Below are 72,089 nucleotides of genomic sequence, written 5' to 3'. Positions count from 1 at the left end.
TCACTACTACCATCTCAAAATTCTTGCATTCTGTTGAGTAATTTTAAATGAAATCCTCTGTATCTACTCTTCTGTTCCTACTCTCCTGTTTCTAATGTTCTGCTTCTACTCTTCAAAGACACAAGTCGAGGGGCTTTTGTTAGTTTATGATACAGTACTATATTATTCTTAACTGAGAATGCATATACATAGTCATTGAAGAAAATTAATTTATTGTGAAGTTCATCAAACAATGTTCTTGGGTAAAATTGGGCTTAGTGGTTTCTTTGTACAACATTTAGGATAAAATTACTTTGTTATTTAGAATGCATTAGAAAATCCAAGAGTGGTAGACTTCTAGGATTTTGCCCCCCTCTGTCATACACAGTGTACGTATTCAGTATGTCTTGCGGGATCACTTCCAGTGGCTCAAAGATCCATATTTGTATCAGGAATTTAAGAGTCAGCGGCATGTACGACAAGCAAATTATAGACAATACTACCTCTCTAGCCCAAGAGTAATAGATTTTTGTAACATAAAGAAAACACTATGTTGGGGATAAAGAGGTAGTAAAGCAGGTAGAGCATTTGTCTTGTACATGGCCAAGCCTGGTTTGGAACCTGGCATCCCATATGGTTCCCTCAGCAATGCAGGACTAATTATTACATTCAGAGACAGGAGTAACCCCTGACCATTGTCAGGTGACCCAAAACTTTTAAAAAATGCAAAAGTACAAAAATATAATGTTAAATTAAACTGTTGTTGTTGATAAGTGTTTTTGGAACATAAAGGGTTTATTTTAATTTTAGTTTTTTTAAAAAATTTTATTAGTCGGGGCTGGAGCAATAGCACAGTGGGTAGGGTCTTTGCCTTGCACATGGCCGACCCAGGTTCAATTCCCAGCATCCCATGTGGTCCCCCGAGCACCGCCAGGAGTAATTTCTGAGTGCATGAGCCAGGAGTAATCCCTGTGCATTGCGGGATGTGACCCAAAAAAGCAAAAAAAAATTTTTTTTAGTGAAACACCATGAGGTACAGTTGTAGACTTACAAGTTTTTGTGCTTGGGTTTCAGTTATACAATGAATGAATACCCATCCCTCCATCACTGCCCATTCTCCACCACCACCAATTTCAGTATTCTTCCCACCCCCCATTCTCCCATCCCACCCTACCTCTGTGGCAGGGCATTCCCTTTTGTTGTCTCTCTTCTTTTGAATGCTGTGGTTTGCAAAGGAGACATTGAGTGGCAATATTGTTTGGTCTATAGTCTACTCTCATCACACATTTCCCTTCGGTGTTTATTTTAATTTTAATTGGGCCCAAAAGAATAATACAAGGGTAATTAGTTTTCAAAATCAATGAAAATGTTCAAAACATACCTAAGGGACAAGACTAGAAATTTATTTTGCAATGTATAAAACTTAGTTGAAACATTAGACTCAATGCAAAGTAGTGTTGTCATAGGGGACACAGATTTTTTTGGAGGTGAAATTTTCCTTTATTGTTAGATGTAGACATGATGGTGACGTATGTGTCATGGAGAAAGTCTTATGGTATCAAGAGCCAGGATCTTGTTTCAGGAAATGTAAAGAACAGAATTGATCATCTAAGTTGTAAAGAACTTTTTGGTCTTTTGTGCCCATAGATAAACTAGTCAAAATTTCACTTTTTTAATGATTGAAATATTAGGTAAGCATCAATGTGAAACTGTATTTCTGTATGTTTTGGAGTTACTCTTAACTATGTTGAGAGGTTCCTTCTGACTCTGTTCTCAAGATTTATTCTTGATGATACTTGGAGACTATAGGAGTTGTCAGGGCTTGAGGTAGGATTGACTGTATTTAAGGCAGCTTCTTAAATTCTATACTACCTCTTGGTTCCTCATTTTGCAACTTTATAAAGATAATTTCAATACTTTCCGCTATTTTGCATACTTATATTTCTCAGAGGTCACACTGTTCAACAGTGCCTAAAGAAATAACAGAAAAAAAATAATTGAAGCAAAGAGATCCTGTTAAACACTTTGCAGAATATTTTATGTCATAAAATCAACTAAAATATATAACTATTTAAGAAATAGTTCAAAGCATCACTCATGTTTCCTGAAACATATGACCTCCATATTCAAGAGACTCATTTCTATGATTAACCACTAAAATGACCTGTATTGATATTTTGCTTAAACAAGTCTTGATCATTTTTTAGTTTAGGAAATAAGGAAAAAATATGTCATTGCCCCGTTTAGTTGAATGCAGGCGAGGGTACTGAATTAGCTCATTAATTTATTTTACATTCTTCCTGACATCACAGTCTGCAATTATGATCAGGGAATTCTCAGCATCCCACACAAAGGGAGAGATTTTGCTTCCCTGACACATTTCTACCTATGGCACTGCCTGAATATGTTGCTACTTTACTCTATTTCATTTTTTTCTGTTTGTGTTTCCTATTTATAATCATTTAACTGCAAGTTTGACAATAAAAAAGGCACTTTTCTATACTGCATTATATGGACTTAAGAACTTTTCTTATGTTCCTGGTTAATTTGCAATTTGAGTTTCAGAAATACCAAGTCTAATTTTAATGGTGGAAGTAAGGTCTTTGTGAAATGTAGGCAAGTTCTTCTTTACTTTTCATGTTTTGAGATAAGTGTGGAAACAGAAGGAATCTGGCTTATGAGACATGGCTCAAAATGGTTTTAATTCCTGGTAAAACACGGGCAGTTTAATATAATAATTTTTATCCTGTCATCTTTACAACAACCCTAAGAGACATACCTTTATCTATTCTTACTTGAAAGATGATACAGTTAAAAACATCTTGAAGTGTTGGGCCAGAGTGGGCAGGGTATTTGCCTTGCACGAGTTTGTCCAGGTTCAATCTTCAGAATCCCATATGGTCCCCTGAGCATTTTCGGAGTAATTCCTGAGTGTAAAGCTGAGAGTGATCCAAAAAAAAAAAAAGGAATGTTGAGTGTTGAATGTTGGCTTGTTTTCATTAAATTCAGACACTTAATCACTGAAGTAATTGGGATGAGAGACACAGAGCCCATAACCTGTCAGATATACTGATTTGGACTTTGGGCCACACCCTTTCATGCAAAGGGTTTATGCTTGGCTCTTTGCACATAGATTGCACAGGCAGTGCTTGGGATCATGTACAGTACAGGACATCAGATATGTATCAGCTGGGAACAAGGCAAGCCCCATACCTGCTGTAACTTTTTCTCACTCCGATTCAGGCATCATAAATCAATCATTAGATCAACCAAAATTAAAATATATTGAACCTCAATCATGTAATTTTTCAGTGGATTTAAAAGGCACTTAAATTTCTTAAAATTGCTCTCGAAAACCTTTAAAATAATTTTATTGGTAAGAGTAAAAGGAAAAAGTATTTTCTCCCTTGCTGAATTCATTTGTTTTTGCTCTTTTTGTTGTTCTTTTTTAAATAAATTGATTTATTAATTTTGTTTCGGGTGTCATACCCAATGATGCTCAAAAATTACTCCTGGCTCAAAACTCGGGAATTATACCAAGAAGTGTTCAGGGAACCATATAGGATACTGGAGATTGAACCCAGATCAGGTGCCTGCAAGGCAAATTCCTTCCCTGCTTTACTATTTATTGCTCGGGCCCTCTTTTTGTTGTTCTTGTTTAGAAAATGCTTCACACAGTGAATCTACTCTTGTATATGTTACCTTGTTCTTTGGTACTCTTAACTTTTTATTTACAGGCTTCATGCAACAATCTGACCAATTATTTGAACAGTGTCCTAAATCCTTACTTACTGAACGTCACCCGAGCAGCCGAAAGGTGTAGCCAAGTGCTCTGTAGTGGGCAAGGAATATGTAAAAGGAAAAATTGGAACTCAACTGACTATCTTCACCTGAAAGGAGAAACATTTACGAATGGATATGTGGACATTATAGAGTCCAAAGTGAATGGGAATTTTACAAACCCAGATGATCAAGAATTTGCTACAAAATTTGAGTGCAGCTGTTATTCGAATCAATATGGATTGTAATCAGACAAGTTCTAACCAAAGCATAATTATGTTAATATATGTAATGCTAATGTTTGCAAGCCATCCTCTCTGACCCTGTTGACTAAGATCCTATTCTTATTGGAAAAAAAGTCAAGCTCTGACTTTTTAGCAATATCTCATTTTGCATACTGTCTGCAATGTTGACTTATATTTTTCTGAAAAAGATGTCTATGGGTTCCTTAGACTGAATATTCAGTGGACGTAATCTCCAACAGCCTCTAAGAAGGGCTTCAGAGTGTTAACCAGTAAAACACTACCAACCAATTACTCACTGAATACAATATAAATGAAATCATGTGTGAATGAATCATAACTGAAATGATTTATGATAAATGAGTTTCAAGAATTTGTGATTAATTTATAATATATTAATAAATTTATGATAAAATGATTAATCAAACAATTATGTTGTCTATGCTAATTATTTTTGAGGAGGCACAACTAGAGATGGTGAGGGTTTACTACGACTTTATAATCAAAGATCATTCCTGTGTGTACTTGGCAAGTCATTAGTGATACTGGGGATTTGGACCTAAGTTGGCTGCATGCAAGGCAAGTGCTTAACCTATGTAATAACTCACTGGACCCATGCAGCTAATTCATTTTAATATTTGTATTAGGTACTGATTTTATTTACATTTTTACATATTACTTTAGCAAAGAAATCTTTAAGAAAACTAAGAATATTTAATTATGTATTCCTAGTTCAGATAAAAATACCTATTTTTTATGCCTAAATCCAGTTTATTAGTTTATTATGAACAACTTTGTAAATAACGGGGCTTTTTAAAAAATTTTTCTTTAATTATTAGTGAAACACCATGAGGTACAGTAGTAGATTTACAATTTTTTGTGCTTGGGTTTCGATTATACAATGATCAAATACCCATTTCTCCACCAGTGCCCATTTTCCACCACCATGGATAATACCCCTCCCATCCCCATCCCTCCCATCCTACCCTGCCTCTGTGGCTGGGCAATCCCTTGTGTTCTCTCTCTCCTTTTGGGTGTTGTGGTCTGCTAAAGAGGCATTGAGTGGCAAATATGTTCAGTACATAGTCTACTTTCAACATGCATCTCCCCTCCTGGGAGGATCCTCCAAACACCCTTTATTTGGTGCTCCCTTCTCTATTTGAGCTGCCCTTTAGCCTAGAATGCCTGGCTGGCCTCTAAGCTATGGAGTAATCCTCCTGGTGCTGATCTCAGCTATTCTTGGGTATTAATCTCATATTTTGTTACTTTATATCCCCCAGATGAATGCAATCTTTCTATGTCTATCCCTGTCTTTCTGACTCATTTCGCTTAGCATGATACTTTCCATGTTGTACCACTTGTATGTAAATTTCATGACTTCATCTTTTCTAACAGCTACATAGTACTCCATTGTGTAGATGTACCAAAGTTTCTGTAACCAGTCCTCTGTTCTTGGGCATTCAGGTTTCTTCCAGTTTCTGGCTATTTTAAAGAGTGCTGCAATGAACAAACAAGTGCAGATGTCAACTCGACTATACATTTTTGCCTCTCTGGGAGATATTCCCAGGAGTGGTATTGCTGGGTCAAATGGGATCTCAATTTCTAATTTTTTTAGTATCGTTTGTACTGTTTTCCAGAAGGGCTGAACCACTAGGCATTCCCACCAACAGTGAAGGAGTGTCCCTTTCTCTCCACATCAGCGCCAGCATCGGTTGCTTTTTTTTTTTTTTGAATGTGGGCCCATCTCTGAGGTGTGAAATGGTTTCTCATTGTGGTTTTGATCTGCATCTCCCTGATTATTAATGATGTCGAGCATTTCCTCAAGTGCTCTTTTGCCATTCGGATTTCTTCTTTGAGAAAGTTTCTGTTCATTTCACTGCCCCATTTTTTGATGGGGTTGGATGTTTTCTTCTTGTGGAGTTCAACCAGTATTTTGTATATCCTTGATATCAACCCCTTGTCAGATGTGTATTCGGCGAATATCCTTTCCCATTCTGTAGACTGTCTTTGTATTTTGGTCTCTGTTTCTTTGGAGGTGCAGAAGCTTCTTAGTTTAAGATAGTCTCATATATCTATCTCTGTTTTGACTTGCTCGGCCAGTGGCGTGGCATCTTTGAAGATAGCATTAGCTTCAAAGTCATGGAGGGTTTTGCCAACTTTGTCTTCAATGTACCTTATAGTTTCTAGTCTGATGTTGAGGTCTTTAATCCATTTGATCTTACTTTGTACATGGTGTTAGGCAGAGTTCTGAGCCCATTTTTTTGCATGTAGCCGTCCAGTTTTGCCAGCACAATTTGTTAAAGAGGCTTTCCTTACTCTACTTCACATTTCTTGCATCTTTATCAAAGATTAGATGATCATATGACTGAGGGGAGATTTCAGTGTATTCAACCCTGTTCCATTGGTCTGCAGTTCTGCCTTTGTTCCAGTACCATGCTGTTTTAATTATTACTGCTTTGTAGTAGAGTTTGAAGTTAGGGAGGTTGATTCCTCCCATTTTCTTTTTCCCAAGAATTGCTTTAGCTATTCGTGGGGGCTTATTGTTTCATATAAATTTCAGGAGTGTTTGCTCCATTTCTTTGAAAAATGTCATGGGTATCTTTATAGGGATAGCATTGAATTTATACAATGCTTTCAGTAGTATTGCCATTTTGACAATGTTAAGTCTCCCGAGCCATGAGCAGGGGATATCTTTCATTTCCTCATGTCCTCTTTTATTTCCTGAAGTAGCGTTTTGTATTTTTCTTTGTACAGGTCCTTTACTTCCTTAGTTTAGCTGATTCCTAGGTACTTGATTTTCTTGGGCACAATTGTGAATGGGATTGTTTTTTTCATGTTGCTTTCTTCTCTCTCACTGTTTGCGTATAGGAAAGCCATGGACTTTTGGGTATTGATTTTATAGCCTGCAACTTTACTATACAAGCCTATTGTTTCTAGGAGTTTTTTGGTGTAGGTTGTTGGGTTCTCTAAGTATAGTATCATATCATCTGCGAATAGTGAGAGCTTGATTTCTTCCTTTCCTACCTGAATGCCCTAATGTCTTTTTCTTGCCTAATCCTATTGCAAGTACTTCCAGTACTATGAAGAACAGCAGTGGAGAGAGTGGGCATCCTTGTCTCGTCCCTGATCTTAGAGGGAAGGCTCTCAGTTTTTCCCGATGAGGATGATGCTTGCTGTAGGCTTGTGGTAGATGGCTTTAACTATGTTGAGGAAAGTCCCCTCTATACCCATTTTGGCTAGGGTTTTCATCATAAATCGGTGCTGGATCTTGTCAAATGCTTTCTCTGCATCTATTTATATGATCATATGTTTTTTATTTTTTATTTTGTTGATATGATGGATTATGTTGATTGATTTCTGAACGTTAAACCAACCTTTCATCATTGGGGTGAATCCTACTTGGTCATGGTGTATGAACTTTTTGATTAGTAGTTGGATTCTAATTGCTAGTAGTTTGTTGAGGATCTTTGCATCTGTGTTTATCAGGGATATAGGCCTATAATTCTCTTTCTTTGTGGTATCTCTGTCTACTTTTGGTATCAGTGTGATATTTGCTTCATAGAAAGTGTTAGGAAGTGTTTTTGATATTTCAATTCTGTGGAAAAGCTTAAAGAGGATTGGGAGTAAGTCCTCTTTAAAGATTTGGAAGAATTCACTAGTGAATCCATCCGGGCCAGAACTTTTGTGGTTGGGGAGACTTTTTATTACCACTTCAATTTCCTTGATGGTGATAGGTCTGTTCAGGTATTTCAGGTCTTCTTGGTTCAGCCTTGGGAGTCTGTAGGAGTCTAGGAATTTATTAATTTCCTCGAGGTCTTGATGTTCTGTGGCATAAAGCTTCTTAAAGTATTCCCTCAGGATCCTTTGAATTTCTGTAGTTTCTGTTTTAATGACTGCCTTTTCATTTCTGATTCAGTTTATTATGGTTTTCTCTCTCCTTTTCATTGTGAGTTTTGCTAGAGTCTTATCTATCTTGTTAATTTTCTCAAAGAACCAGCTCTTGGTTTCATTGATCTTTTGGATTTTTGTTTGGGTTTCCATCTCGTTAATCTCTGCTCTGAGTTTTATTATTTCCTTTCTTCTGTTCAGCTTGTGCTCTTTTTGTTGGTCCTTCTACAAGATCTTAATCTGTGAGGTTTGGTTATTTATGTGTGGTCACTACTCCTTCCTGAGGAATGCTTGTAGAGCTATAAACTTTCCTCTTAATACAGCTTTTGCTGTGTCCCATAAGTTTTGGTCACTCGTGTTCTCATTTTCATTCGTTTCTAGGAATCTTTTGATTTTCTTTCTAAGCCACTCGTTGTTCAATAGCGCACTATTTAATTTCCTGATGTTTGATTTAGTTTTCTGTTTTTGTGTGTAATTTACTTCTAATTTCAGCGCATTATGGTCTGAAAAGATTGTTGATACAATCTCTATCTTCTTAATTTTATGGAGGCATGTTTTGTGGCTCAGAATGTGGTCTATCTTGGATATGTTCCATGTACGCTTGAGAAGAAAGTGTGTTCAGATTTTTGAGGATGAAGTGTCTTGTATATATCTACTAAGTCCCTTTCTACCATTATTTCCCTCAGATGAAGTATGTCCTTGCTAAGCTTGAGTCTGGTTGATCTATCCAGAGGTGACAACGTGATGTTGAAGTCTCCCACTAGTATTGTGTTGCTATTGATGTCTTTTTACAAATCTATAAGTAGCTGTTTTAAGTACTTTGCTGGTCTCTCATTAGGTGAATATACATTTATTATTATAAGTTCTTCCTGTTGTAAAGATCCTTTGATCAATAAGAAATGGACTTCACTGTCTCTTATGACATTCTTCACTCTGAAATTGATGTGGTCTGATATTAGCATGGCTACCCCAGATTTTTTATGGGAGCTGTTTGCCTCTAGGATTGTTTTCCAGTCTTTGACTCTGAGTCTGTGTTTGCTTTGACTATTAAGATGTGTTTCTTGCAGGCAGCAGAATGTTGGGTTCATTTTTCTAATCCATCCTGCCACTCTATGTCTTTTACTTGGTGTGTTTAGCCCATTGACATTGAGAGAGATTATTGTTATGGGATTTTACCCCATTGTTCTGTTGAAATTTGGTGTATTTGAGGGGCCTTTTTGCCTTTAAGTAGCCCATTTAGTTGTTCTTGTAACCATGGTTTTGAGTCTATGAAGTTCCTGAGCTGTTCTTTGTCTGTGAAACTGTGTGTTGTTCCTTTTATTATGAATGAGAGTCTCGCTGGGTAAAGTATTTTTGGAGAGGCATTTATTTCACTGAGTTTTTTCACTATGTCCCACCACTGTTTTCGGGCCATGAGGGTTTCATCAGAAAAATCAGCTGTGAATTTTAAGGATTCTCCTTTGTAAGAGATTTCTTTCTTTGATCTTGCTGCTTTCAGAATTTTTTCTCTGTCTAAGGTTTTGATCATTTTGATCAGGATGTGTCTTGGGGTATTTTTATTCGGATTTCTTCTAGCTGGTACCCTTCGGGCCTCCTCAATGAAGTCACAAGTTTTCTTCAGGTCTGGAAACGTTGTAGCAATGATCTATTTAACAGTTTCTTCTTCATCAAGGTTTTCTTCCTGTCCCTCTGGTACTCCAATAATTCTTAAGTTACCCCTCTTGGCTTCATCACAAACTTCTCTTGCCATCTCTTCGTGAATTATGAGTCTCTTTTCCATTTTCTGCTCTTTTCTGGAGAGTCTCTGAACTTCATCTTTGAGCTCACTGATTCTGTTCTCAGCAGCTGTTACTCTGCTGCTGAGGACTTCCACTGAGTTTTTCAATTCGCCTACCAGATTTTTCAGGTCTGACATTTCCAATCGCGTTTTCCTCATTTCTGCCTTCAAATCCTCTTGTCTTTTATTGGCATTGCTTTCCATTGTTTCTTTTAGTTCCCTAAGCATTCTAAGTAGCTCCCTTCTGAATTCCATGTCAGAGAGGTTGTCTAACACTACAGTACTGTTGGTGTCTTCTGGGCTAGACTATTCAATAAGAAAGTTTGGTGGGCTTTTTCATTACTTTACCATTGTGACCAGTGTGGTTTAGTCCTTCACATTCACTGTTACTATTGTGCTTGATATGCAGAGTGAGTTGAGATAGGCTTATGAGTTATTGGCTACTGTGTTTCTAGTTGCTTAGCTAAACTAGAGAAGATTCCATCTAAGAGGGTAGCTTATGGTACCTATGGCATAAGTAGTGGGAGAATATTTCGCGACTGCTAATTCTACTGCAGCTCTGGAAAGGGTCCCTGGGGCTGGGTGCTGGGCTGTACCTGATTGGAATGAGGAGAGAGTACCCGGAGACGTTCAGCTTTGTTGCCGAGAGGTAGGCCTCAGTTCCCGTCCTGCGCAGATCAGGAAAAATACTCATTATTGAACTTTACTTTTCTTCGTGAATAAAAACTAACCTATTTCAAACTATAATTTGATTTAAAAAACAAACCAAACCAAACCAAGCCAAAAAAAATGGCTCTTTGTGACATTAGTGGAGGGAAAGGGATACTAGTGAAGGGATTGGTGTTGGAACACTGTATATCTGAAACCCAATCATGAATAACATTGCAATTCACGGTGATTAAATTAAAAATAGGGCTGGAGAGATAGCACAGCGGCAGGGCGTTTGCCTTGCATGCAGCCAACATGGCCGACCCGAGTTCGATGCCTCCGCCCCTCTCGGAGAGCCCAGCAAGCTACCGAAAGTATCTCTCCTGCACGTCAGAGCCTGGCAAGCTACCCGTGATGTATTTGATATGCCAAACACAGTAGCAACAAAGTCTCCAATGGAGATGTTACTGGGCACACTCGAGCAAAATTGATGAACAACGGGAGGACAGTGACAGTGACAGAAATAAAAAATGATAAAGATTGCTTTTAAATAATAAAATTAGCAGCTGCCGCGCACCCCGCCTCCCGCCAGGCCCCACTCTAGAATTTAGGCCAAAAAGTGATAAATTTAATTGCATCATTTCGTGTCTTTATTTCAGTTTCAGGAAGAAGCTGAGAGGTTCAAGGGTGTGCCCAGGGCCATATAGTTGGTACAGCCCGCCTCCAAGGTCCTGGGACCCTTTCTGGGCATGCGCACGTAGATCCAGCCCCTAGACAGCCGGTTTTCAACCCCTGAGCTGCGTGGGACGGGCATGGAGGCCCAGCTCTGGGCAACAAAGCTGAATGGCTCCAATTTCAAACAGGAGACTTTCCCAACTCCTCGCCAGTGCCAGGGACTCTTTCTGGAGCCGAGGCCGCTAACGCGGCCGCGAAATATTTTCCCACTACATATGCCTTAGGAACCATAAGCTACCTTCTTAGATGGAAACTTCTCTATTTTAGCTCAGCCACTAGAAACACAGTAGCCAATAACTCATAAGCCTATCTTAACTCACACTGCATATCAAGCAGAATAGTAACAGTGAATGTGAAGGACTAAACCACACTGGTAACAATGGTAAAGCAACGCAAAAGCCCACCAAACTTTCATATTGAAGAGTCTAGCCCAGATGACACCAACAGTACTGTAGTGCTAGACAACCTCTCTGACAAGGAATTCAGGAGGGAGCTACTTAGGATGCCTAGGGAATTAAAAGAAACAATGGAAAGCAATGCCAATAGAAGACAAGAGGATCTGAAGGCAGAAATGAGGAAAACGCAATCAGAAATATCAGACCTGAAAAATCTCGTAGGCGAATTGAAAAGCTCAGTGGAAGGCCTCAGCAGCAGAGTAAGAGCTGCTGAGAACAGAATCAGTGAACTCGAAGATGAAGTTCAGAGACTCTCCAGAAAAGAGCAGAAAATGGAAAAGAGACTCACAATTCGGGAACAGATGGCAAGAGAAGATCGTGATGAAGCCAAGAGGGGTAACATAAGAATTATTGGAGTACCAGAGGTACAGGAAGAAAACCTCGATGAAGAAGAAACTGTCAAAGAAATCATTGCTACAACATTTCCAGAGCTGAAGAAAACTTGTGACCACATTCAGGAGGCCCGAAGGGTATCAGCTAGAAGAAATCCGAATAAAAATACCCCAAGACACATTCTGATCAAAATGACCAAAACCTTAGACAGAGACAAAATTCTGAAAGCAGCAAGATCGAAGAAAGAAATCTCTTACAAAGGAGCATCCTTAAAATTCACAGCTGATTTTTCTGATGAAACCCTCATGGCCCGAAAACAGTGGTGGGACATAGTGAAAAAACTCAATGAAATAAATGCCTCTCCAAAAATACTTTACCCAGCGAGACTCTCATTCATAATAGAAGGAACAACACACAGTTTCACAGACAAACAACAGCTCAGGAACTTCATAGACTCAAAACCATGGTTACAAGAACAACTAAATGGGCTACTTTAAGGCAAGAAAGGCCCCTCAAATACACCAAATTTTAACATAACAATGGGACAAAATCCCATAACAATAATCTCTCTCAATGTCAATGGGCTAAACGCACCAATTAAAAGACATAGAGTGGCAGGATGGATTAGAAAATTGAACCCAACATTCTGCTGCCTGCAAGAAACGCATCTCAATAGTCAAAGCAAACACAGACTCAGAGTCAAAGGCTAGAAAACAATCCTACAGGCAAACAGCTCCCATAAAAAAGCTGGGGTAGCCATCCTTATATCAGACCACATCGATTTCAGAGTGAGGAAGGTCATAAGAGACAGTGAAGGCCATTTCTTATTGATCAAAGGATCTGTACAACAGGAAGAACTTACAATAATAAATGTATATGCACCTAATGAGAGACCAGCAAAGTACTTAAAACAACTACTCATAGATTTGGAAAAAGACATCAATAGCAACACAATACTAGTGGGAGACTTCAACACTGCTTTGTCACCTCTTGATAGATCAACCAGACTCAAGCTTAGCAAGGACATACTTCATTTGAGGGAAACAATGGAAGAAAGGGACTTAGTAGATATATATAGGACACTTCATCCACAAAAAGCTGAATACACATTCTTCTCAAGCGTACATGGAACATTCTCCAAGATAGACCAAATGCTGAGCCACAAAACATGCCTCCATAAAATTAAGAAGATAGAGATTGTATCAACAATCTTCTCAGACCATAATGCGCTGAAATTAGAAGTAAATCACACACAAAAACAGAAAACTAAATCAAACACCTGGAAATTAAACAGTGCACTATTGAACAACGAGTGGATTAGACAGGAAATCAAAGACGAAATCAAAAGATTCCTAGAAACGAATGAAAATGAGAACACGAGTTACCAAAACTTATGGGACACAGCAAAGGCTGTGTTAAGAGGAAAGTTTATAGCTCTACAAGCATTCCTCAGGAAGGAGCAGCGAACACACATAAGTAACCTAACCTCACAGCTTAAGAGCTTGGAGAAGGACCAAAAAAAGGAGCACAACCCGAACAGGAGAAAGGAAATAATAAAACTCAGAGCAGAGATTAATGAGATGGAAACCCAAAAAACAATCCGAAAGATCAATGAAACCAAAAGCTGGTTCTTTGAGAAAATTAACAAGATCGATAAGCCGCTAGCAAAACTCACAAAGAAAGGGAGAGATAAAACCCTAATAAACCGAATCAGAAATGAAAAGGGGGTCATTACAACAGAAACCACAGAAATTCAGAGGATCCTCAGGGAGTACTTTGAGAAGCTTTATGCCACGGAACATCAAAACCTCGAGGAAATGGATCAATTCCTAGACTCCTACAGACTCCCAAGGCTGAACCAAGAAGACCTGGAATACCTGAACAGACCTATCACCATCAAGGAAATTGAACTGGTAATAAAAAGTCTCCCCAACCACAAAAGTCCTGGCACGGATGGATTCACTAGTGAATTCTTCCAAATCTTTAAAGAGGACTTACTCCCAATGCTCTTTAAGCTTTTCCACGAAATTGAAATATCAAAAACACTTCCGAACAGTTTCTACGAAGCGAATATCACACTGATACCAAAAGCAGACAGAGATACCACAAAGAAAGAGAATTACAGGCCGATATCCCTGATGAACACAGATGCAAAGATCCTCAACAAACTACTAGCAAATAGAATCCAACTACTCATCAAAAAGATCATACACCATGACCAAGTAGGATTCATCCCAGGGATGCAAGGATGGTTTAACATTCGAAAATCAATCAACATAATCCATCATATCAACAAAAGAAAAGATAAAAAGCATATGATTATATCAATAGATGCAGAGAAAGCATTTGACAAGATCCAGCACCCCTTTATGATGAAAACCCTAGCCAAAATGGGTATAGAGGGGACCTTCCTCAACATAATTAAAGCCATCTACCACAAGCCTACAGCAAGCATCATCCTCAATGGGGAAAAACTGAGAGCCTTCCCTCTAAGATCAGGGACGAGACAGGGATGCCCACTCTCTCCACTTCTGTTCAATATAGTACTGGAAGTACTTGCAATAGCGATTAGGCAAGAAAAAGATATTAAGGGCATTCAGGTAGGAAAGGAAGAAATCAAGCTCTCACTATTCGCAGATGATATGATACTCTACTTAGAGAACCCAATAACCTCCACCAAAAAACTCCTAGAAACAATAGACTTGTATAGTAAAGTTGCAGGTTATAAAATCAATACCCAAAAGTCCATGGCTTTCCTATACGAAAACAGTGAGAGAGAAGAAAGCAACATGAAAAAAACAATCCTGTTCACAATTGTGCCCCAGAAAATCAAGTACCTAGGAATCAGCTAAACTAAGGAAGTAAAGGACCTGTACAAAGAAAACTACAAAACGCTACTTCAGGAAATAAAAGAGGACATGAGGAAATGGAAAGATATCCTCTGCTCCTGGGTCGGGAGACTGAACATTGTCAAAATGGCAATACTACCGAAAGCATTGTATAAATTCAATGCAATCCCTATAAGGATACCTATGACATTCTTCAAAGAAATGGAGCAAACACTCCTGAAATTTATATGGAACAATAAGCCCCCACGAATAGCTAAAGCAATTCTTGGGAAAAAGAAAATGGGGGAAATCAACCTCCCGAACTTCAAACTGTACTACAAAGCAGTAATAATTAAAACAGCATGGTACTGGAACAAAGGCAGAACTGCAGACCAATGGAACAGGGTTGAATACACTGACATCTCCCCTCAATCATATGATCATCTAATCTTTGATAAAGGTGCAAGTAATGTGAAGTGGAGTAAGGAAAGCCTCTTTAACAAATTATGTTGGCATCATTGGACGGCTACATGCAAAAAAATAGGCTCAGAACTCTGCCTAACACCATGTACAAAAGTAAGATCAAAATGGATTAAAGACCTCAACATCAGACCAGAAACCATAAGGTACATTGAAAATAAAGTTGGCAAAACCCTCCATGATATTGAAGCTAATGGTATCTTCAAAGATGCCACGCCACTGGCCAAGCAAGTGAAAACAGAGATAGATAAATGGGACTATCTTAAACTAAGAAGCTTCTGCACCTCAAGAGAAACAGTGACCAAAATACAAAGACAGTCTACAGAATGGGAAAGGATATTCGCCGAATACACATCGGACAAGGGGTTGATATCCAGGATATACAAAATACTGGTTAAACTCCAAAAGAAGAAAACATCCAATCCCATCCAAAAATGGGGCAATGAAATGAACAGAAACTTTCTCAAAGAAGAAATCCGAATGGCAAAAAAGCACATGAGAAAATGCTCTACATCATTAATCATCAGAGAGATGCAGATCAAAACCACAATGAGATACCATCTCACACCTCAGAGACTGGCCCACATTCAAAAGAACAAAAGCAACCAATGCTGGCGTGGATGTGGCGAGAAAGGGACACTCCTTCACTGTTGGTGGGAATGTCGACTGGTTCAGCCCTTCTGGACAACAGTATGGACGATTCTCAAAAAATTAGAAATTGAGCTCCCATTTGACCCAGCAATACCACTCCTGGGAGTATATCCCAGAGAAGCAAAAATGTATAGTCGAAGTGACATCTGCACTTGTTTGTTCATTGCAGCGCTCTTTACAATAGCCAGAAACTGGAAGCAACCTGAATGCCCAAGAACAGATGACTGGTTAAAGAAACTTTGGTACATCTACACAATGGAGTACTATGTAGCTCTTAGAAAAGATGAAGTCATGAAATTTACATACAAGTGGTACAATATGGAAAGTATCATGCTAAGCGAAATGAGTCAGAAAGAGAGGGATAGACATAGAAAGATTGCATTCATCTGGGGGATATAAAGTAACAAAGTATGAGATTAATACCCAAGAATAGCTGAGATCAGCACCAGGAGGATTACTAAATAACTTAGAGGCCAGCCGGGTATCCTAGAGGAAAGGGCAGTTCAGATAGAGAAGGGAGCACCAAATAAAGGATGTTTGGAGGATCCTCCCAGGAGGGGAGATGCATGTCGAAAGTAGACTATGGACTGTACATGTTTGCCACTCAATGCCTCTTTTGCAGACCACAACACCCAAACGGAGAGAGAGAACACAGGGGATTGTCCTGCCACAGAGGCAGGGGGGGATGGGGGGATGGGGGTGGGAGGGATATTATCCATGGTGGTGAAAAACAGGCACTGGTGGAGGGATGGGTATCTGATCATTGTATAATTGAAACCCAAGCACAAAAAAAATTGTAAATCTACAACTGTAAAAAAATAAATAAATAAATAAAAATAATAAAATTAGCTTTGAATTGTTCCTTATTGATGAGGGACAATGACTTGTGATTTTTTCAAAATCATATTAAGGGCAATTTTATAGTATATAATCTACATTTCTTACAGTAGTGGCAGGCTGAAAAACCAGCATTTGGAGTTCTTTCAGGGTTAAGGGAATTATATCTGTTGTCATTACTGGTTTTGTCATATTAAATATTAAATACTCCACGGGGAGCTTGACAGGCTCTGCCCCTGTGGGCAGATACTCTCGGTAGCTTGCCAGGCTCTCCAAGAGCTATATATTTATATATTTCTCTCTATGATTTGTTGACTACTGTCTGATCAAAATCAAATACAGTGTGGCAATAGTGGAAAAAGTGTGAAAACTGTCCTATAATGTGTCTTGTGACCAAAAAACCGCCTTGCGGTCTGGAAAGCATCCTGGAGCATGGAGGTGGTTGGGTTGTGGAGGTCGGCTGCCTGGGCTGTGTCCCATGGGTCAGGGAGAGCCTGATCGACCCCACTCTGAGATGCCCTGAGTTAAAACAGCCTGTCGTGGAGTCTGGTGGCATGGCCATGAGGGCCTTATTTTATATCCTGTCTGGGAGAAGCAGCCATGAGTTTTTGAGGGTGGCCAATTGTAGGATAACATTGTTTTGTCCTTTCTGCATAGCCTCAGGTAGTTTAGGTTTATTGATTGCTCCCATCACAGTGCTCCCATTTCTCTGTGTTTATTTGTGACTTCTTTCTTTGTGCTCTGTTGACTTGTAAATACTGTTTTTCTCTTGTCCTTATGTTCTTTGCATAGTTTATTGGGAGCAATGTCCTTTTCCTATGGACATAAGAAGACATGCATTTGTAATGTGACACTCAGTGAAATTTCATTCCTGGGCATCTGCTTTCTCAACGTAACCCTCAGCTGCCTTTACTTTCTAGTGCCCCCCAAAGCAGGGTCCCGATGAGAGACTGTGGATGCAACCAGAGCAAATGGTAAGATATTTGCTACCCTGGCATCAAGATGGGCCTGGCTAAAGTGCCATAACGCTTAACTCTAAGTTAAGAGGTTGGTCCTAGACAAATGCTGTCATGGTCCAAATAGCCTGTGTGATCATTTTGAATGCAGTCTAAACTTTTATTTTTTGTACTATCCCTCATAAATACTTCTCTCCTGACAACTTTTACTCCAAGGTTCCCAGAGCTGCAGAAATGGATGCTGAGATAACAATGACCAATATTTGCTTATTAGATGCTCTGTTCTACCCTTATCCGGGTTTCTGAGTGGGAATGAGACCCTAACTCAAGGAATCACCTTTTGGGCCAGTTCCTTACTCTTTCAATTCCAATAAATGACTTCTATCTAACTCATTCTGACCTAGTTTAATGTCATATTCTTTAGTGTACTAAAGTTCAAAATAGTTTAGTTTTGTTTTTAAAGGGTAATGAGTTTGTTTATTAAGGGCAGAGAAATTGCAAAATAGAAGATTTCACAAGTTTTGAGTGCAACACATAAACACAGACAATCTTACTATGGTGCTTTCATAGTACACAAAATTCAATAACATTAAATTAGAGTGAATATTTTCCAATTGGGTTAGTATACTCTTATTTATACCCCCTCTCAATGTGGTGGTCTTATTCGTAACAGGACATGTCTTTTAAAAATGTTAAAACTTAATAAGAACTATGATTTACAATGTTACTGATGATTAGGTTTTTAGGAATACATCATTTGGTAAACAATCATACTACCACTATTATTTTAATTCACCAGTGACCACACACCTCTCCCATACCCACCACCTTGAGAAGCACATATCAGCTGTCTGTGTTTGTAGTTTTGCTCTCTTGTTTTCAGGGTTGTTGAGCCTGTGATTTGGATCCATTGCTATACTGCTCCTTCACATGACTGGTATAGCTGAAGCCCTAACACTGATCCCCTTATTCCCCTCTCTCTTTTTCTTCTTTCCATCCTTGGTTTTTCCTTCTTTGTCCTTCATAACAATGTATATTTTACATGAAAGAATTCCTCCCACTTACAGACTGCTGTTGTATTTTACTAATTTACAAATATCAGTTAAAAACATGAGGGAGTTCTGGATTATTATTCTTGTCTTCTTGAGTATGTCTGGTTTGATATATTAAAATTTAAAATAAATTCATCAGAACTAAAGAATAAGTGTCTGTTTTCTAATAATGTTAATGAATTTTCTTTTAGAAATACATGGGTTATAGGTTGCTACTTATGCTAAGATGAATTTTCAAATTCTATGATCTCAACTCTCACCTCACCCTCAATATGCCATTCCCTTTCTTGGAGTAATTATATCAGGTCACATATCATAAGGTTAGTTAATTTTTATTCAAGCAAATGTATGGGTAAAGCGCAGGGCTTTCATTCCACAACCAGTCAAGTTTATCATTTCTTCATTTCTCTGTGTCAAAGCAACTTCCATTATATTCCTTTTGCCTATACTGATGATTGTAACAATCAGGATAAAGGCAATAACCACAATAGCTGTTTGGCCTAAAAGATTTTCCCAGTTTTAAAATCTCTAGCATGAAATTCTTTGCTGCCTTTTCAAATTCTGTTTTTGCTGTCTCGTTAACCTCAGGTGGATTAAGACTTTCAATGTTTTGCATAACCAATTCTATAGATTTTTTTCTTGAAAATAGTTTTTGAAACCCAATTTCTAGCCCAGAGTGTTCTCCAATCTTCCCAGTCAATTAAAGCCAAGACTACTGAACCGTTTTTTATATAATATTCAATGTTCTTCCTGGCTTCTTACAAGTGTTTTTTAGATTTCCACACGGGGAAATACCTCCATTCACATCTTCATTAGTACTCATATTTTTGTGAGGAGATAAGCCAAGTCTATCCATATAAAACAATGTAACATTTTGTCTATTGTAACTTAGTAGGATACCCTACAAAACAGTAGATTCTCAGATGTATTTTCACTCTCATGACAAAAAAGAATGATGGAAAAATGTCACCTGTTCTGTGATCAATGATTTGATGTATTCAATAGTTGATGTGAGACAGAAACAGAAAGGGATAATGATAGCAGTGCTAGAACTATAGCACAGTGCTAGGGTGTTTGCCTTGTGCGCAGCCAGCCCAGCTGAGCCAGGTTCGATTCCTCCGCCCTTCTCGGAGAGCCCAGCAAGCTACCGAGAGTATATTCAATATGGCAAACACAGTAACAACAAATCTCAAAATGGAGACAAGTCTCAAAATGGAGATGTTACTGGGCCTGCTCGAGCAAATCAATGAAAAATGGGAGGATAGTGTTTTCTTTTCTCATATTTCAGTGATGTTTTTTTCAAATTGCTTAGATATATCTGGAAAAAATACATATTAAGCCTACTTCTGTGTATTATAGATTTTAAATTTTATCATACTTTGAAGATCAGGAATCATGACTTTGATAAAATATTTGAGATGTAAAAGTCTTTCCTTCACTTCATATATACAGAGAATGTATATGTAAATCTAAAGTTCATATATACACAGAATGTACCTGTAAATCTACGATAGGTCAAGTCATTTTATATTTATGAGCAATTGTTTTATTCAGTTGTATTTATATGCAAAGAGAATATATGGCTAATTAAGGGCCTAGAGTGATTATTAAATGTCTTTTTAACATGTGTTCAATAAGCATAATAATATTTGTATCTATCTGATAGCTCCTGAATTTAGTATTCACAAAGTAATAACCTACTAAAGTCACTCATTTTTCTTGATTATCACCCGCAGATTGTACTCTGCTTCCTTAATGTAAGGTAAAAATTGAGTTGCTCTCGGGGGTATTTGTGCCACCAGCAGGTCAGTCTGTACCTGTGAGGTGAGTGCATCAGCAACCTGATGGCACCTTCAGACTTCCAGATATCCCAAAATTGCTGCTTTTCCTTTGACCAGACCCCAAAAACTTGGGGCAAAGTTTACCAAGAAAGTAAACAGCCAAAAGTTAGGTATGTGGGAAACATACCCACAAAGCACCTCCAGCTCAGCTATATAATTGGAGCCATGGCCTCTCTGGTTCCTGATTGAACTGCTTAATGGCCATGATCCCAGAGATTCAGAAACAAATCTCGAAACACAACGGCTTTTGGCAGAAATACGTCTGGTCCCTCTGGTAGGTCACCGGTGCTGGGCCACCCCAAGTGGGAATATGTTTTATGCCTTGGCCTCTTCGCCCTGGTGGCCCGTTAGCCACCATCCTCCAGAGGCTACAGGACAGTCAGGTTTGGGCCTGCAGTGAAGAGACATGCAGGGCCTCACGGGATGGGGGTGGAGCCGGTCCTGTCCTCCCCACTGCAATGAGACCCCAAGTCATCTCCCACGAACGGCCTCTCTGGCTCCTGATCAAGCTGCTTAATGGCCATGATCCCAGAGACTCAGAAACAAATCTTGAAACCCAGTGGCTTTTGGCAGAAATGCGTCCGGACCTCACATAGGTTACTGTTGTCTGGTCACCCCAGGGGGAAAAGGGTGTTGTCACTCTGCCTGCTCCCCTGTGGCGGCTCAGTGGCCATCATCCTACAGAGGCCATTGGACAGCCAGTTTTGGGCCCGCAATGACGAGATATTTTGGGCCTCACGAGATGGGGGTGGAGATGGTCCTGTCCTCCCCACCCCAACGAGACCCCAAGTCATAACCCACGAATGGCCTTTCTGGCTCCTGATCAAGCTGCTTAACGGCCATGATCCCAGAGACTCAGGAGCATATTTCAGAACCCAGCAGGTTTTGGCAGAAATCCCTCTAGATTTAAGTATTAAAATTTCTGAATTTCAAAATCGCACAGCCACTACTGTAGTCACGCAACATCATATGTTATTCATAACCAGCAATAGAAAACAAATTGTCTACTGTTGCCTTTTCAGCAGATCTGAGTGTTGGGGTAAAATCTCAAATAATAATGGTGGGTCTGGTGTCAAAATATTGAATGTGATCAAAGTAGAGAGAGAGTAATGTGTAAATCATCTGCCCCAGAGGTAGGGGAATGGTGGAGGCGGGGATATACTGGGGTTGTTGGGGGTGGAGAATGGGCACGGCTGAAGGTATGGGTGTTTCATTGTATGACTGAAACTTGTCCCGAAAGCCTTGTAGCTGCTCTCTTGGTGATTCAATAACTAAAATTATAAAAAATGAAAAATAAAGTAACGTGGAGTTCATGCACAATTCAATCAGCTAATCAGTGGCTGAATAAATAGCAGTACTCCTACATAAAAAAAATGGAGTTGCTCAAATTATTGAATTATTTCTACAGTATATGTTTTGGGGATGTCATGGCACTTTAGAATTTGGATAATAAATTACCATTATCATATATCTGTTGTGATGTTTCAATAAAACAATATTTATTTGAAAAATTTTATGAAAAATGCACATGAAGGTGTTCTGAACTACCAATCCTTGTATTGATTTTTTTACATTGAGGATGATTAACACTCCTATCTTGGTCTATGTTGCAATAGAAGGGTTTCCATATAAAAGATGGAGTACACCTTAAAATCTGACTGAAATTTGAAACCAAAATGCTTAGCACAAACACAACATTTCTTCCATTATTTTTCCTCATAAGATTTCTGGTGAATTTTGTTCATTTTATTGTTCGTAGAAGCTTCAGCAATAGTGCCAAAGAGTTCCCAGTTGGTGTTTTTTTCTGGGAGTTCCCTTTTTGAACTTTGCAGCCATTTCTCTCCGCTCTGTGAAGTAGAATTTTGCACGAAGGAGACGGTGGTCTGATCCCGTTCGAAATTTTGAGACAACAGCGACATCGGTCAGGCAAAACCATCGATTGAATATGATGTGGTCTATTTCATTGTGGAATCATCCACCGGGAGACTCCCATGTCCAACGTTTAGATTCTGCCTTCTGGAACTGTGAGTTACCATGGATGGTCCTGGTCGACATGATGAACTCAGACATTGGCAACTATCGCCCAATCTGCCTATTGTCTGTCATCTACAAGTTTTTCACTCGAGACATCCTAAATAGGATTGGCAGAACACGAGAAGAAGAACAAACATGAGAGCAAGCCGGGTTCCACAAAGAATTCAGCACCATCGACCATATACACACAATAACCAAGCTCATTGAGGTTTCTCGAGAGGTCAAGATGCCGCTCTGTTTAACGTTCATTGATTTAAAGAAGGCCTTTGATTCTGTTGAGATGGAAGCGGTCATTGAAGCCCTAGCCAATCAGGGCATTCAAGCCCAATACATCAGGATCCTCCGTGAGCTGTATTGCGGATTCACTACCAGGATCTCACCATTCTACAAAGAAGTGATCGTTGATGTCAAGAGAGGGGTGCAGCAGGGTGATACCATTTCACCGAAACTCTTCAGTGCCACCCTCGAGAACATCACGCCATGACTGGAATGGGAAGGAATGGGAGTGAAGCTAGATGGTTGGCAACTACACCACCTCCGCTTTGTTGATGACATTGTTTTAATAACACCAATCATCAGCCAAGCGGCACAAATGCTGGCCAACTTTGACCGTGAGTGTGGAAAGGTAGGATTACAGTTGAATCTTACGAAGACAATGTTTATGAGAAACAGCCTTGTTCCTGATGCCCCATTTGCTCTCAACGGAATGACCATCTCCGAATGCAACAGCTATGTGTACCTAGGTCGAGAGGTCAACATGACAAATGACCTGGCACCCGAGCTGCACAGGAGGAAGAGAGCGGCTTGGAAGACCTTCAAGAACGTTGAAGAAATAGCTAAAAGGACGAAGAACCTCCGGCTCTGGGCACATCTCTTTGATTCCACTGTTCTTCCTGCATTAACATATGCCTCAGAGACCTGGGCCCTATGCAAACAAGGTGAGAACGCTATTCAGGTCTCCCAAAGAAGAATAGAAAGAGCTATGCTTGGAATATCATGTTTCACTCAAATGAGAGAAAGAATCTGGAGTACCGACATCCGTTGACGATCAAGAATCAGGGACACTGTCTCATTTGCCAAGGTGTCAAAAATCAGATGGGCTGGTCATGTAATGAGATTTAAAGACGACCGCTGGACTAGAGCTGTTACTGACTGGATTCCACGGGATGTCAAAAGACCGCATGGCTGCCCACCTACCAGATGGTCAGACTTCTTCGTCAAGATCATGAACGATCGGTTTGAGGCTCTTCATGTTCCCAGAGCTTACAGATGCCATTGGGCTACACTAGCACGCGACAGGGACAAATGGAGGCGTCACTGGAGCCTGCTCGAGCAAATCGACGACTAGTGGGAAGTTAAGTGATTAAGTAAGTGATTAAGAAGCTTCAACGTTTTATTGTGCTTTGTTTTATATATCTAAAATTTGTCATATGTATCTATATACATATAGACATATATGTTTATATATGCTACTACTACACAGTTTTAGGTTAAATTTTGTAAAAAGTCTACTTTATGAAGCCCGAGAAAGACCACTTATGATAAGATTCCTTTGTACTGCATGTGGAAAACTGAGGGTCTGTTCTCAGAGGACTAATAGCAACCCTGAGTCCAACAGAAGTAATCCCAGAGGGCAAAGGAGTGTAAAGTCAGGAGTGTGAATTGAACAACACTGGATATGACCCACGAACAAAACAAACAGGCTCCTTTTTACATAGCAACTTAATAAATATGATGAGTTTGTCTAGACATAACTCTATTCTTCTTTGGGTCATAAACTTTTATCAGAGTACGTAATAGGGTGAACTAAAATTCACTTTTCTTCCATACCTGGAACATAGTAAATATCAAGAATTAAAAAATTAAGAGATGGATAACCACGGTCATGCTCGGTTAAAAGTATTTTCTAGAATTTTTTTAAAAAAACATTGACAACGGGGCTGTGGTGTCAGCACAGCGGGTAGGACATTTACCTTGCAACCCTGGTTCAATTCCCAGCATCCCATATGGTCCCCTGATGACCGCCAAGAGTAATCCCTGAGTGCAGAGTCAAGAGTAACCCCTGTGCATTGCCATTTTGACCCAAAAAAGAAAGAAATATTAACAACTCTGTGAGCCATCACATAAACATTTAGAGAGAAATGAAACAATATGAAATCTAAGTGCACTGGAGTCAGATCAGTGATGGAATGGTAAATCAGAAATACCATAGATAATGCCATATAGCTCCATACTGGATATATTGAGAGAAAATCTACATGAATAAATCTTCAAGCATTATGACTTTATAAGCAGATCAGTCTGATGGAAGCCTTAAAGTACTCAGCCTACATTGGGTTTCCCCTTCCCATTTAGTGTAATGATTCCATGAAGAAGAAAACCATTAAAACTTACACTTTAAATTGTTTTCCTTTATCTTGACAAAATCTTTCTGATTTATCAAAGATACTTAAATACAATTTTCTGTCTTTGATTGGTGATTGGTAAATGACATCATAGGTGAGAGAAACAAATGCATTTCAGAACTAATAGTGGAAAAAATAATTTAGAATCTTGGTACTTTTACATTACATGGTAGTATACATGTTACTTTAACCATACAGATTTCTATTCATAAGAGAAGAGAAAAATGCTGACTAAAAATCATAAAAAATAAATATTGCAGTCAGTGTCACTGTCGCTGTCCTCCTGTTGTTCATCGATTTGCTTGAGCGGGCCCAATAACGTCTCCATTGTGAAAATCGTTACTGTGTTTGGCATATTGAATATGTCATGGGCAGTTTGCCAGGCTTTGCTGTGTGGGTGAGATACACTCGGTAGCTTGCCGGGATTTCTGAGAGGGGTGGAGGAATTGAACCCAGGTCAGACTGGTTGGCCATGTGCAAGGCAAACACCCTATCCACTGTGCTATTGCTCCAGGCCAAATATTGCAGTATGAAGCTCAAATTGAGTTGCTTTGAGCAGTAGCAAATTGACCATATATCTACAAGATATCAGACAACCATTAATATTTTTTTACTTTTATAAAATAAAAAATACAGTTAGTATGTAAGTGTTAAAATATATGATAGATTCTAACCTAGAATAGAATATAATGTACCATATGAAGTTTTTTTCACTCTTTGAGTTCTGCCAAATATTTGTAGTTTTTCTTACCCCTGAATGAGTTAATAAAGACCGAGCACATTTATCCTTGGTGATGAAAAGAGAGGGCAGTTCATCTGTCACCTCACCAAGAACAGAGGTAACCAAGAGTGACATTTTATGATAACCTGAGACAAGAGAAACAGGAACTCAGTTGCAGAGTGATGGTCAGCTAAAAACAAGGCCAGGTGATGACAAAATGGGAGTGTCACGGAGACTCACCAACTTGCTACTCACAGAAGGCAAAAGCACTGAAAGAAATCTCACAGAATTGGGAAAATCAACTGTTGATATATGCAATCATGTATATTATGGTATGAAGAAGTTTTGTCATACATCAATTTCAGAATTTATAAACAAACAATTGTTTCATTTAGATAATATTACTTACAAAGTTACTTATAATGATGTCCAACCTTCAATCCAACACTCCATGATCCCATTGCTCAACCAAAGTCCATTCCCAGCCTCCAAATTTGAAAGACATATTTTCAAATTTAATTAAGCTATTTTAATCTCATCTTTTCAGTGTTATGGATCCACTAGGTTTTATCTTCACAATGACAAGTTTTGATAAAATATAATATTTTATCTAACCATGCTTGCATTACTTGCTTTTAATTATCTATTAGTTATTTAAAACTGACACCTGTAAAATGCCTTAATCAGTAAAATATTTTATACGTTGAAGTAATTAATAGATTGTCATTACTTAAGAGAGATGATAGATTTTTATCCTAATTTTCTTTTTGGTCTTGTAATTTACAAAGATATTCATAGATGACCATTAGACATACAATATTCTCCCATCAATCCCACCACTGGTTTCAAGTTCCATCCCCCATTTGTAAGTTTCCTCCCCCACCCATCAGCCCCAGGCTGCTGCAACTTTGTAATTTCTTTTTTTTTTTTTTTTTATTTATTGAATCACTGTGGGAAAGGTTACAAAGCTTTCAGGTTTATGTCTCAGTCATGCAAATATCAAACACATTTCCCTTTACCAATACTTATTTTTTACCATGAAGAACCCCAATAAAACCCCACCCCCCACCCCTCCCCGTCCCTGTGAGGCAGATGAGTTCTAGTTAACACTCTATCTGCTTTGATTAGATTCATTGTTTCAATAAAAGATTCACCACTATTATTTAGCGTTTACCCCCCCCCCCCCAAATCAGACATGTTGAAAAAGCATTGTGAAGTGATTTGCTTTCTATGGCTGGGTTCAAGAATTAAATGTTGGTTTTGGATTTCTGCTCTTTTACCTATTGACCCTGGAAGTATTTCTACTGAAAGTCAGATAGTTAAGAAATTGGTTTCTGTGTTCTGGAGTCCTGGCCGTGCTGGAGAGCCGCTCGCGGGGGGCAACCGGTGGCCTTGGTAGGGCGTGAAGGGCGGACCAGAACGCCCTCCTTCCCATGAGGTTTTAGTCGCCCCCACACCCCCGGCTCATACCTGCTGTCCACAAGGCTCCCATGTGGCCGCCATCTTTCTTTCCAGAGAGGAGAGGGCGAATGGGGCAACACCCTTTCCCCTCCGGCAGACTTGATGGCCTGGATCAATGCATAGTCCGTTCACTTTTCTACTCCAAGCTGCTGGGTTCTGCATTAAGTCCTTGTGCTTCTGGGGCCGTGGCCGTGCTGGAGAGCCGCTCGTGGGGGGCAACTGGTGACCTCGGTAGGGCGTGAAGGACGGACCAGAACGCCCCCCTTCCCATGAGGTTTTAGTCGCCCCCACACCCCCGGCTCATACCTGCTGTCCACAAGGCTCCCATGTGGCCGCCATCTTTCTTTCCAGAGGGAGGAGGGCGGAAGGGAAGGGAGCAACACCCTTTCCCCTCTGGGCAGAAATGATTGCCTGATTAACGCATAGTCCTTTCACTTTTCTGCTCCAAGCTGCTGGGTTCTGCATTAAGCCCTTGTGCTTCTGGGGATGTGGCCGTGCTGGAGAGCCGCTCGTGGGGGCAACTGGTGGCCTCGGTAGGGCATGAAGGGCGGACCGAAACGCCCCCCTTCCCATGAGGTTTTAGTCGCCCCCACACTCCCGGCTCATACCTGCTGTCCACAAGGCTCCCATGTGGCTGCCATCTTTCTTTCCAGAGAGGAGAGGGCGAATGGGGCAACACCCTTTCCCCTCCGGCAGACTTGATGGGCTGGATCAACGCATAGTCCGTTCACTTTTCTGCTCCAAGCTACTGGGTTCTGCATTAAGTCCTTGTGCTTCTGGGGCCGTGGCCGTGCTGGAGAGCCAGTCGTGAGGGGCGACTGGTGACCTCGGTAGGGCGTGAAGGACGGACTGGAACGCCCCCTTCCCATGAGATTTTAGTCGCCCCCACACCCCCGGCTCATACCTGCTGTCCACAAGGCTCCCATGTGGCCGCCATCTTTCTTTCCAGAGGGAGGAGGGCGGAAGGGAGCAACACCCTTTCCCCTCTGGGCAGAAATGATTGCCTGGATTAACGCATAGTCCTTTCACTTTTCTGCTCCAAGCTGCTGGGTTCTGCATTAAGCCCTTGTGCTTCTGGGGATGTGGCCGTGCTGGAGAGCCGCTCGTGGGGGGCAACTGTTGACCTCGGTAGGGCGTGAAGGACGGACCGGAACGCCCCCCTTCCCATGAGGTTTTAGTCGCCCCCACACCCCCGGCTCATACCTGCTGTCCACAGGGCTCCCATGTGGCCGCCATCTTTCTTTCCAGAGGGAGGAGGGCGGAAGGGAGCAACACCCTTTCCCCTCTGGGCAGAAATGATTGCCTGGATTAACGCATAGTCCTTTCACTTTTCTGCTCCAAGCTGCTGGGTTCTGCATTAAGCCCTTGTGCTTCTGGGGATGTGGCCGTGCTGGAGAGCCGCTCGTGGGGGGCAACTGTTGACCTCGGTAGGGCGTGAAGGATGGACCGGAACGCCCCCCTTCCCATGAGGTTTTAGTCGCCCCCACACCCCCGGCTCATACCTGCTGTCCACAAGGCTCCCATGCGGCCGCCATCCTTCTTTCCAGAGAAGAGAGGGCGAATGGGGCAACACCCTTTACCCTCTGGGCAGAAATGATGGCCTGGGTTAACTCATCGTCCGTTCACTTTTCTGCTCTAAGCTGCTGGTTTCTGCATTAAGTCCTTGTGTTTCTGGGGCTGTGGCCATGCTCCAAACTTAACTCTGATTTTCAGGGAGAAAGATTGGGTGGTTTACTTCTCATTGATCACTTTGTATATAGAGAGATCCGCGGCCGCTTACGCGGCCGCGCGGTTTTGAGAAAAAGTCCTCGTTCCCGGAAGCGTTCAGAATAAGAGAAGGAACACATGGAGGGTGCGGGATCCCGGAGGAAAAGAAAAAAGAAAAAACAGGTTCCAAAAAGAGCTGAGAGCACCGGCAAGTTCCAGATGGAGTAGGCGCCGCATCCCGCCTCCCCCAGATGGAACCCTGGTGACCAGAAGCCTCTACAAACACAGCTCGAGTATGCGGGAACGAGGAATTTTTCTCAAATCTGCCGGACTACACCTCCCAGGTAACCTTTGATTCCGGAAGTCACGCCCACAGCCCGCCCCCCAGCGCCATCTTTGAAGCATTCAGAATAAGAGAAGGAACACATGGAGGTTGCGGGATCCCGGAGGAAAAGAAAAAAGAAAAAACAGGTTCCAAAAAGAGCCGAGAGCACCAGCAAGTTCCAGATGGAGTAGGCGCCGCATCCCGCCTCCCCCAGATGGAACCCTGGTGACCAGAAGCCTCTGCAACTTTGTAATTTATATTGTTAAAGTTCTGGTCTGTAATTACAAATTTGTTGATTCTGTGATTGAATCAATCATCAACATTCAATGTGATTGATTCCAACTATTTAGCTAGCTCATTCTTTTAGTACACTGATATGCCTGAATCCCCTTGAGCCCTGCCCCCTAAGCCTCTCATTGCACCTTCTCACAGTTCTCCCACCTCATGCTCAAATGCACACAGTTCTTTTATTTCTACTATCTATGCTCTCAACGGAACGACCATCTCCAAATGCAACAGCTATGTGTACCTAGGTCGAGAAGTCAACATGACAAATGACCTGGCACCTGAGCTGCGCAGGAGGAAGAGAGAGGCTTGGAATGCTTTCAAGAGCGTCAAAGAAATAACTAAGAGGACAAAGAACCTCAGGCTCCGAGCACATCTCTTTGATTCCACTGTTCTTCCTGCATTAACATATGCCTCAGAGACCTGGGCCCTATGCAAACAGGATGAGAATGCTATTCGGGTCTCCCAAAGAAGAATTGAAAGAACTATGCTTGGAATATCAGGATTTCACTCAAATGAGAGAAAGAATCTGGAGTTCCAACATCCGTCTATGATCAAGAATCAGTGACGCTGTCTCGTCTGGCAAGGTATCAAAAATCAGATGGGCTGGTCACGTAATGAAATTTAAAGATGAGTGCTGGACTAGAGCCGTTACCGACTGGATTCCACGGGATGTCAAAAGACCGCGTGGTCGCCCACCTACCAGATGGTCAAGCTTCTTCATCAAGATCATGAACGATCGGTTTGAGGCTCTTCATGTTCCTAGAGCGAACAGATGCCATTAGGCTACACTAGCACACGACAGGGACAAATGGAAATGTTACTGGTGCCCGCTCGAGAAAATCAACGATTAACAGGAATTCAAGTGATTAAGTGATCTATGCATTATTGTTTTTGTCATTATTTATGCATCAGGATTTGCAGTCATATTCTTTGTTGGGTTTTAGATCTACTATGTCCCAGTACTATTCACATCAACAGTGTCCTCTTCCCATTCTTTGTTCTCAGATCCCCAACCAGACATCACATATTTACAGCCTGCCATCTTGAGAAGCACCTTTTTAAATTGGGTTACACAAATTTGAATCTTCTTTTTGTTTTTGTTGATGCTGTGTTTTGTATATTTATCTATACCACTCCTTAAACACACAATGTACTTGAATCCACTTGACATTCCACTACTCATGGATTCCAGTTTTTCTTTTCTCTCTTCCCATGATATCTTCCCATCTTTGCCCTCCTGTGTATGTTCTGGTTCTAAAGTGATATACCCACTCACCCCCATATTTTCAAACATTACACCATTTCATCCAGTATTCCATATATCACATATAGCTGAGACCATTCTGAGTTTATTGCATGCATTCAACTTTTCTTACAGTTGTGAAGTATTCCAGTGTTTATGTATATATGGATGTTTTAGATCCACTAACCCGTGGTTGAAAACCTCCCCGTAGGCATTTTTCACCTAGCCAAAATAAAAAGTTACCACGAAATGGGCTAGAAACATATATTTACATAAACAAAGAAATAGTTTTTATATATTAGTTTTAAAGTAAGGTAGAAGAGTGTTTGGATTCTTCAGATAAAGCATAGGTAAGTACCCAAGTACATCAAGGCGATATTCAGGATTTCTAGGGGAAGGAGTCACAGTCACAGTCACGGTCCTCCTATTGTTCATCGATTTGCTCGAGCAGGCCCAGTAACATCTCCATCATGAGACTTGTTACTGTGTTTGGCATATCGAATACGTCATGGGTAGCTTGCCAAGAACGATACTCTCAGTCGCTTGCCAGGCTCTTTGAGAGGGGCGGAAGAATCGAACTCGGGTCACCCATGTTGGCCGCATGCAAAGCAAACGCCCTGCCCGCTGGGCTATTGCTCTAGCCCCAGGAGAAGTAGTATGATACATAAAAGATGTTATTGACAACGAGTTGTTAATTTTCAATAAAGATAGGTTTCTTTAAATTAAGTATATATTTTTGCATATAACCCTAAATATTATGACAGCCCATTTCAACGTTCTTTAAGTACATTAAGGACACTATAAATTATTTTCCAGATTCTAGGGACCCAACTGGATATTAGCTCACCATACCTAAATAAAATAGATAGTCAAATCCCTGTTCTGAACACCTATTGAAATCTTATCTGTAAGAAAGAAGACTACCCTAATGAAAAAGTCACTTCAAAAGAACTTCTAAAATTAGAAAAATCAGCAACTAATAATAAAAATAAATATTTGTCACTGAATTACGTAGAATGTGTGGCATTTCCATGTCATAGCAGCCCTTTGTGTTAAAGAAAATTACTCAGATTTTTCAAATGAACAAAAACACATCACAAAGGAATGTAATGTTTATCACCTGACCAAAGCTAGCATAAAACAAGCTCTAAATTTTTTAAAGAAAACTTCTCTTCATATTGCACCTTTATTGTACAGATATCGATAATATACAGATGAAATGAAAGTCTTGGTTCATTTACTAAGAAGGAAGTTTTAATATTTTAACTTTAAAATACTATATAGGTAAGTAGATTTTTCTTTAGTTTTAATCTTCATAGTTCAATTAAGAAAAATTTTTCTTCGAAAATGAAACTCAAATTCTTAAATTTTTCTAATTACATATTAATTTAGACTCCAGAGAAATTGTGTTGTACTAACAATTTGGCCAATTGGGTCTTCAAATCTTTATCACAATGGTTGTAAAGTTTGAAAATTTTCAGTCATTCATACTTTTTTATGGGAACACCTGCAAGGACGATTAGAGGCCACCCTAAAAGCCTCTATCCCTTCAGAGAGCCTGGCAAACTACCGAGAGTGTTCTGTCCACAAGGCAGAGGCTGGCAACCTATCTGTGGTGTGTTTGATATGCCAAAACAAGTAAATACAATGATTCTCATTCCTCTGATCCTGAAAGAGCCACCAATATGGAAGCATTCTGAAGGATGAGGAAGAAGAGGCTGATAAAATTTCAGGTCCGACCTAGGCAGCCACAATGAAGAAAGACAAAAATGACTGTCTGTACTCTCAATGCACATATGCTAGAATTCGATGCACCATTGAGGACTTGATGGTGCAGGCAGGAAAGATCAAGTATGCATCATTAGTCTGACAAAAAGGCATCAATAACATCATACCGTTTTAGATACTGGGGACGAAATCTTTCTCAGAACATTAAAAAAGAGGCAAACTTGGCTATAAGCATTGATTCATTCGAATGCCTAACAACTCAAATAGGTTGATTACACTTGAATAAATGTAGCCCACTGCCAGCAGTTTCTATCTTTGTTGTCTATGCACCAACATCCAATTATGAAGAAGGAGAAATCGAGAAGCTCTACATGGAGCTGGAGAATTTCTATAAGTTCTATAGATCACACCTTCTACAAGATCATTGTCGGTGATTATAGTACCAAGATAGAATGGAGAGGATCAGCCAAAGAACTCCACATCAGGTCCCAGAGCCTAGAATGGAACGGACAGGGTGAGAGACTATCTGAGTTCATCATGTTGACCAAGACCATCCATGGTTACTCACAATCCAGAAGGCCAAATCTAAACATTGGACATGGGAGTCTCCTGGTGGATGGTTCTACAACGAAATTGAACACATCATATTCAACCATCGGTTTCGCCTAACCGATGTTGCTGTTGTCCCAAAATTCCAAACAGGATCAGACCACCGTCTCCTTCGTGCAAAATGCTACCTCATAGAACGAGAAGAAAAGAATGGAAAGTTTAAGAAGAGAACTCCCAGAACGACCACCAACTGGGAGCTCTTTGGCACTATTGCTGCAACATGGAAAGATGCCATCATTGTCAACATTGAAGAGGAGTATTATTGACTAGTTCAGCAACTCCACGATTGTGCAAAGAACACCGAGAAAGAGATAGGAACAAAAAAGTCACAGTCTTCAAAAACTCTCAAGCTCATTCGCCAACGTGGCTTAGTGCACGCCTCAGGCAACCGCAATTGAAGGTCCGAGCTCGCAAAGCAGTGCAGAGAAGCGATCAAGGTAGACCTCAAAGAGAGAAGAGTAGCAGTGCTGGCAGATGCAGCAGAAGCTGGCAAAAGCATTGACCACGCCCGCCCCTGTCATTCGCCAACTCTAAGACCAGTATTACTACCCTCCGATGTCCTGATGAATCTATCACATCTTCCAGAAGGGCAATGGAGAAGATTATCCATGACTTCTACACATATCTCTTTGATAGACACCTCCACCTGCCCACATACCAAATTCCGCAGTATGGATATATCGTTCCCAAAGTACTCCTTTCTGAAATCCGACATGCCATTTCATTAGTAAAGAATTGAACAGCACCCAGCCCAGACAAGTTCAGAACTGAACAGCTGAAGAACCTGCCATCAGTAGTCAGCTATACACTAGCTCGTCTCTTCACACACTACCTGTCTGAATGCAAGTTTCCATCCCAAAGGAAAACTAGCAGGACTGTACAACTGTACAAGAATGGAGACATCCACGACATTGGCCACTATCACTAGATCTGCCTGTTACCTCGTCAACAATCAGTTCAATCGAGTCATCCTGAATAGGATTGGCAAAACACTAGGTGAAGGACAACCATGCGAGCAAGCCGGTTTCCAAAAAGGATTTAGCATAATAAACCATATCCACATGATAATCAAGCTCATTGAGGTTTCTCGGGAGTTCAAGATACTGCTCTGTGTAATGGTCATTGATTTAAAGAAGGCTTTGATTCTGTTGAGACTGAAGCAGTCATCAAGGTGCAGACATACATGGAGTTCAATGTCAATACATCAGGATCCTCAGTGAGCTGTATTGCAGATTCACTAACAGGATCTCACCATTCTACAGGGAGGTGATCATTGACATCAAGAGAGGGGTTCAACAGGGTGATACTATTTCACTGAAACTATTCAGTGCCACCATTTAGAACATCATGTAATGTCTGCAATGGGAAGATATCGAAGTGAAGACAGATGGTTGGCAACTACACTACTTCTGCTTCGCTGATGACATCGTTTTTATAACACCAAACATTAGCAAAGCAGCACAAATGCTGGCCGACTTCAACCGTGAGTGTGGAAAGGTCGGACTCCAGCTGAATCTCACAAAGTCAATGTTTAGAGAAACAGTCTCATTCCTGATGTTCCATTCACTCTCAACGGAATGAACATCTCTGAATGCAACGTTATGTGTACCTAGTCAAGAAGTCAACATGACAATTTTTTTTTAACCTGGCACCTGAGTTGTGCAGGAGGAAGAGGGAAACTTGGAACACCTTCAAGAATGTCAAAGAAATAGGCAAAAGGACAAAGAAACTCTGGCTCCGAGCACATCTCTTCAATTCCACTGTTCTTTCTGCATTAACATATGCCTTACAGACCTGGGCCCTACGAAAACAGGATGACAATGCTATTTGGGTCTCCCAAAGAGGAATCAAAAGAGCTATGCTTGGAGTATCATGCTTCACTTAATTGAGAGAAAGAATCTGGAGTTCCAACCTCTGTTGATGGTCAAATATCAGGGAAGCTGTCTTGTTTGCCAAGCTGTCAAAAATCGGATGGGCTGGACACGTAACGAGATTTGAAGACGACCACTGGACTAGAGCCATCACTGACTGGATTCCACAGGAGGTCAAAAGATCGCAAGGCCGCCCACCTATGAGATGGTCAGAGTTCTTCATCAAGACCCAGAAAGATCAGTTTGAGGCTCTTCATGTTCCTAGAACGAGCAGACGCTACATTACCAAGCCACAGGGACGAATGAAGACATTGCTGGTGCCTGGCTTGAGCAAATCGATAAGTAATGGGATGTCATGTGATCAAGTGATCATACTTTTTTATGCTTTTTGTTGAAATAGTTAAAGACGTCATTACAACAATTAATTTACATATTGTATTTTGATCAGGAGCAATCAAATGCATCAAATGATATTTAATCACAATATAAGTCTCAAAAACTAATACATTAGAAAAAAACAAACTTTAACTGAAGAGAAAAACTGTAACAAAATTTAAGATCAAATATATAAGAGGAATTATTACTAGGATTATTTTATCGCTTACTGATTCAATATTCTATGATAGTCATATTAAGACAAATGAAATGAAATGCAGATATGTAGCATGATTTTCTCCAAACACTATAGGAAAAAGTGGGATTTGCTAGGAGTTTTCAACTAAAATACATAAGACGACATAAGGAAATGGAAACACATTCTGTATTCTAGAAATGAGAGATTTATATTGTCCTCATAGCCATGTTACCCATACCATTACAGAGATTCATGTAGACATATGATAATTTTGAGACAAGCCAAATGTTGATAAATTTTACATAGGGCAATAAGATTTTAGTATAGCAAAAATCATTTTGTGTAAAAGTGATATGAGACTTTTCCTTCCCCTACGTTAAATTAGTGATCTTAGTGGTTAATTTATTTGTGGATACTACATTCAGTAGCCATCAGACAGATACAAATACTATTTTGATTACTTAACATATGTTAAAAAGACATCTAATAATCATTCTAGGCCTTAATTAGTAATATCTTCTCTTTGGATATAAATCTAACTGTATTAAGACAAATGCACATATAGGAAATGACTTGAATTATTTTAGAGTTATAGTACATGCTGTGTATAAATGAACAGAAGGAAAGCCTTTAATCTTCAAATGTTATATCAAAGTCATGATTCTTGATCTTCAAAGTATGATAAGATTTACAATGTATAATACAGATAAGAAGGCTTAATACATATTTTTTCTAGATATATTTGAAAATTTGGAAAACATCACTGAAATATGAGAAAAGAAGAAATATAATAAATTGAACCACAGTTATCATCTTTTTCTGTTACTATCTCACATCAAATATCAAATATATCAAATAATTGATCACAAAATAGGTCACATTTTTTATTATTATGTTTCGTCATGAAACTACTAGAGGTCAAATGCATCATCCATTGCAGCTTTGTTGGGTTCAACGGATTATTTCTGGCAATGTTCACCTCCTTATGTTTCCAATTTACTTGACAATGAATTATTCTGCATCCCCGATTATTCCAAACACTACTTACATTCTTGCATGGAATGTTCCAACTGAAAAATGTCCCAAGGAATTTAATGTGACAATAAATCTGAGCATCTACTCATTTGTAGGAGCTCATACTAAAAGTAACACTGGACAGAATGTTACATTGTTTTATGTGGATAGACTTGGTCTATATCCTCACATAAATATGAATACTAATAAAGATGTGAACGAAGGTATTCCCCAGTGTGGAAATCTAACTGCTCACTTAGAAGAAGCCAGTAAAAACATTGGAAAATATTTAAAAAATGATTCTGTAGGCTTGGCTGTTATTGACTGGGAGGACTGGAGACCCCTCTGGGCTAGAAATTGGGGTTCAAAAACTATTTACAAGAACAAATCTATTGAGTTGGTTATGCAAAACAATAATAGTCTTAATCTACATGATGCTACTCAGATAGCGATGAAAGAATTTGAAAGGGCAGCAAAGGATTTCATGTTAAAGACATTAAAACTGGGAAAATTATTAAGACCAAAGAACTATTGGGGTTTTTACCTTTTCCCTGATTGGTACAATCATCAGTACACAAAAAGCGAATATAATGAAAGTTGCTTTGACATAGAGAAAACAAGAAACAAGAAACGATCAACTCTACTGGTTGTGGAATGAAAGCACTGCTCTTTACCCATCCATTTACTTGAATAAAAATTTAAGTTCAAATCCACTGGCGGCACTCTTTGCCAGAAATCGGGTCCAGGAAGCCTTTAGGGTGCATGGGGATGAAAATTTACTTCCGGTTTTTGTGTATGTCCATCCGGATTTTACAGATGCTCCTGGAGAATTTCTACCTGAGGTAAGAAAGTCAGTGCAAACCACAGGCCATGACATTGTATTCAGGTTTGTATTCAGTAGAACTGTACATCATTTGTTAAGGGAATTTAACTTATATTTTAGTATACATGATTAGAACCTGTTCACCATAAAATGATAGGAGTGTAAAATAAGAATGTATTTTACTTTTGATTCAATCATATAAAGCTTCCATAGAGAATGAGGTATTGTTGGTAATGGAGAAATTTATTCTAGTCTTGAATTCTTCTTTTTATAGGTGGTCAACCCTCTTTCCCTCCCTCCCTCCCTCCTTCTCTCCCTCCCTCCTTTTCTTCCTTTTTTCCTTCCTTTTCTCCTTCCTTCCCTCTCTCCTTTATTCTTTCATAATTTTTCTCCTTCTTCAAATTATATTGCCAGAGACAACCTATAAATTATCATGGTACCATATGAGGTACAGGGATCTAAGGTATGTCCAATCTTGCCAAACAAGTGCCTTACCTATTCACTGTGCAATCCATCTCTGTATCTTCTTTTTTTTGACCATAGATCAATGAACATTGTGAAAAGATTTTTGCTTTATGAAGACAGTATCTTTTAAAAGATAAAATGTTAGCAGAAAAGATTTAAATTATAATTGTAGATTATGTTGTTTAACTTTATTTTACTGTTCTATGTATAATTTTAATTTTGTTCCAATTGGTTTAACTTTTTTCTATCATATTTGACAGTTTGATCTTATGAATACTATTGGTGAGAGTATTGCACTAGGAGCCTCTGGAATTATAGCATGGGGAAGCCTCCATTTCAGCAAAAGTAAGGTAAGTCTAATTGTAGGCAATAGGCTAAACTATTCTCAGTTTTAATGTTTTTGTTGATTCTGAGGAATAAAAATAATGTGATGATCCTCACACATCAGAGTTGCACAATGTGTTTTATGGAATACAATAGTCTAACATTTGTTTCTTTATATTGGAGGCAGGATGTACTTTCTTTCTTTCGAGTCTGGAAGTAAATAATATGATTCTGCACTTTTTTTCTGGAACTTATATTTCGTGAACTTGATTCCTACTGAGCAGCAAAATCACTTCTGCCATCTCAAAATTCTTGCATTTTGTTGAGTAATTTTTAATGAATTCCTCTGCTTCTATTCTTCTTTTTCTAATCTTTTGTTTCTACTCTTCAAAGGCACTAGTCGACAAGCACTTGTGAGTTTGTGATACAGTACTATATTATTCTTAACTGAGCATGCATATATATAGTCACTGAACAAAATAATTTTATTGTAAAGGTCATCAAACAATGTTCTTGGGTAAAATTGGGCTTATTGGTTTCTTTGTACAACTTTTAGGATAAAATTACTTTGTTTTTTAAAATGCATTAGAAAATACAAGAGTGATAGACTTCTGTTTCTTTTGACCCCCTTTTGTCATACACAGTGTACTCAGTATGTGTGAGGGATCAGTCCCAATGGCTCAAAGGTCTAAAAGTGTCTCAGGAATTGAAGAGTCAGCAGCATGCAAGACAAGCATATTATAAGCAGTACTACATCTCTAGCCCAGAGTAATAGAATTCTGTAACATAAAGAAAACATAATGTTGGGGACAAAGAGATAGTAATGCAGGTAGAGCATTTGTCTTGTACATGGCCAACCCTGGTTTGAAATGTGGCATCCCATATGGGTTCCCCCGCAATGCAGGACTAATTCCTACACTCAGAGACAGAAGTAACCCCTGAGTATTGCCAGGTGACCCCAAAATTTTAAAAAATGCAAAAGTACGAAAATATAATGTAAAATGAAACTATTGTTGTTTATAAGTGTTTTTGGAACATAAAGTGTTTATTTTAATTTTAATTGGGCCTGGAAGAATAATTCAAGGGTAATTAATTAGTTTTCAAAATCAATGGAAATGTTCAAAACATACCTGAGGGATGAGACTAGGAATACATTTTTCCAATGTATTGAATTAGGTCGAACCTTTAGACTTAATGCGAAAATAGTGTTGTCATAGGGAACACAGATTATTTGGAGGTGAACTTTTCCTTTATTGATTGAAGTAGACATGATGGTAATGTATGTGTCATGGAGAAAGTCTTATGGTATCAAGAGTCAGGATCTTGTTTCAGGAAATGTAAAGAAAAGAGTTGATCATGTAAGATGTGAAGAACTTTTTGGTCTTTTGTGCCCAGAGATAAACTAGTCAAGATTTCACTTTTTTAATGATAGAAATAATAGGTAAGCTTCAATGTGAAACTTTGTTTCTGTTTGTTTGGGGGTTACTCTTAACTGTGCAGAGAGTTTCCTTCTGACTCTTTTCTCAAGATTCATTCCTGATGATACTTGGAGACTATATGTGTTACCAGGATTGAGGTAGGATTGGCTGTATTTAAGGAAGCTTCTTAAACTCTATACTACCTCTTGTTTCTTCATTTGATAGCTTTAAAAAGATAATTTCAATGCTTTCAACTATTTTGCATTTTTGTATGTCTCAGGAGTGAATAGTGCCTAAAGAAATAACAGAAAAAAATAATTGAAAGACATCCTGTTAAACACTTTGCAGAATCTTTTATTTGTCATAAAATGAATTAAAATATATAACTACTTTAGAAATAGTTCAAAGCATCACTCATGTTTCCTGAAACATATGACCTCCATTTTCAACAGACTGTATTTCTATGATTAACCACTATGAATTCCCTGTATTGATATTTTGCTTTAACAAGTTTTGATCATTTTGTAGTTTATGCAATAAGGACCAATATGTCATCTCCCCCATTTAGTTCAATGCAGGCGAGGGTATTAAATTAACTCATTAATTTATTTTACATTCTTCCTGACATCACAGTCTGCAATTATGATCAGGAAATTCTCAGCATCTCACACAAAGGGAGAGATTTTGCTACCCTGGCTAATTTCTACCTATGGTACTGCCTGAAATTGTTGCTACTTTACTCTATTTCAAATTCTTATGCTTGTGTTTCCAATTTGTAATCATTTAACTGCAAGTTTGATAATAAAAATTACTATCACTTTTCTATACTGCATTAAATAGACTTAAGAAATTTTCTTATGTTCCTGGTTAATTTGCAGCTTGAGTTTCAGTAATACCAAGTCTAATTGCAATGGTGGAAGTAAGGTCTTTGTGAAATGTAGAGAAGTTCTTTCCTTTTCATGTTATGAGATTCGTGTGGAACCAGAGGAATCTGGCTTATGAGACATGGCGCAAAATGTTTTTAATTCCTGGTAAAACACAGGCAGTTTAATAATTTATATCCTGCCATCTTTATAACAAACCTTACAGACATAACCTGAATCTATTCTTAGTTGACAGATGATACAGTTAAAATAAACGTTAAAGTGTTGGGCCAGAGTGGGTAGGGTATTTGCCTTGCATGAGTTTGTCCAGGTTCAATCTTCAGAATCCCATTTGGTCCCCTGAGCATTTTCAGAGTAATTCCTGAGTGCGAGCCAAAAAAAAAAAAAAAGGAATGTTGAATGTTGGCTTGTTTTCGTTAAATTCAGACACTTAATCACTGAAATAATTGGGATGAGAGACACAAAGCCCATAACCTGTCAGATACACTGATTTGGACTTTGGGCCACACCCTTTCACGTAAAGGGTTTAAGCTTGACTCTGTGCACATAGATTGCACAGGCAGTGCTTGGGCTCATGTACAGTACAGGACATCAGATATGTATCAGCTGGTAACAAGGCAAACACCATACCTGCTTTACTATATCTCCTCTAGATATAGCCAACAATTCTTCACCCTGATTAAAGCATGATAATCAATAGATAAACCAAGTTTAAAATATATTGAATCTCAATCATGTAATTATTCCGTGGTTTTAAATGGCACTTAAATTTCTTAAAATAGCTCTTGAAAACCTTTAAAATATTTTTATTTTTAAGAGTAAAAGGAAAAAGCATTTTTTCCCTTGCTGAATTTCATTTGTTGTTGCTCTTTTTTTAATTTTATTTTGCTTTTTGGGTCACATCCAGTGATGCAAAGGGGTTACTCCTGGCTCTGCACTCAGGAGTTACTCCTGGCGGTTCTCAGGGGACCATATGGGATGCTGGGAGTCGAACCCAGGTCAGAGCATGCAAAGTAAACATCCTACCCACTGTGCTATCTCTCCAGCCCCTGTTGTTGCTCTTTTTGTTGGTCGTTTTTTTTTTTAATTGATTCATTACTTTTGTTTTGGGTGTCATACCCAGTGATGCTCAAGAATTACTCCTGGCTCAAAACTCAGGAATTATACCAAGCAGTGTTCAAGGGACCATATGGGATACTGGATATTGAATCCAGTCAGCTGCCTGCAAGGCAAATGTCCTCCTCTGCTGTACTATTGCTCAGGCCCTCTTTTTGTTGTTATTGGTTAGAAAATGCTTCACAAGGTGAATCTATTCTTATATATGTTACCTTGTTCTTTGATACCCTTAACTTTTTATTTACAGGATTCATGCAACAATCTAACCAATTACCTGAATGATGTCCTAAATCCTTACTTACTGAATGTCACCCGAGCAGCTGAAAGGTGTAGCCAAGTGCTCTGTAATGGGCAAGGAATATGTAAAAGGAAAAATTGGAACTCAACTGACTATCTTCACCTGAAAGAAGAAACATTTACGATTGGAAATGTGGACATTAAAGAGTCCAAAGTGAATGAGAATTTTACAAAACTAGATGTGAAAGAATTTGCTACAAACTTTGAGTGCCGCTGTTATTCCAATATGGATTGTAATCAGACAAGTCCTTAGCTAAGCATTAATTACATTAATGTATGTAATGCTAATGTTTGCATGTCATCCTCTCTAGACCCAGTTGACTAAGATCCTATTCTTATTGGAAAAAAGTCAAGTTCTCAATTTTTAGCAATATCTCATTTTCCATACTATCTGCAATTTTGATTTATTTTTTTTTTTTCTGAAAAAGGTGTCTTTGGATTCCTTAGAGTGAATATTCAGTGGAAGTCATCTCCAACAACCTCCAAGAAAGGCTTCAGAGTGTTAACCAGTAAAAAACTACCAAGCACTTATTACTGAATACAATATAAATGAAATCATATGTGTATGAATGAATCATAGATGAAATGATTGATGATAAATCAATTTTGATAATTCATGATTAATTTATAATAAATAAATTTATGATGAATTTATGATAAATGAAATCATTAATACGAACAATTATGTCTTCAACACTAATTTTTTTTGAGGAAGCACAACTAGAGATGTTCAGAATTTACTCCTCACTCTGTGATCAGATATCATTCCTGTATGTACGTGGGGAGCCATTGGTGAAACTGGGGATTTAGACCCAAGTTGTCTGCATGCAAGGCTAGTGTTTAACCTATGCAATAACTTACTGGACCCATTCTGCTAATTCATTTTACTGTTTGTATCAAGTATTGATTTTATTTACATTTTTACATATAACGTTAGCAAAGCAATCTTTACGAAAACTAATAATATTTAACTATGCTTTGCTAGTTCAGATAAAACTATTTATTATTGAACTTTGCATTTCTTCATAAATATAAACTAACCTCTTCCAAAGTATAGTTTGTTTTGAAAAACAAACCAAACCAAACCAAGCCAAAAAAATGTGTCTTTGTGACATTAGTGGAAGGAAGGTGATACCAGTGAAGGGAGTGGTGTTGGAACATTCTATGTCTAAAACCCAATCATGAATAACATTGCAAGTCAGATTAAATAAAAAATGATAAAAGATTGCTTTTAAATCATAAAATTAGTTTTGAATTGTTCTGATTGATGAGGGACAATGACTTGAGATTTTTTTAAAATCATATTAAGGGCAGTTTTATAGTATATAATCTACATTTTCATAGTAATGGCTGGCTGAAAGACAAAAAAATAAAAATTCATGGCATTTTTCTATGTGTATAATGAATAAAAGAGTGCCAAAAATAAAGAAAATAATTCCATTCAGAGTCCATCTCAAGAAAATTAAGTACCATGAAAATAGCTAAATAAAAGAAACAGAAGACTAATACAATAAAAACCATGTCAGAGCTAAAAAATTGAAGATGGCACAAGAAATGGAAACATATAAGCTGTTCTGTATCAGAAGGATTTAAACTGTCCAAAGAGCCATCCTATACACAGCATTATAAAGTTTCAATGTAGTTCTATCAAAATTTCCATGACCTTTTCAAAGAGACATACACAAATTCCGGTTAAAATTTACATAGGGCAATAAGACTCCAGAGTAGATGAAGCCATTTTAGGTAAAAGAAGATATGAATCTGTTTATTTCCCCAAACTTTAAATCATATTACAAAATGATTGTAATGAAAACTCATGATTCAGTAATAAGTATAGACTTAGAACAATACAGTAGAATTAAGAGTTCAAAGACATTTACTCAGGAACATATCTGTTCATGGAATCTTTTGAAAGAATATAGGTATGTTATGTGGATAAAGGAAAACCTCTTTGACAAATGAGGTGTTGGTAAAACAGGTCAACCATACTGAAAAAAATTAACTCAGACCCTTCAATCTCACCCTTTAAGAGTCAGGACTGATAACCTTGCCACCAGACCCCATGTTAGGCTGTTTCACTCAGGCCACCTTAGAGGAGCCTAGGTGAGATCACACCACCCCAAGGGACATAGTCCCAGGAGCCGACAACCCCTAAAACTCAACCACTGCCCTGCTCACAGCTGCTCTCCACATGTTCTGGCCAAACCTCACCCTAAAGTGAACCACCCCAGAAAACACAGGTATGCAGGCCTTTGTGACAGAGAATTCTGGGTTCAACAGGACTGGAAACTGGAAACATATAACATCTGCCCCATCCCCCATCTCTGGTGATTCAGGAGTCACACCCATAAGTCAACCCTGACTTGTGCCAGATAATCTCATCATTGGCCTCCATGCAGACCACACACCCTTCTCTTTTAGAAGAGACCAATATGACGCCTGTTAAAGCCATGCCACAGAACTCCACACCAGGCTGTTTCACTTGGGGCACCCCAGAGGAGAGTGAGTAACACCCCTCCTGATACCAAGGGTTGCAGCCCCAGTAGCTAAAAGTCCCCAGATTCGAACCACTGCCAGGATCAGTGCACGCTTCACACACTCAGGACGAGCTTCAGCCAAGAGTGAAAATTCTATGGACATTCATAGGACACACTCTCTCCATAGTCCAAGAATACTGCAACACATTGGATGGTATTCGAAGTAGGAGGCAACCAACCTTACAGGGAAATATTATATTAATTTGGTTCTTCTTTGGGGCAGGTATTCGGGTTCAGGATGAAACACCTGAAATATGGTGGTGGCAAATTGTAATCGTGGTGGAATTGGTGTTTGAATATTAACGTCATCAAATATTATGAACTATCTAATAAAATAAAAAATTAGAAAAAGTGTCCAACTTTGTATAAGGAAGCAAACAAAAAATCACTGTATCACTGTCATCCTGCTGTTCTTCTATTTACTCGAGCGGATGCCAGTAATGTCTCTATTCCCCCCAGCACTGAGATTTTTGCTGCCTCTTCTAACTCGTCTTTACCTACAATTGGAGGCTCTTTCCAGTTCAGGGAAATGACACCAGTTGTCATTACTGGTTTTGGCATATTGAATATGCCACGGGGAGCTTGCCAGGCTCTACCAATTGGATGGGATACTCTTGGTAGTTTGACAGGCTCTCCGAGAGGTATATATTTTCTCTATGATTTGTTTCCCAGTGTCTGAACAACATCAAATATGGTTTGTCAATTATGGAAAAAGGGCAGAAAGTGTCCTATAATGTGTCATGGCCACAAAGCTGCCATGAGGTCTGGAAAGCATCCTGGAGTATGACGGTGGTTGGGTAGTGGAGGTCGGCTACCTGGGTTGGGTCTCTTGTGGCAGGGAAGAACTCCACTACCCCACTCTAAGATGTCCCGAGTTAAAACAGCCTGATGTGGAGTCTGGTGGCATTGCCATGAGGGCCTCATTTTATATTCCTGTCTGAGAGAAGCAGACATGAGTTCTTGAGGGTGGCCAATGGTAGGATAGCACTGTTTTCTCCTTCCTGCATAGCCTCAGGTATTTAGGTTTACTGGATTGTTCCCATCACAGTGCTCCCATTTCTCTGTGGTTATTTGTAACTTCTTTCTTTGTGCTCTGTTGACTTGTCAATATTGTTTTTCTCTTCTCCCTAAGTCCTTTGCATTGTTTATTCAAAGCAATGTCCTTTATGTATGGACTGAAGAAGACAGTATATGCTTTGCTTTTGTAATATGACTCCCAGTGATATTTCCCTCCTGGGCATCTGTTCTCTCACCTAAGCCTCAGCTGCCTTTACTTACTAGAGCTCCCCAAAGCAGGGTCCCCATGAGGGACTGGATGGAGCCACAGCAAGCCATAAGAGATGTGCTACCCTGGCATTGAGATGGGCTTGGCTAAAGGGCCTTAAAACTTAACTATAAGTTAAGAGATTGGTCATGGACAAATGCTGTCATGATCCAAAAAGCAATAACTAGTTTTGGACCCTGATAGGTGTAGGAATAATTAATCTGGCCTGGAAGCTGTAGTTTGAACTGTGGTATGATTTTTCTAGGAGAGCTGCCTTTCAAGCCTCAAATGTTATCTTTTACTGTGTCCATTCAAAAATAAATAGGATTAAGATGTTGATAGAGTTTTTGGACTAAGGAAAAGAGAAAAACACCTTAGGGGGTATTTTTCCCTTGGGCATTCAGGAAGGGCTTTGGAATACCTCTTAAGTGGTGTTCCCTTTGAACCTGGTGGGTCTCAGGAGGGGTTTCTTATGTTGATTTTGCTACCTGACTGGGTGTAGTGTCAGTCCAGAGTGCTGGGGAGTTGGAGAGGCAAGAGTGTTGGAGAATGAGAGAGAGAGCAGGGCAGCAAGATGAACTCAGGGGAGTCAGAGACAGAAGAATGTAGGATAATACAGGATCAGGCATATGGAGAGAGAGAGAGAGAGAGAGAGAGAGAGAGAGAGAGAGAGCGAGCTCAGAGAGATGAGCAGGAGACAGGAATGAGAGGAGGTGAAGACTAAAATAGGAGGCTCAGAGAGACTGGGGCAGGCACTTGAGGAGAATAGAATAAAGGGCATCTGGTCAATCAACCAGCTTGGCCATCATTTCCTCCACTGTCTGCTCCATGTCCCCTGCCCTGGCTGGCGAGCAGCCCGGGGCCCACTCCAAACCCAGGTAGCTAGGGGAAGAGCCATTGGAACCTCTCCCTGGCCTCCCCATAAAGTATTTAAAAGCCAATGAAAAATCAAACAAAGAAAACCAACTAAAATTTCAGTATATATCAGTGTGGTGTATATTGATGAATTATACTTTTTTAAAGCATGACATTACTTACAAAATAACTTTGGGGTTATTGTGATTTTTGTGCAGCATTATTTTGTGACGATTATATCAATAACAAAGTATGGGCTCTTCAATTGTGTCAATTCTCTACATCTTGATATCCTACTCATTCTGGAAACCTATGTGATCCTTATGAATGCAGTCTAATCTTTTATTTTTTTGTACTATCCCTCCTACATACTTCTTTCACCTGACAACCTTTCTCCAAGTTTCCCAAAGCTGCAGCAATAGATGCTGAGGTAACAATGATCAATATTCTTTGCTTATTAGATGCTCTGTTCTGCCCTTATCTATGTTTCTGATTGGGAATGAGACCCTAAGTGGAAATGAGACCCTAACTCAAGGAAACACCTTTTGGACCAGTTCCTTACTCTTTCAATTCCAATAAATGACATCTATGTAACTCATTCTGACCTAGTTTAATGTCATATTATTTAGTGAACTAAACTTTGAAATTGTTTAGTTTTGCTTTTAAACGTAATGAGTTTGTTCATTAAGGTTAGAGAAATTGCAAAATAGAAGATTTCAAGAGTTTTGTCTGTAACACATAAACATAGACAATCTTACTATGGTGCTTTTATAGCACACAAATTTCAATAACATTAAATTACAGTGCATATTTTCCAATTGGGTCAGTATACACTTATTTACACCCCCTCTTAATGTGCTGGTCTTATTGGTAACAGGACTTGTATTTTAAAAAATAACTTTGGTCCAAATTCCCAGTACCACCTATGGCTCCTGAAGCACTCCCAGGAATGACCTATGATCACAGAGCAAGGGATAAACCCTGACCACTTCTATGTGTGCCTCCCCAAAACTATTAGCATTGAATATGTACTAGAATTTATAATTTATTTTTATTGTTTTCAGGAGTAAGTGGTTGGATATGTTATATGTTGTTCTGTTTAGCACTCTGAACCCTTTATTGGAAGCTGTTGGAGATGACTTCCACTGCACTCTAAGGAACCCAAAGACATCTTTTTAGAGACTAAAATAAGTTAACATTGCAGATAGAATGGAAATTGAGATATCGCTAAAAAGTCAGGACTTAATCTTTTCCATAAGAATACAATCTAAGTCAACTGGATCTAGAGAGGATGATATGCAAACATTAGCATTACATACATTAATATAATTAATGCTTAGCTAAGAACGTGTCTGATTACAGTCCATCTTGGAATAACAGCTGTGATCAAATTTTGTATCAAATTTTTCCACATCTAGGTTTGTAAAATTCTTGTTCACTTTGGACTCTATAATGTCCCCATTTCCAATCCTAAATGTTTCTTCTTTTAGGTGAAGATAGTGAGTTGAGTTCCAATTATTCCTTTTACATACTCCTTTCCCTATACAAAGCACTTGGATACACCTTTCGGCTGTTTTGGTGACATTCAGTAAGTAAGGATTTAGGACATTGTTGAGGTAATTCGTTAGATTGTTGCATGAATTCTGTAAGTAAAACGTTAATAGTATGAAAGGAAAGGTAACATATATAAGAATGGATTCATTGTATGAAGCATTTTCTAAACAAGAACAACAAAAAGAGGGCCAGAGCAATTCCTCTGCCCCTCTCGGAGAGCCCCGCAAGCTACCGAGAGTATCTCGCCCGCACAGCAGGGCCTGGAAAGCTACCCGTGACGTACTCGAAATGCCAAACACAGTAACAACAAGTCTCATGATAGAGACGTTACTGGGCCCGCTCGAGCAAATCGATGAACAGCGGGAGAACCGTGACCGAGACCGTGAGTGATAGATCATCTGGGAGTGTGTTTGCCTTGCTGACAGCTGACCAGAGTTTGATCTCCTGTACACTATATGGTCCCATGAACACTGCCGGAAGTAATTCCTGAGTCCAGAACCAGGAAAACCTCTTGAGTATCTCCGGGTCTGAGCCAAAATATAAAATAAATAAATCATTTTAAAAACAAAAAAGCAACAACAAATGAAACTCAGTCAAGGAGAAAATATTTTTCTTTAACCTTACCAGTAAAATTGTATCAAATGTTTTCTAGAGCAATTTTATTCAATTTAACTACCATTTAAAATCACTGAATAATTATATGTTTGAGGTTCCAGATATTCTAGACTTGATTGATTGATTGAATGATTGATTATGCCTTAATCAAAGTGACTTCATACAGAGGAGAGATAGTACAGCAGGTATGGTGTTTACCTTGTACCCACCTGTCACATGTTTGATACCCTTTAATTTACATGAACCCAGGTGCTGCCTGAGTGATCTACATATGCAGAACAAGGAGTAAAACCTTTGCATGAAAGGGTATGGCCTGGGGGTATGGTGCCTCCAGAAGGTCATTCTGTACCTGTGAGGCGAGTGCATCAGCAGCCTCATGGCACCTTCAGACTTCTAGATACCCCAAAATTGCTGCTGTGCCTTTGGCCAGACCCCAAAAACTTGGGGCAAAGTTTACCAAGAAAGTAAACGGCCAAAACTTAGGTATGTGGGAAACACACCCACAAACCACCTCCGGCTCAGCTATATAATTGGAGGCAAGTTTTCTTTGGTTCCTGATTGAACTGCTTAATGGCCATGATCCCAGAGACTCAGAAACGAATCTCGGAACCCAGCGGCTTTAGGTAGAAATGCGTCCAGTTCCTGCAGTAGGCTACCGGTGCTGGGCCAACCCAGGTGGGAATAGGTTTTGTGCCTTGTCCTGTTCCCCCTGGCGGCCTGGTGGCCGTCATCCTTCAGAGGCCACTGGATAGTCACATTTGGGCCCCCAGTAACATGACACAAAAGGCCTCATGGGATGGGGGTGGAGCCGGGCTTGTCCTCCCCACCCCAATGAGACCCCAAGTCATCGCCCACAAACAGCCTCTCTGACTCCTGATCAAGTTGGTTAATGGCCATGATCCCAGAGACTCAGAAACAAAACTCAAAACCCAGTGGCTTTTGGCAGAAATGCGTCTGGACCCCACAGTACGTTACTGTCACCTGGCCACCCCTGGGAGGAAAGGGTGTTGTCCCTCCGACTGCTCCCTCTCGGCGGCTTGGTGGCCATCATCCTCCAGAGGACATTGGACAGTCAGGATTGGGCCCACAGTGTCGAAACTCCTGGGCTTCACGGGATGGGGGGGAAGCCGGGCCTGTCCTCCCCACCCCAATGAGACCCTAAGTCATCGCCCACGAATGGCCTCTCTTGCTCCTGATTAAGCTGCTTAACGGCCTTGATCCCAGAGACTCAGAAACAAATCTCGAAACCTAGCGGCTTTTGGCAGAAATGTATCCGGACCCCGCAGTAGGTTACTGTTGCCGGGCCACCCCAGGGGGGAAAGGGTGCTGTCCCTCCACCTGTTTCCTTCTGGTGGCTCTGTGGCCGTCATCCTCCAGAGGCCACTGGATAGTCAGGCTTGGGCCCGCAGTGATGAAAGTTGTTGGGCCTCACGGGATGGGGTGGAGCCAGGCCTGTCCTCCACACCCCAATGATACCCCAAGTCATCACCCACAAACGGCTTCTCTGGCTCCTCATCAAGCTGCTCAATGGCCATGATCCCAGAGACTCTGGAGCAGATCTCAAAACCCAGTGGCTTTTGGCAGAAATCCCTCCAGATTTAAGTGTTAAAATTTTGGAATTTCAAAATCCTGCGGCCACTACTGCAGCCACACCACATCTTATGTTATTCATAACCAGCAATAGAAAACAAATTGTCTACTGTTGCCTTTTCATCAGATCTGAGTGTTGGGGTAAAATCACAAATAATAATGGTGGGTCTGGTGTCAAAATATTGAATGTAATCAAAGTAGAGAGAGATTAATGTGGAAATCATCTGCCCCACAGGTAGGGGGAGGGTATGAGATGGGGTATACTGGGGTTTTTGGTGGTGGAGAACGGGCACTGGTGAAGGTATGGGTGTTTCATTGGATGACCGAGACTTAGACCCAAAAACTTTGTAACTGCTCTCACGGTGATTATAAAAAATGAAAAAAAAAGTAAGGTGGAGTTTCAGGCACAATTCAATCAGCTAATCAGTGGCTGAATAAATAGAAGTACTCCTACAGAAAAAAAGAAAAAAATAGAAAGGGTATGGTCCAAAGCCCAGTTCTGTGTATCTGAGATAATCTTTTTAAAGTTTCAAAAGGAAGGAACAAGAGGTAGTATAGAGTTTAAGAAGCTGCATTAAATACAGCCAATCCTATCTCAATCCCTGGCAAAACCTACAGTCTCGAAGTACCGCCAGGATTGAATCTTGAGCACACAATAGGAAAGAACCTCTTAGAATAGTTAAGAGTAACTCAAAACAAGCAGAGATAGAGTTTCAAATTGAACTATAGCTAATATTTCTATATTTAATATAGTCAAATATTTGACAAGTTTATCTATGGGCAACAAAAGGCCAAAAATATTCTGTCTTTACATCTTAGATGATCATTTCTGTTCCTTATACTTCCTGAAATAAGAATGTGGCTCTTGTTACTCTAAGATTTTCTCCATGACTCATACATCACAATCATGTCAACATCTATAAGTAAAGGAAAAGTTCATCTCCCAAAAAACCTGTGTACTCTATGACAACACTTTTTTTGCATTGAGTTGAGAGGTTCAACTAACTTTAATACATGGGAGAAAATGGTTTCCTAGTCTTCTCCTTTAGGTATGTTTTGAACATTTTTATTAGAAAACTAATGCTTTATTCACCATATATTATTCTTTCAGGCCAAATCAAAATTAAAACGAGCTCTTTATTTTCTAAAAACACTTCTAAAAGACTGTCAATGTCACCGTCCTCCCGTTGTTCATTGATTTGCTCAAGCGGGCCCAGTAATTTCTCCATTGTGACACTTGTTACTGTGTTTGCCATATCAAATACATCACGGGTAGCTTGCTAGGCTTTGCTGTGTGGGATAGATACTCTCGGTAGCTTGCCAGCCTCTCTGAGAGGGTTGGAGGAGTCGAACCTGGGTTGCCCAGGTGGGCCGAGTGCAAGGCAAACACTCTACCGATTGTGCTATCACTTCAACCCACTTATAAAAGACAGGATTTTAATTTTACATTATGTTTTTAGTTCTTCTTTTCTAATTTTTGGATCTCCTGGAAATGCTCAGGGGTTATTCCTGGCTCTGAAGTTAAGAGTTAGTCCTAGTATTGCTAGGGGGACCCTATGAGTTGTGGGTTTCAAACCAGGTTGATGACGTACAAGACAAATGCTCTTCCTCTGCTGTACTATCTCTTTGGCCCCAACATTATGTTTTTCTTTATGTTACAGAATTCTATTACTCTTGGCCTAGAGAGATAGTACTGCCTTTAATTTGCTTGTCTTACAGGCTGCTGACTCTTCAATTACTGATGCACATATACACCTTTGAGCCACAGGGAATGATCCCTCAACACAAACTGAGTACACCGTGTCTGATAAAAAAAAAAGTTAAAAAAACTTAAAAAAAAATTTTTACAAACATATTTTTATTAGTTTTATAAACTTATAGAAGAAGCATTGTCCCATAGCTGGAAGCCTGCCTCATGAGTTGAGAGGAGAAGGAAGATGTAATAGAGAAGGGATCACTAAGAAAATAATGACTGAAGGAATCAGCCAGGATGGGAGATGTGAGCCAGAAGTAGTTAATGGACCAAATATGATGACCTCTCAGTGTCTTTATTGCAAACCATAATGCCCAAAAGTAGAGAGAGAGTATGGTGAATATTGCCTGCCATGGAGACTGGGAGAGGTGGGGAAGGGGTTGTACTGGTGATATTGGTGGTAGGGAATGTGTACTGGTGGAGGGATAGGGTTTTGATCATTAAGTGATTATAACCCAGAAATGAAAGCTTGTAACTTTCTCACGGTGATTCAATAAAATTTAAACATAAATAAATAAATAAATAAATAAATCTCTTCGATTCCACTGTTCTTCCTGCATTAACATATGCCTCAGAAATCTGGGCCCTAGGAAAACAGGATGAGAATGCTATTCAGGTCTCCCAAAAGTAATTGAAAGAGCTATGTTTGGAGTATCATGTTTCACTCAAATGAAAGAAAGAATCTGGTGTTCCAACCTCCAAGGACGATCAAGAATTAGGGATGCTCTCTCCTTTGCCAAGGCGTCGAAAATCAGATGAGCTGGATATGTAATGAGATTTGGAGATGACCACTGGACTAGAGCCATTACTGACTGGATTCCATGGGTCATCAAAAGATCTTGTGGCCGCCCACCTACAAGATGTTCAGTCTTGTTCGTCAAGATCCTGAACAATCTCTTTGAGCCTCTTCTTGTTCCTAGAATGAGCAGACACCATTGGCCTACATTAGGATGAGACAGGGACAAATGGAGACATTACTGGAGCCCGCTAGAGCAAATAGAAGAGTAACAGGATGTCAAGTGATCAAGTGATCAAATAAATAAAATAAAAAATAAAAAATAAGTCAATCACTCTTGAATTTTCTTTACAATAAAATAATTTTATTCAATGAGTAAGTATTTGTGTGCTCAGGAAAAAATAATTTAATAATGCATCACAAATGAACAAGTGCATATTGACTAGTGGTAAAACTTTGAAGAGTACAAACAAAGGGTATCTATCATTCAAATTACTCAACAGGCAGAATCTCCTGACCCTGTGAAAGGTTGTCTTCACCAGGCCACATTGAATGGGAATGGGATGAGTTTCCCTCCCTGCCCTAAGCAGAACCCTGACAGCTGAATACCTCCAAAACCCAGCTGCAGCCATGCTCAAGGGCACTCTCCACACACTCAAGCAAGCCTCACTCATGAAGGAACCGGCAGAGGAACCCAGGTATGTGGGTCTCGTGGCTGATGTTTCCAAGCCTGTTCAGAGATATTGTCTTCATAAAACAAAAATATTTTCACGATGTTTATTAAACTATTTTCAAAAAAGAAGATACAAAGGTGGATGCACAGTGCATAGGTAAGTCACTTGCTTAGCAAGAACGAACATACCTTAGATCCCTGTAATTCATATGGTGCCCTGTGCATTTTAAGGCTGTCTGTGGCAAGATTATTGGAAGAAGGAACAAAAAGTCTGAAAGAACGAAGGAGGGAGGGAAGGAAGGAGGAAAGTATGGAAGGGAGGGAGGCAAGGAGGGAGGAAGAGAGGAAGGAAGGAAGGAGGGAAGGAAGGAAGGAAGGAAGGAAGGAAGGATGGAAGGAAGGAAGGAGGGAGGGAGGGAGGGAGGGAGGGAGGGAAGGAAGGAAGGAAGGAAGGAAGGAAGGAAGGAAGGAAGGAAGGAAGGGAGGGAGGGAGGGAGGGAGGGAGGGAGGGAGGAAAGGAAGACTACCTATAAAAAGAGAAACTCAGGACAAGAATCAATTTCTGCATTTTCTACAATACTTCATTCTTGCTGGAAGTTTTACACATTTGAATTAAAAGTCAAATATATTCTTATTTTACACTTCTATTATTATATGGTGATCTGGTTCTACCTCAAGTGTACTAAAATGTAAATTTTATTCCCTTCACAAGTGATGTACAATTCCACTGAATACCAGCCTGAATACAATGTCATGGCCTGTGGTTTGCATTGATTTTCTTACCTAGGAAAGAAATTCTCCAGGAGCATCTGTAAAATCCGAGGGACATACACAAAAACCTGAAGTGGATTTTCAACATCTCGCACTGTAGATACACGAATGGCTTCCTAAACACAACTTCTGGAAAAGAGTGCCTCTCGGGGATTTGAACTTAAATTTTTGTTCAAGTTAATTGGTGGATAACGAGCAGTGCTTTCACTCCACAACCAGTCGAGTTTATCATTTTTTGTTTTCTCTATGTCAAAGCAACTTCCATTATATTCGCGTACCCTATACTGATGGTTGTAACAGTCAGGAAAAAGGTAATAACCCCAATAGCTGTTGGTCTTAATTATTCTCCCAGTTTTAAAATCTCTAGAGTGAAATTCTTTGCTGCCGTTTCAAATTCTGCTTTCGCTGTCTCATTAACCTCACTTGTATTAATACTTTCAATGTTTTGCATAACAAACTCGATAGATTTTTTTCTTGTAAATATTTTTTGAACCCTAATTTCTAGCCCAGAGGGTTTTCCAATCTTCCCAGTCAATAGAAGCCAAGCCTATCGAAACGTTTTTTATATGATATTCAATGTTTTTCCTGGCTTCTTTCAAGTGTGCTTTTAGGTTTCCACACTGAGAAATACCTCCATTCACATCTTCATTAGTACTCAACTCATATTTTTGTGAGGATATAGACCAAGTCTATCCACATACTACAACGTAACATTTTGTCCAGTGTCACTTTTAGTAGGATATCCTACAAAAGAGTAAATACTCAGATTTATTGTCACTCTCATGATGAGAAAATAATGGAAAACGTCACCTGTTCTGTGATCAATGATTTGATATATTCAATAGCTGATGTGAGATAGAAAGAGAAAAGAGTAATGATCTCAATGGTTTCATTTATTATATTTCTTCTTTTGTCATATTTTAGCGATGTTTTTTGCAAATTCGTTAGATATATCTGGAAAAAAATACATATTAAGCCTACATCCCTGTATTATAGATTGTAAATTTTATCATACTTTGAGGATCAAGAGTCATGACTTTGATAAAATATTTGAAGACTAAAGGCTTTTATTCTGTTCATATATACACAGAATGTACCTGTAAATCTAAAATAAGTCTTCATTTTGTATATGAGCATTTGTCTTTATACAGTTGGATTTATATGCAAAGAGACTATATTGCTAAATAGGGGCCTAGAGTGATTAGTAAATGTCTTTTTAACATATGTTCAGTAAGTAAAATAATATTTGTATCTATCTGATAACTCCTGAATTTAGTATCCACAAAGTAATAACCTATTAAAGTCACTCATTTTTCTTGATTAAGACCTGCAGATTGTACTCTGCTTCCTCAATGTAAGGTTAAATTGAGTTGGTTAAAGTATTGAATTATTTCTACAGTATAATTTTGGGGATGTCATTTCACTTTAGAATTTCTATAAAAAAGTAACATTATCATATGTCTGTTGTGATATTTCAATAAAGCAACATTTATTTGAAAAATTCTCTGAAAAATGCATATGAAGGTTTTCTGAACAACCTATCCTTATATTGATTTTTTTACATTGAGGATGATTAACACTCCTATTTCGGTCTATGTTGTGATTGAAGGGTTTCCATATAAAAGATGGAGAACACCTTATAATCAGACTGAAATTTGAAACCAAAATGCTTAGAACAAACACAACAGTTCTTTCATTATTTTTCCTCAAAAGATTTCTGGTGATTTTTGTTCATTTTATTTTCCCTACAAGCTTCAGTGTTTTATGGTGCTTTTTCTTATATATCTAAATTTTGTCATATACAACTATATACATATAGACATAAATGTTTATATATGTTCCTACTACACAGTTTTAGGTTAAAATTCGTAAAAAGTCTACTTTATGAAGCCTGACAAAGACCACATATGATAAGATTCTTTTGTATCGCATGTGGCCAACCGAGGGTCTGTTCTCAGAGGCCTACTAGCAACCCTGAGCCCAACAGAAGTAATCCCAGATTGCAAAGCCAGGAGTACAACACTGGGTATGAACCCCAAACAAAACAAACAGGCTCCTTTGTACATAGCAATTTAATAAAGATGATGAGTTCATCTAAACATAACTCTATTTTTCTAGGGGCTCATAAAATTTTATCAAGGTACGTAAGAGGGTGAACTAAAATTCACTATTCTTCCATGCCTGGAACATAGTAAATATCAAGCATTAAAAATTTGGAGATGGATAACCACAGTCATGCTAGGTTAAAAGTATTTTCTAGAAACTTTTATAAAAACATTAACAATAGGGCTGGAGCGGTAGCACAGTGGATAGGGCATTTACCTTGCAGGCAGGCAACCCAAGTTCAATTCCCAGCATCCCATATGGTCCCTTGAAGACTGCCAGGAGTAATCCCTGAGTGCTTAGCCAGGAATAACTCTGTGCATTGCTGGCTGTGACCCCCAAAGGAAAAAATTTAACAACTCTGTGAGCTATTAAATAAACCTTTAGATAGAAATGAAACAATATGAAATCTAACTACACGGGAGTCAGATCAATGATGGAACGCTGCCTCAGAAATGCCATATATAAATGCCATATATTTCCATACCAGACACTTTGAGAGCAAATCTACATGAACAAATCTTCAAGTGCCATGACTTTATTAGAAGATCAGACTAATAAAAGTCTTAAAGTACTCAGCCTTCATTGGGTTTTCCCTTTCTATCTTAGTTTAATGGTTCCATAAAGAAGAAAGCCTCTAAAAACTTACACTTTAAATTGTTTCCCTTTATCTTGAAAAAATCTTTCTGATTTACCAAAGGTACTTAATTTTCTGTCTTTGGTTGGTGATTGGTAAATGACATCATAGGTGTGAGAAACAAATAAATTTCAGAACTAAACACGATCACTATCACAACCATCCTGTTGTTCGTCAATTGCCTCGAGCAGGCCCCAGTAACGTCTCCTTCATCCTAGCCCTGTGAATTTTTAAAAAGTGCCATATTAAAAGCATTTGGACAAAATAGCAGGCTAGCGAATGTAACCTGCCCACACGGCAGAGTCTAGCAAACTCCCCGTGGTATACCCAATATGCCAAATACCGGTAACAATGATGGGTCTCATTCAGAACTAATAGTGGACAGAAATAAGTTAGAATCTTGGTATTTTTAGATTACATGGTAGTTATATGTTACTTTAACCACAGAGAATTCTGTTCATAAGAAAAGAAAAAATGCTGACTAAAAGTCAGATAAAATAAATATTGCTGTATGAAGCTCAAATTGAGTTACTCTGAGCAGTAGCAAATTGACCATATATCTATAAGATATCAGACAATCATTAATAAATTTTACTTCTATAAAACAAAAAATACAGTTAGTATATAAGTGTTAAAATATATGCGAGATGCTAATCTAGAACAGAAAATAATGTACCATATAATTTTTTTTTACTCTTTGAGGTAAGGTAAGGTAAGGTAAGGTAAAGGCCCTCCCGTTGATCGTCGATTTGCTCGAGCGGGCCCAGTAACGTCTCCATTGGAGACTTTGTTGTTACTGTGTCTGGCATATCGAATACTCTCGGTAGCTTGCCAGGCTCTCCGAGAGGGGCGGAGGAATCGAACTCGGGTCGGCCATGTTGGCCGCTAGATATTTGTAACGTCTCCATCATGAGACTTGTTGTTACTGTGTTTGGCATATCGAATACATCACGGGTAGCTTGCCAGGCTCTACCGTGCAGGCGAGATAATCCTGGTAGCTTGCCGGGCTATCCGAGAGGGGCGGAGGAATCGAACTCGGGTCGGCCATGTTGGCTGCGTGCAAGGCAAACGCCCTATCACTGTGCTATCGCTCCATAGGTTAAAGCTCAAAAACAAAACAAGCAGGCTCCTTCGAACATATCAACAAACTAAAAAATTTGAGTCCGTCTACCCATAACCCTATTCCTCAAGTGTTCATAAACTTAAATGAAAGTACATTAGAGGGAAAATGAAAACTCTTTTGACAACTAGAATATGGTATCTTGATGACTAGAATATGGTCAATACCAAGGATGAAAAAAAGTGAGATTCAATAAATCAAAAATTGTTGAATAGTTCAAAGTCATACTAGGCATGTCTTTCCTAGAAGATTTTTTAAAAATTATCATCTATTTGAACCATTAAAGAAACATCCTGAAGAAATAAAATAATGTAACTGCACTGGAGTAAGATCAATGATGGAACCGTGCCTTAGAAATACCATACATTTCGATATAGAACATGTTGCGAGCAAATCTCCATGGGCAAGCCTTCATAGACCCTGATTTTATCAGCATATCATAACAATTAAAACCTCGATGTGCAGAGCCTTCATTGGGTTGCCCCATTAATCTTAGTGAAGGAGTACATAAAGAAGATAAGGATGTTTCAACATTCGGAAATCAATCAACATAATTTATCATATCAACAAAAGAAAAGTTAAAAATCATATGATCATAACAATAGATGCAGAGAAATCATTTGACAAGATCCAGCACCCATTTATGATGAAAACCCTCACCAAAATGGGGATAAAGGAGACTTTCCTCAATATACCTAAAGCCATCTACCACAAACCTACATCAAACATCATCCTCAGTGGGGAAATACTGAGAGCCTTCAGTCTAAGATCAGGGACGAGACAAGGATGCCCTCTCTCTCTACTACTGTTCAATATAGTACTGGAAGTACTTGCAATAGCTAGTAGGCAAGAAAAAGATATTGGGGCATCCAGGTAGGGAAGGAAGAAATCAAGCTCTCACTATTCGCAGATGATATGATACTATACTTAGAGAACCCTAAAACCTCTACCAAGAAACTTCTAGAAACAATAGACTTATATAGTAAAGTGGCAGGCTATAAAATTAATAACCAAAAGTCCATGGCTTTCCTATATGCAAATAGTTAAAGAGAAGAAAGTGACATGAAGAAAACAATCCCATTCACAATTGTGCCCCAGAAAATCAAGTACCTGGGAATCAGGTTAACTAAGGAAGTAAAGGACCTGTACAAAGAAAACTACAAAACGCTACTTCAGAAAATAAAAGAGGACATGAGGAAATGCAAAAATATCCTATGCTCATGGATTGGGAGACTTAACAATGTCAAAATGGCAATACTTCCCAAAGCACTGTACAAATACATTGCGATTCCTATAAGGATACCCATGCCATTCTTCAAAGAAACGGAGCAAATACTCCTGAAATTTATATGGAATAATAAGCCCCCACGAACAGCTAAAGCAATTCTTGGGAAAAAGAAAATGAAAGTAATCAATCTCTCCAACTTCAAGCTCTACTACAAAGCAGTAATAATTAAAACAGCATGGTACTGTAACAAAGGCAGAGCTGCAGACCAATGGAACAGAGTTGAATATACTGACATTTCCTCCCAAGCAAATCTGAAAAGGGGGCAAGAAAAGTGAAATGGAGCAGGGAAAACCTCTTTAATAAATTGTGCTGGCAAAACTGGAAGGCTACAGGCAAAAAAGTGGGCTCCAATCTCTGCCGAATGCCATGCACAAAAGTAAGATCAAAGTGGATTTAGGACCTCAACATCACACCGGATTCCATAAAGTTCATTGAAGACAAGGTTGGTTCCCAAGTTCCCTCAATCACCCCTCAGCCCCAGGCTGCAACTTAACAGGCAACATTTTAACTTTGGTTATAAAAAATTCTGGCCTATGATTTCAATCTCAAGGGTAGCACTGAAGAGTTTCAGTGAAGTGGTATCACCCTGCCTAACCCCTCTCTTGACGTGGATGATCACTTCTTTGTAGAATGGCGAGATCCTGTTAGTGAATCCATAATACAGCTCATGGAGGATCCTGATGTATTGAGACTGAAAGCCTTGCTTGACTAGGGCTTCATTAAATGCTTCAGTCTCAACAGAATCAAAGGCCTTCTTTAAATCAATGAACATTAGACAGAGCGGCATTTTGAAATTCGAGAGACCTCAATAAACTTGGTTACTGTGTGGATATGGCCGATCGTGCTGAATCCCTTTCAAGTACTGCCTTGCTCGCATTGTTGTCCTTCACCAAGTTTTTTGCCAATCCTATTCAGGATGACTGGAGTGAACTCCTTGTAGATGGTGGAGACCAGGCAGATCAGGTGATAGTTTCCAATGTCCTGGATGTCACCCTTCTAGTACACAAAAGTAAGATCAAAGTGGATTTAGGACCTCAACATCACACCGGATTCCATAAAGTTCATTGAAGATAAGGTTGGCAAAACTCTCCACAATTGAAGCTAATGATATCTATTGAAGCTAATGGTATCTATTGAAGCTAATGGTATCTTCAAAGATGTCACGCCACTGGCCAAGCAAGTGAAAACAGAGATAGACAAATGGGACTATATTAAAACAAGAAGCTTCTGCACCTCAAAAGAAACAGTGACCAAAATACAAAGAAAGTCTACAGAATGGGAAAGGATATTCGCCAAATACACATCTGACAAGAGGTTGATAACAGGAATATACAAGGTACTGTTTGACCTCCACAAGAAGAAAACACCCAACCCCATCAAAAAATGGGGCGAGGAAATGAACAGAAATTTCGCAAAGAAAAAATCCTAGTGGCAAAAAGGCACATGAGAAAATGCTCCACATCATTAATCATCAGGAAGATGCAGATCAAAACAAGAATGAGATATCATTTCACACCAAAGAGACTGGCCCACATCCAATAGAACAAAAGCAATCAGTGCTGGTGCGGATGTGGAAAGAAAGGGACCTTCCTTCACTGCTGGTGGGAATGCCGAATGGTCCAGTCGTTTTGGAAAACAATATGGATGATTCTCAAAAAATTAGAATTTGATCTCCCATTTGACCCAGCAATACCACTCCTGGGAATATATCCCAGAGAGGCAAAAAAAAGTATAGTCGAAGTGACATCTGCACTTGTTTGTTCATTGCAGCACTCTTTACAATAGCCAGAATCTGGAAAAAACCTGCATGCCCGAGAACAGTTGACTGATTAAAGAAAGTTTGGTACATTTACACAACGGAGTACTATGTAGCTGTTAGAAAAGATGAAGCCATGAAATTTACATACAAGTGGTACCGCATGGAAAGTATCATGTTAAGCGAAATGAGTCAGAAAGAGTGGGATAGACACAGAAAGATTGTATTCATCTGGGGAACATAAAGCAACAAAATGGAAGACCTACACCCAGGAGTGGCTGAGATTAATACCAGGAATTTTGCTCCATGACTTGGTGGCTAGCCACAGGTACTAGGGGAAAAGGAAGCTCAGATAGAGAAGAAAGCACCAAATAAAGGGCGTTGGGAGGATCCTCCCAGGGTGGAAGAAGCATGCTGAAATTAGACTATAGACCAAACATGATTGCCACTCAATGACTCTCTTGCAAACCACAGGACCCAAAAGGAGAAAGAGAGAATAAAAGGGAATGCTCTGCCATAGAGGCAGGGTTAGATGGGGGGGATGGGGGTGGGATGGATACTGGGATCCGTGGTGGTGGATGATGGGCGCTGGTGGAGGGATGGTTACTTGATAATTGTATAACTGAAACCCAAGCACAAAAATTTGTAAGTCTATAACTGTAAAAAGAAAAAAGAATAAAAGAAGATAACCATTAAAAATTAAACTTCAAATTGTATTCTTTCAACTAAATCCCTCTGATTTATCAAATATATGTATGAACTTTCTATATTTAGACTGACGTATGACATAATAGGTGCTATACAAATCAATTTTAAAATAGTGGTAAGAAATATTTTTGTATCTTCACATTTTTACATTATATAATAGTTATTCATTACATTTACCAGATCATGACAAAATGGGAGGGCCACTTAGTCCCACCAACTTACTACTAGAGAAGGCGCAAGAATTCAAAGTATTCTTTTAGTATTGTTGAAATTAATTGTAAAAAATATACCTGAATTTATATCATGATATGAAGATGGTTTGGCAAATGTCAGTTTCAGAATGTAAAAAGAAAAAATTCTATCCATGGTATGATTTACAAAGTTACTTAAAATGATATTCACACCTTCAATCCAACACTCTGTACTCCCATCAGTCCACCAATGAACGTAAGTTCACTACCCACTAGCAGTTTGAAAGATATATCTTGAAATTTAATTACTCTTATTTGGGTCCCATGTTTTCAGTATTCTTAGGTCTAATAAGATTTATCTTCATAATCAGTAGATTTCATCTAAAGTATTATTTTTACTATTAACATTAGTATTACTTGCTTTTATTAATTATGGGTTATAGTTACTTTTTTAAAAAATGGGAACCTATAAGTTGCCTTGATCACTGAAATGCAATATTCATCACAGTAATTCATTAAGCGAGTTTTTATACTTAGGGGAGAAGACAGATTTTTATCCTTATTTTCTAAGCTATTTTATCCTTATCCACTAAGCGATTTTTTTTCAAAAATAAGAGAATTATGGTACTGTAATGTACAAAGATATTCATAGTTAAGCTATAGACATATAATGTTTTCACACCGGTACAACAAAGCCAACTTTCATGCACCAACGTTCCCAAGTTCCCTCAATCACCCCTCAGCCCCAGGCTGCAACTTAACAGGCAACATTTTAACTTTGGTTATAAAAAATTCTGGCCTATGATTTCAATCTCAAGGGTAGCACTGAAGAGTTTCAGTGAAGTGGTATCACCTGCCTAATCCCTTTCTTGACATGGATGATCACTTCTTTGTAGAATGGCGAGATCCTGTTAGTGAATCCATAATACAGCTCATGGAGGATCCTGATGTATTGAGACTGAAAGCCTTGCTTGACTAGGGCTTCATTAAATGCTTCAGTCTCAACAGAATCAAAGGCCTTCTTTAAATCAATGAACATTAGACAGAGTAGCATTGTGAAATTCGAGAGACCTCAATAAGCTTGGTTACTGTGTGGATATGGCCGATTGTGCTGAATCCCTTTCAAATACTGCCTTGCTCGCATTGTTGTCCTTCACCAAGTTTTTTGCCAATCCTATTCAGGATGACTGGAGTGAACTCCTTGTAGATGGTGGAGAACAGGCAGATCAGGTGATAGTTGCCAATGTCCTGGATGTCCCCCTTCTAGTACAGTAAAACGGTCCTGCTGGTTTTCTGTTTAGACGGAACCTTGCATTCAGACAGCTAGTGTGTGAAGAGCCCAGCCAGTGTCTTGATGAGTACTGATGGCAGATTCTTCAGTTGTTTGTGTCTGACCTTGTCTGGGCCAGGTGCTGTTCGCTTCTTTTCCAAAGAAAATGCATGTCAGATTTTGGAAGGGAGAACATTGGGAACAATATACCCATGCTGCAGAATTTGGTATGTGGGAAGATAGACGTGGCTATCGAAGAGATCCAAGTATAAGTCATGGATAATCTTCTCCATTGCCATTCTGAAAGATATGATAGATCCATCAGGATGTCGGAGAACAGTCATCTTGGTTTTTGTAGCAGGGGAAGGACAGGCCAGCGTTGTGAACGTTTTCCCCAGCTTCTGCCGCACTGGCCAGCTCTGCTGCTCATCTCTCTTTAAGGACTGAAATGGAAAGGGAGTGAAGATAGTTGGTCAGCAACTACACCTGCTTCGCTGATGACATCATTCCAGTAACACCAAACAGCACAAATATTGGCCAATTCGAACATGAGTGTGGAAAGGTTGGACTAAATCTGAATCTCAAAAAACAATATTCATGAGAAATGGAGTCTTTACTGATGTTCCATTCACTCTCAATAGAACGAATATCTCCAAATGCAAGAGTAATGTGTACCTAAGTCAACAATTCAACATGACGAACAACATGCTGCCAGAACTGTAAGGAGGAAGAGAGCAGTGTGGAACACCTTCAAGAGGGTCAAAGGAATAGCTAAGAGGATGAACAACCTCCGGCTCCGGTCACACCTCTTTGACTCCACCACCCTTCCTGCATTAATATACGCCTCAGAGACCTGGGCCCTACGAAAACAGGATGAGAATGCTGTTTGGGTCTCCAAAAGAGGAATGAAAAGAGCTACGCTTGGAGTATCACACTTCACTCATGTGAGAGAAAGAATCTGGAATTACGACTTGCGTTGATGATCGAACATCAGGGACACTGTCTCGTTTGCCAACGTGTTGAAAATCAGATGAACCGCACAGGTAATGCGATTTGGACATGACCGCTTGACTAGAGGTGTTACTTACTGGATTCCACAGGTGTCAAAAGATTGTGTGGCCACCCACCGATAAATTGGTCAGACTTCTTCTTCAAGATCATGAAGGAATGGTTTGAGGCTGTTGTGTTCCTGGAGTGAGCAGACGCTATTGGACATGGTAGGGACAAATGGAGACGTTACTGGTGCCTGCTCCAGCAAATCGATGAGTAACGGGATGTCAAGTGATCAGGTGACGATTTCAATGATTTTGACTGTTCTTTGGATTTTTAGCTGACATTCCTTTATATCAATGATGTATATAAATCCCTTGATCCCTACACCCTTTGCTTCTTACTGTCTCGTCTTATCCACACCTCCTCTACACACACACACACACACACACACACACACACAGACACACACACTTAATTTTTTGCCTTCTCCTACCTCTTCTCTGGTGTCAGTGATCTAGGTTTTCCCATATTATTTTTTTATTAATGCCCAAGGATTTACAGAGGTATTCAGAGTTGGGTTTTAGGCACACTATGTGCCAGTATCAATGATGCTGCCAGTCTCCTCTTTCCTCAGCCAGGGTTACCACATTCCCTCCCACACAGCACCAATTCATCAACTAACACATTGAAAAATCATCTTTTTGCAATGGGTTTTTGAGTTCTGATTTTTGTTCTAAATTTTGTTGATTCTGTGGTTTGGATGTTTAGCACACCATTGATCCTTAACAAGATCAATGTACTCAAATCGCCTTGACCCCTGCTATCAATATATTGTTGTTTCTCTTTTCTTTGCCCCATGATTTTTCCATCTCTGCCTTTCTACATATAGTCTGGGGCTAAAGGTGATATAAACATCCCATTTTCAAATGTTTCACTACATCATCCAGGAATATTAGATCATAAATAAGACCATTCTGAATTGGTTCTTCTCCTTCTGGTTAATTTCATTAACATTGTATCTTCCATTTCTATCCATATTGCAACAAATGTATCAGGAGTTCATATTTTCTTATGGCTCTATAATATTTCATTGAATACACACACACACACACACACATATATATATATATATATATATATATATATATATATATATAATGTAGCACTGTCCTCCCATTGTTCAGTGTTTTGCTCGAGCGGGCACAAGTCTCCATTGTGAGAATTGTTACTGTGTTTGGCATATAAAATACATCACGGGTAGCTTGCCAGGCTTTGCTGTGCATGCGAGATACTCTCGGTAGTTTGCCGGGAACTTTGAGAGTGGCAGAGGAATTGAACCCCGTGAACTGAGTCAGCTGCATGTAAGGCAAACAGTTTAGCACTGTGCTATCCCTCTAGCATATCTATCTATCTATGATCTATCTATCTGTCTGTCTATCTATCTATCTATCTATCTATCACCTATCTATGTCTCCATTTGTCCTTATTGAGTACTAGTATAGCCCAATGGCATAATGGGGGCTATTTCAGGATCAGGGGAATAAGGACCATCATTGTTACTATTTTTGGCATATTGAGTATGTATCAGGTGGCTTAACAGGCTCTCCATACAGGCGGGATTGTCTTGGTAGATTTCCAGTCCCTCTGAGAGGAACAGAGGGTTTTGCGGTGGCAACTAATCACTTTGACAGGTGTCTGAGTCTACCCAAGGCAAGCTTTTGGTCAACTGGCATGTTGTAACAATATGTACGCTGACAAACACGCACCTGTCTGGGTCTCTGGGCAGCACCTGGGGCAGCAGCGGCATCAGGTTGATCTCCATGAGGTTGATGGAGTATGCCTACAGGTTGCTGAGCAGCTGGCAGAGCAGGACTCTATTGTGGAGGGACTGTGCCAGGCTGAACACTGAGCCAAGTCCGAGGTCATCCGATGGATGGCAGAGAGCACCCTACAGTAGACGAGACACTGTGCGCAATTTCTCTAGGGCTCCGTGTTTTGATTTTTGTTTTTTTTGGAGTGGTAGATATTTCATCATTTCATTTTTTCATCATCCTGTTATTCGTCGATTGCCTCGAGCAGTCCCCAGTAACGTCTCTTTCATCCTAGCCCTGAGATTATATTCAAGGCTATTTAGGAGAATGAGACCCATCATTGTTACTGGTATTTGGCATATTTGGTACGCCACGGGGAGTTTGCCAGACTCTGCCCTGTGGGCAGGCTACATTCGATAGCCTGCAAGTTTGTCCAAAGTAGGAATGAGACAATAAGATGTCATAAAAAAAGTTCTGATAAGATGTCGCTCGGCCGCGAATGTGGCTGCGCGGTTCCGTGATCTGGATTTTATAGTCTCTGAGTCCTGGCCGTTGATGGGATTACACAGCGCCAGGGGGCCAGGTGGTGGGTGTGACCCCCGCCTACTGGAATTTGGAGGATCTGGGTGGAAGATGCTTGACTCCAATTCGAGTAGGCTTGGAGGTCTCGGCCCCGGAACCCGCGTGGCTTTGTCCCTCTGCCAGTACCTTCATGTGTGCGGAGAGTGGTCTCAGCATGGTGGTGGCTGGTCCTGGAGGTCTTCGGCTGCCGGAGCCCTGGTGGGGACGGGGAGGAAAGCTCAACCCGCTCCCCTCCAAGGGGCTCCGGGAAGGAACACCCATGCGTGGGGCAGAAGACTGCACTGTTCTCGTCCGGGATCTGGATTTTATAGTCTCTGAGTCTTGGCTGCTGATGGGATTACACGGCGCCAGGGGGCCAGGTGGTGGGTGTGACCCCCGCCTACTGGAATTTGGAGGATCTGGGTGGAAGATGCTCGACTCCAATTCGAGTAGGCTTGGAGGTCTCGGCCCCGGAACCCGCGTGGCTTTGTCCCTCTGCCAGTACCTTCATGTGTGCGGAGAGTGGTCTCAGCATGGTGGTGGCTGGTCCTGGAGGTCTTCGGCTGCCGGAGCCCTGGTGGGGGCGGGGAGGAAAGCTCAACCCGCTCCCCTCCAAGGGGCTCCGGAAAGGAACACCCAGGCACGGGGCAGAAGACTGCACTGTTCTCGTCCGGGATCTGGATTTTATAGTCTCTGAGTCTTGGCCGCTGATGGGATTACACGGCACCAGGGGGCCAGGTGGTGGGTGTGACCCCCACCTACTGGAATTTGGAGGATATTTATTTATTTTTTTTTATAGTGAGACATCATGAGGTACAGTTGCAGACTTACACATTTTTGTGCTTGGGTTTCAATTATACAATGATCAAATACCCATCCTTCCACCAGTGCCCATTTCCCACCACCACTGATCCCAGTATCCCTCCCACCCCCCATCTCCCCATTCCCACCCTGACTATGTGGCAGGGCATTCCCTTTTGTTCTCACTCTCTTATTGGTTGTTGAGGTTTTCAAAAGAGGCAATGGGTGACAATCATGTTTAGTCGATACTCTACTTTCCTCATGCTTCTCCCATCCTGAGAGGATCCTCCCAACACCTTTATTTGGTGTTCCCTGCTCTATCTGAGCTCCCTTTTCCCCTAGTATGTGTGGTTGGCCTCCATGCCATGGAGTAAAATTCTTGGTACTAATCTCGGCCATTCTTGGGTATTAGTCTCCTATTTTGTTACTTTATGTTACCTAGATGAATGCAATCTTTCTATGTCTATCCCTTTCTTTCTGAGTCATTTCGCTTAACATGATCCTGTCCATGTAGTACCACTTGTATGTAAATTTCGTCTTTTCTAACAGCTACATAGTACTCCGTTGTGTAAATGTACCAAAGTTTCTTTCACCAGTCAACTGTTCTCAGGCACTCAGTTTTTTTCCAGATTCTGGCTATTGTAAAGAGTGCTGCAATGAACAGACAATTGCAGATGTCACTTCGACTATACTCTTTTGCCTCTCTGGGATATCTTCCCAGGAATGGTATTGCTGGATCAAATGGGAGATTAAATTCTAATTTTTGAGAATCATCCATATTGTTTTCCAAAACGATTGGACCATTCGGCATTCCCACCAACAGTGAAGGAATATCCCTTTCTCGACACGTCTGTGCCAGCACCGGCTGCTTTTGTTCTTGTGGATATGGGCCAGTATCCATGGTGTGAAATGATATCTCATTGTGGTTTTGATCTGCATCTTCTTTATGATTACTGATTTGTAGCATTTTCTCATGTGCCTTTTAGCCATCAGATTTCTTCTTTGTGAAAATTTCTATTCATTTCATCTCCCTATTTTTGATGGGGGTGAATGCTTTCTTTTTGTGGAGTTCAACCAGTACTTTGTATATCCTTGATATTAATCCCTTATCGGATGTGTATTTGGAAAATATCCTTTCCCATTCTGTAGACTGTCGTTGTATTTTGCTCACTGTTTCTTTTGAGGTGCAGAAGCGTCTTAGTTTAAGATAGTCACATTTATCTCTCTCTGTTTTCACTTTGTTGGCCAGTGGTGTAACATCTTTGAAGACAACATTAGCTTCTATGTCATGGAGGGTTTTGCCAACTTTCTCCTCAATGTACCTTATGGATTCCGGTCTGATGTTAAGGTCTTTAATCCACTTAGATCTTACTTTTGTACATGGAGTTAGGCAGAGATCTCATCCCATTTTTTTGCATGTTGCCGTCCAGTTTTGCCAGCACAATTTGTTAAAGAGGCTGTCCCTGCTCCACTTCAATTTTCTTGTCCCCTTATCGAAGATTAGATGCTCGTATGCTTGGGGGGAGATGTCAATATATTCAACCCTGTTCCGTTGGTCTACAACTCTGCCTTTGTTCCAGTACCATGCTGTTTTAATTATTACTGCCTTGTAATAGAGTTTGAAGTTAGGGAGGTTGATTCCTCCCATTTTCTTTTTCCCAAGAATTGCTTTAGCTATTTGTGGGGGATTATTGTTCCATATAAATTTCAGGAGTGATTGCTCCACTTCTTTGAAGAACGTCATGGGTATCCTAAGAGGGATTGTGTTGAATTTATACAGTGCTTTTGGATGTATTGCCATTTGACAATGTTAATTCTCCCGATCCAAGAACAGGGGATATTTTTCCATTTCCTCGTATCCTCTTTTATTTCCTGAAGTAGCTTTTTGTAGTTTTCTTTGTACAGATCCTTTACTTCCTTAGTTAAGCTGATTCCTAGGTACTTGATTTTCTGGGGCACAATTGTAAACGGGATTGTTTTCTTCATGTCACTTCCTTCTCTTTCACTATTTGCATATAGGAAAGCCATGAACTTTTGGGTATTCATTTTATAGCCTGCCACTTTACTATATAAGCCTATTGTTTGTAGAAGTTTCTTGGTAGTGGTTTTAGGATTCTCTTAGTATCATATCATCTGCGAATAGTGAGAGCTTGATTTCTTCCTTTCCTACCTGGATGCCCCTAATATCTTTTTCTTGCCTAATCGCTATTGCAAGTACTTCCAGTACTATATGGATCAGCAGTGGAGAGAGTGGGCATCCTTGTCTCGTCCTTGATCTTAGAGGGAAGGCTCTCAGTTTTTCCCCATTGAGGATGATGCGTGCTGTAGGTTTGTGGTAGATGGCTTTAACTATATTGAGGAATGTCCCTTCTATCCCCATTTTGGCTAGGGTTTTCATCATAAATGGGTGCTGGATCTTGTCAAATGCTTTCTCTGCATCTATTGATATGATCATATGATTTTTATCCTTTCTATTGTTGATATGATGGATTATGTTGATTGATTTCCGAATGTTGAACCATACTTGCATCCCTGAGTTGAATCACACTTGGTCATGATGTACGATCTTTTTGATGACTTGTTGAATTCTATTGGCTAGTATTTTGTTGAGAATCTTCGCATCTGTGTTCATCAGGAATATCGGCCTGTAGTTTTCATTTCTCATGGTGTCTTTGTATCCTTTTGGTATTAGCGAGATATGGGCTTCATAGAATCTGTTTGGGAGAGTTTCTATTTTTTTTCAATTTCCTGAAAAAGCTTGAGAAGGACTGGCAGTAGGTCCTCTTTAAATGTTTGGAAAAATTCGCTAGTGAATCCATCTGGACCTGGGCTTTTGTTTTTGGGAAGACTTTTGATTACAGTTTCGATTTCGTTGATGTTAATAGGTCTATTCATATTCTCCAGATCTTTTTTATTCAGCTTTGGGAGATTATAGTAGTCCAGGAATTTGTCCATTTTTTCTAGGTTCTCTTGTTTCGTGACATACAGACTTTCAAAGTAGTCTCTGATGATCTTTTGAATTTCTTTGGTTTCTATTGTGATATCCCCCTTCTCATTTCTGATTCGGTTTATTAGGGTTCTCTCTCTCTGTTTCTTTGTGAGTGTTGCTAGTGGTTTATCTATCTTGTTTATTTTCTCGAAGAACCAGCTCTTAGTTCCATTGATCTTTCGGATTGTTTCTTTGGTTTCCATGTCATTGATTTCTGCTCTAAGTTTTATGATCTCTTTCTGTTGATCGTTTTCTAAGGTCTTGAGTTGTGAGGTCAAGTTGTTTATGTGCATCCTTTCTACAGACCTAAGATGTGCTTGCAGAGCTATAAATTTTCCCCTTGATATGGCTTTTGCTGCATCCCATAGGTTCTGGTAGCTCTTGTCTTCATTCTCATTTGTTTCCAGGTATCTTTTGATTTCGTCCTTGACTTCATTCCTAACCCATTTGTTGTTCAGCATTGAGTTTTTAAAATTTCAGGTGTTTGATTTGGTTCTCCATGTCTGTGTGTGATTCACTTCTATCCTTAGTGCATCATGGTCTGAAAAGATGGCTGATACAATTTCTCTCTTCCTGATTCTATTGAGGTATGTTTTGTGTCCTAGCAAATGGTCTATTTTGGAAAAAGTTCTGTGTGCACTGGAGAAGAATGTGTATTCTTTCTTTTTGGAGTATAAATTAGGGCTCCATGTTTAACAGCACTGCGACTTACCCAGCTGGGGCAGCCAGCAATTCTGTCGATGCGGACGCGGTTTCTCTGTGCCCCACAGACGCCATTCTGCCTTAATATTGCAAAACAGCCAGTGACGTCCAGCAGGAATCCCATGTACAGTTCCAGCAGGGATCACATGTAGAGTTCTAGCAGGATTTGCGCAGAGTTCCATGCCTGGTGTGCTGAGCTGCCCACTGTCAAAGGAGAGACGGTGAACTGGGTTTGGGAGAGTCGGAGGGGTTTGGGCAGTGTAGGCACCATCTTACCTCCAGATAGATAGATAGATAGATAGATAGATAGATAGATACTGAGTTAAAAGATTAAAAGTATAGAGTCTAGAGTTATCCAACTGAAGCAACAAGAGCAACACGTTTCCCCATAGTTTTCAAATAAACCAGATTCCACTTGTTGTACAGCACAATGCATAGAATATGAAAGTGAAATTTTACATAGTTTGTGTTGCACTTCTAAACATTCCTTCTCAGTTTGTTACAGAGGCCTTGCAAAATTTTTTTGTATTCAGACCTGTGGCATATGGTTCTTTCATGAAAAATACAGTTTAGGTATTAAAAGCTCCACACAGCATACATCTTCCATTCTGAGTGGTCCCTCTAAACACCCTTTTCTTAATGTTCCCTTTTCTATCCCAGCATTGGATGCCAGCTTCCAAGCTGTGGAGCAAACCTCCTGGTACTTATCTCCACCATTCTTGAGTGTTATTCTCTTCCACAGATGAGTACAATCGTTTTATGTCTGTCGCTGTCTTTCTTACTCATTTTATTTGGTATGATACTTTCCATGTTAATACACTTACATGCCAATTTCATGACTTTATCTTTTCTAATAGCTGCAGAAAGTAGACTAAAGCCGAACACTATAACTCTATTGCAAACCACAACACCCAAAATGACAGAACAAAAGGGAATGTCCTGCCAAGAAGTGGAGTGTGTTGTGGTATTGATGGGGTGGGGGTGGTTGGAGGGATACTGGGATCATTGGTGGTGGAGAATGG

At 39.7% G+C, this 72,089-nt stretch overlaps 1 protein-coding gene and 1 pseudogene across 1 annotated transcript in view; both read left to right on the top strand.

Annotated features, from left to right (window-relative positions):
* LOC130027638 (hyaluronidase PH-20-like) overlaps positions 1–4,007 on the top strand; it is a 5,896-nt gene extending 1,889 nt beyond the window's left edge. Inside the window, exon 3 of the mRNA XM_056118491.1 lies at positions 3,717–4,007. Within this exon, the coding sequence (XP_055974466.1) occupies positions 3,717–4,007 (291 nt within the window). The remainder of the gene's footprint in view (positions 1–3,716) is intronic.
* Positions 4,008–32,931: 28,924 nt separating this feature from the next.
* Positions 32,932–64,244, top strand: LOC130027711 (uncharacterized; annotated as a pseudogene).
* The last annotated feature ends 7,845 nt before the right edge of the window (positions 64,245–72,089 follow it).

This window comes from Sorex fumeus, unplaced genomic scaffold (assembly GCF_029834395.1).
Source record: "Sorex fumeus unplaced genomic scaffold, SorFum_2.1 ptg000037l, whole genome shotgun sequence".
NCBI lineage: Eukaryota > Metazoa > Chordata > Mammalia > Eulipotyphla > Soricidae > Sorex > Sorex fumeus.
This window is presented reverse-complemented; position numbering and strand designations above follow the sequence as displayed.